This window comes from Cherax quadricarinatus, chromosome 32 (genome assembly GCF_038502225.1).
Source record: "Cherax quadricarinatus isolate ZL_2023a chromosome 32, ASM3850222v1, whole genome shotgun sequence".
In the NCBI taxonomy this organism is placed as follows: domain Eukaryota; kingdom Metazoa; phylum Arthropoda; class Malacostraca; order Decapoda; family Parastacidae; genus Cherax; species Cherax quadricarinatus.
The window spans coordinates 6627416-6699504 of record NC_091323.1 but is presented as its reverse complement, the minus strand read 5'-3'; the positions used below and the strand labels follow the sequence as shown (position 1 = coordinate 6699504).

General features: G+C 41.5%; 1 long non-coding RNA gene across 1 annotated transcript; it reads left to right on the top strand.

The window, feature by feature from the left end:
- Positions 1-28737: 28737 nt before the first annotated feature.
- LOC138853503 (uncharacterized) lies at positions 28738-61185 on the top strand. Its single transcript, XR_011392678.1, has 2 exons — positions 28738-29153; positions 60618-61185. It is a non-coding gene; the product is annotated as an uncharacterized lncRNA (long non-coding RNA).
- Positions 61186-72089: the final 10904 nt, after the last annotated feature.

Sequence of the window (72089 nt, the reverse complement as noted above, 5' to 3'; positions counted from 1 at the left end):
AGAGAGCGTATGACAGAGCTGCGGCAAACAGACTGGGAACAATTTGTCAATGGTCTCAATGCTCACACCCCACTTAGCCGGGCATGGAGGGACATAAATAGAATTAAGGGTAACAGAACTGGGCAGATCGCGCACCCTCATCCCTTGCATAGGGCGAATGAGTTAGTCAGTGCTTGGGCTGCTACATCTAGCTATGACAGTCTTCCCAGTACCACACAGGCGAAATTAATGGACAAATATGATGCAAGGGAGAGACTTGTTTGCTTTATGCTCAGCAAGGCAGATGACTGCAACATTCCTTTCACTAATTATGAACTTGATGCAGCACTAACTAAGGGCAACTCCATGTCGCCTGGTGAGGATGGTATTACTTACAACATACTCAGATTGCTGTGTCGAGTACCAGGTAATCCTTTACTTGAATTATATAACATGAGTTATGTCACTGGGGAGCTCCCTAAATCATGGACCAATAGCCTCATTATTCCCATTCCAAAGCCCAATCAACAAAATTCATTTCGCCCAATATCCCTTACTAGCTGCTTGTGTAAAACATTTGAAAGGATGATTCTTAATCGTCTTATGCACAGAATTAAGGAATTCTTGTCACCCCGGTTGCATGGCTTCATGCATGGAAGGAGTGTGCATCATTGCATTACCACCTTTCTCACCCTGCACACTGACAGCTCATACACTACGTTCCTTGACCTTAAATCCGCTTTTGATGTAGCCAACAGACATGTAATCATTAGTGAACTTGCCAGAATGGATGTTGGAGGATGGCTTCTCCGCTGGATTAAAGGTTACCTGTCCAACAGAAAGTCGTCTGTGTTGTTCCAGGGACATAGAAGTGTAACTAAAGATTTTGAATTAGGAACTCCACAGGGAGGTGTGCTTAGTCCCACCCTTTTCAACATTTTGATTAATGCCTTACTTAATGCCATGCCTAGCCAGCCCCATCATTATATGGTTAGTTTTGCTGATGACATAATGATTCACACTACCGGATTCTCCAACACCCAAAACATTCTTAATCATGTTTTAGCCTCGTGTCAGGACCTGGGGTTAATAATCTCAGGGAATAAAACAAAGATACTCAACAGGCGTCCTCCTCGGCAGAGAGGCACAGTTCGTCAGATCCAGTTGCATGATGGGTCTCTTCTAGAATATGTAAGCAGATACAGGTATCTAGGCTTTGAGGTTCCACTACTTGGACCTGTAGTAACGAGACTTTGTCGCCAATACAAAGAAAGGCTGAGAGCACTTAGAGTTGTGGCAGGTTTTCATCCCAGGTATGGTGCTAATGTTAAAATTGTGAAAATGATGTATCTTGCTTATATTAGATCATTGGTTGATTATGCAGCGCCACTACTTGCACTCGTGTCTGACTGGAAGCTTGGAGGGCTGGAAAAACTGCAAAACGAAGCAATGAGGATCATCCTAGGATGCCCTCGTACTGCCAAAATTTTAAATATGCGGAAAGAACTTAATATTCCAAGCATTAGAGATCGTGTTACTGAAAGAAATATCCTTATTGGGGTCAATATGCTTAGGCTAGCCCATTCAAACCCCTGCACAGAAGCCCTCCAAACTTTCCTCAGCACTGGTGAACATCCTTCCAGATGGATCGAAAAAACTGGAACCGACCTCCGCATGAACCAGCTACATGATCTATATCAAGTTGGACAACAGAGACATTTCCCTGCTCCATGGGATATTACCCCATTCCAAACTACCATTCCTCCATTTCCCCCCAAAACTCTTCTTAAATCACAACCAAAGCTTCGTCTTGAAGCCAAACATGATGCCTTAAGCTGTATTGATAACTTAGTCACACAGAACAATCTTTCACAAATTATTTACGTCGATGGTTCTGTTCACCAGTCCACTGGTGCAGCTGGTAGTGCTGCTGTTGTCACACAGAGTGATGGCTCTCATAAAGAAATTGGAGCACGCATCAATAACTGGGCCTCTACCCTTCAAACAGAACTGTTTGCCATACTCCTTGCACTCAAATGTGTCCATGTATCTAAGGTTGACACTTTAATTGTAACTGATTCTCTGTCATCCATAAATGCTCTCAACTCATTAAGTATAAATTGTGGCACGCTTTTGTCAGAAGCCAGACATAGATATGGTAAGATTGTGGACAGTGGAGTCAGAGTGCACATGCTGTGGATTCCATCTCACATTGGTCTTCAGATGCATGATAGAACTGATAAATTGGCTAAGCTGTATGCTTTCAAAGAGGGGGTAGATTACAATCTTGGGTTGTCATTTAGCAGTTTGAGAACAATAATACGAAAAGAACTTCAAATGAACTTTATTGACTTAAGACTTAGGGAGATTGACACAAGTCAGTCCATCTATCATCATTCCATCATGCAGGAGGAGCCACATGTCTATGGTGCATCCAACAAGATAAGCAGACTCTTGGATGTCACTACTGCCCGGCTCCGGCTGGGTTACAAGTATCTTTGGCAGGTTAAATCACCACCACCAGATGTAGACCAAACGAAATGTAAACTTTGCCAGATGGACTATTGTCACACATTGCGTCATTATGTACTGGAGTGTGATAAAATTAATGAATTTAGAAACAACTCACTCAGAAGTGTTCAAGAAATGGCTAAGTATTTTATCCACAGTGGTATATTGCAGACCATTCTGGAGAAATACCCTGACTTTGCTAGCTGTAAATAAAGCATTACCACATGTGTGCATGTGTGTGTGTGTGTGTGTGTGTGTGTGTGTGTGTGTGTGTGTGTGTGTGTGTGTGTGTGTGTGTGTGTGTGGGCGTGTGTGAGGGTGTGTGTGTGTATGTGTGTGTGTATGTGTGTATGTGTGTGTGTGTGTGTGTGTGTGTGTGTGTGTGTGTGTGTGTGTGTGCGTGCGTGTGTGTGGGTGTGTGTGAGGGTGTGTGTGCGGGTGTGTGTGAGGGTGTGTGTGTGTGTGTGTGCGTGTGTGTGTGTGTGTGTGCGTGTGTGGGTGTGTGTGTGCGTGTGTGGGTGTGTGGGTGTGTGTGTGTGTGTGTGGGTGTGTGTGTGTGTGGGTGTGTGTGAGGGTGTGTGTGTGGGTGTGTGTGAGGGTGTGTGTGTGTGGGTGTTGGTGTGTGTGTGTGTGGGTGTGTGTGTGTGGGTGTGCGTCCTTGTGTGTATGCATATATTTGTACGCTCGTGTGCACATGTCCGTGCGTGCGCCCTCGTGTGTGATGTGCGTGCGCGCGCTAGTGTGGGTGTATGATCCACTTAATATTTGTATTTATAACTCATTACAATTGTGACCAGGTGTGGACGTATCAGTGGTTCATTACTTTGTAATTTGTTCATGACTGTAACCATGTATAGGAGTGAAGCTGATTCATTACCTCTGTAACTTGCCATGATTAGTGACCAGATCTACCTGGAGTTCATTACCTTTGTAACTAGTTCAGCTATCATAACTTTGGGGTCCAGTCACTGGACCCATTATGTACCTTTGTAATCTTTTGACTACCGCCCACAGGATGGGTATGGGGTGCATAAAGATATTAAACTAAAGTGTGTGTGTGTGTGTGTGTGTGTGTGTGTGTGTGTGTGTGTGTGTGTGTGTGTGTGTGTGTGTGTGTGTGTGTGTGTGTGTGTGTGTGTGGTGTGTGTGACTCAACAATCAATATTTGCACCAATAACTCATTACAGTTGTGACCGGGTGTGGAAGTGTGAATTGCTCATTACTCTATAATTTGTTCATGATTGTAGCCAAAGTATAAACGTAAGTAACCATTCTACAGAATTCATTACCTTTGTAACTTGTGAGCTCATTACCTTTGTACCTAGTTCAGCTATCAAAACTTTGGGGGCCCAGTCCCTGGACCCATTACGTACCTCTGTAATCTGTAAATACCTTTGTAACTTGTCATGATTGTGACCAGACTTACCTGGAGTTCATTACCTTTGTAAATTGTGAGTTCATTACCTTTGTAAATTGTGAGTTCATTACCTTTGTAAATTGTGAGTTCATTACCTCTGTAACTTGCTCAGCTATCAAAACTTTGGAGTCCAGTCCCTGGACCAATTATGTACCTCTGTAATCTTTTGACTACCGCCCACAGGATGGGTATGGGGTGCATAATAAACATATTAAACTAAACTGTGTGGTACTGGGGAGATTGTCATAGCTAGATGTAGCAGCCCAAGCACTAACTCATTCGCCCTATGCAAGGGATGAGGGTGCGCGATCTGCCCAGTTCGGTTACCCTTAATTCTATTTATGTCCCTCCATGCCCGGCTAAGTGGGGTGTGAGCATTAAGACCGTTGACAAATTTTTCCCAGTCGGTTTGCCGCAGCTCTGTCATACGCTCTCTGGCAGCAGCAAGGGCAGTTTGGAAGAGCCTCAGCATTCCAGGGGTACGATGTTTTCTATAGGCTAGGCCTAGTCTGCGAGCAGTACGTTTCAGTGTACGAAGTTTAGAATCATTGTAATAAGTATGGTTTTTGAAGGAGGCATGATTATTATGGAAGTTTGTTGGGTTTAGAGTACCAAGAGGTTGTAGTGGCGGCTCTAAGTAGTTCTGAATACTGCTCACAAGATCATTGTTAAAGGTCTCTACAGAGGAACACTCATAGGAATTATACCAGTCAGTCACATGTGCAACAAAGTCATCATGCTGATCTGTGGGAACATTAAAACGTTTCCGTTTGAATATCCCACCAGGAAGGATAGTATTACCAATATCTAGAGAGGTTAGCCTAGGGAAATGATCAGACGCTATATCTGTTACAATGGAAGACTCACAGCTGGCAGAAGTAATGTTGAAGCCCAGGCACAGATCAAGGACGCCTCCATAGATATGTGTGGGTTCAAGGTCACCTACAATTTGGACATTATCATGACTGTTTAAGAGTGACAACAGTTGATTGCCATTACGATTACCAAACTGTGAGTTTCCAATGCTTTTGTGTCTCGCATTGTAATCGCCAATAATAAGAGTAGGCTCAGAATGAGCACAAGTTGGGAGCTCCAAGTAATTAAATTTATCAGCAGGAGCATACAAGTTAAATATGTTGAGAGCAGAGTTCCCTATATAAATCCTAACACCGTGATATTGTAGCCCCTCTGTTTTCTTGTGTGCAAGAAGTTGATGGGGAAGTGATTTTTTAATATATAGAACACAAGAGTTAGTAGATTTGAGGTTGTATGCAACAAATGATGGTAATTTAGGGGGTTGGGATTTTTCAGGGACTCTGCACTCTTGTAGACACACAACATCAATGGGTTCGGTGGTTACTTTATGATGAAGTTCAGGAAGTCTTTTTCTAAGTGATGCAATGTTCCAGCTTAATATAGAAAGTTTATACGAGTTTTGATCCATTATAGTAGTCCTGGGATCTTGCCGAGTTTCTGGAGTTTACCTGGAGTTTACCTGGAGAGAGTTTCGGGGGTCAACGCCCCCGCGGCCCGGTCTGTGACCAGGCCTCCTGGTGGATCAGCGCCTGATCAACCAGGCTGTTGCTGCTGGCTGCACGCAAACCAACGTACGAGCCACAGCCCGGCTGATCAGGAACTGCCTTTAGGTGCTTGTCCAGTGCCAGCTTGAAGACTGCCAGGGGTCTGTTGGTAATCCCCCTTATGTGTGCTGGGAGGCAGTTGAACAGTCTCGGTCCCCTGACACTTATTGTATGGTCTCTTAACGTGCTAGTGACACCCCTGCTTTTCATTGGGGGGATGGTGCATCGTCTGCCAAGTCTTTTGCTTTCGTAGTGAGTGATTTTCGTGTGCAAGTTCGGTACTAGTCCCTCTAGGATTTTCCAGGTGTATATAATCATGTATCTCTCCCTCCTGCGTTCCAGGGAATACAGGTTTAGAAACCTCAAGCGCTCCCAGTAATTGAGGTGTTTTATCTCCGTTATGCGCGCCGTGAAAGTTCTCTGTACATTTTCTAGGTCGGCAATTTCACCTGCCTTGAAAGGTGCTGTTAGAGTGCAGCAATATTCCAGCCTAGATAGAACAAGTGACCTGAAGAGTGTCATCATGGGCTTGGCCTCCCTAGTTTTGAAGGTTCTCATTATCCATCCTGTCATTTTTCTAGCAGATGCGATTGATACAATGTTATGGTCCTTGAAGGTGAGATCCTCCGACATAATCACTCCCAGGTCTTTGACGTTGGTGTTTCGCTCTATTTTGTGGCCAGAATTTGTTTTGTACTCTGATGAAGATTTAATTTCCTCATGTTTACCATATCTGAGTAATTGAAATTTCTCATCGTTGAACTTCATATTGTTTTCTGCAGCCCACTGAAAGATTTGGTTGATGTCCGCCTGGAGCCTTGCAGTGTCTGCAATGGAAGACACTGTCATGCAGATTCGGGTGTCATCTGCAAAGGAAGACACGGTGCTGTGGCTGACATCCTTGTCTATGTCGGATATGAGGATGAGGAACAAGATGGGAGCTAGTACTGTGCCTTGTGGAACAGAGCTTTTCACCGTAGCTGCCTCGGACTTTACTCTGTTGACGACTACTCTCTGTGTTCTGTTAGTGAGGAAATTATAGATCCATCGACCAACTTTTCCTGTTATTCCTTTAGCGCGCATTTTGTGCGCTATTACGCCATGGTCACACTTGTCGAAGGCTTTTGCAAAGTCTGTATATATTACATCTGCATTCTTTTTGTCTTCTAGTGCATTTAGGACCTTGTCGTAGTGATCCAGTAGTTGAGACAGACAGGAGCGACCTGTTCTAAACCCATGTTGCCCTGGGTTGTGTAACTGATGGGTTTCTAGATGGGTGGTGATCTTGCTTCTTAGGACCCTTTCAAAGATTTTTATGATATGGGATGTTAGTGCTATTGGTCTGTAGTTCTTTGCTGTTGCTTTACTGCCCCCTTTGTGGAGTGGGGCTATGTCTGTTGTTTTTAGTAACTGAGGGACGACCCCCGTGTCCATGCTCCCTCTCCATAGGATGGAAAAGGCTCGTGATAGGGGCTTCTTGCAGTTCTTGATGAACACAGAGTTCCATGAGTCTGGCCCTGGGGCAGAGTGCATGGGCATGTCATTTATCGCCTGTTCGAAGTCATTTGGCGTCAGGATAACATCGGATAGGCTTGTGTTAATCAAATTTTGTGGCTCTCTCATAAAAAATTCATTTTGATCTTCGACTCTCAGTCTGGTTAGCGGCTTGCTAAAAACTGAGTCATATTGGGACTTGAGTAGCTCACTCATTTCCTTGCTGTCATCTGTGTAGGACCCATCTTGTTTAAGTAGGGGCCCAATACTGGACGTTGTTCTCGATTTTGATTTGGCATAGGAGAAGAAATACTTTGGGTTTCTTTCGATTTCATTTATGGCTTTTAGTTCTTCCCGCGATTCCTGACTCCTAAAGGATTCTTTTAGCTTAAGTTCGATGCTTGCTATTTCTCTGACCAGTGTCTCCCTGCGCATTTCTGATATATTGACCTCTTTTAGCCGCTCTGTTATTCTTTTCCGTCGCCTGTAAAGGGAGCGCCTGTCTCTTTCTATTTTACATCTACTCCTCCTTTTTCTTAGAGGAATAAGCCTTGTGCATACATCGAGTGCCACCGAGTTAATCTGTTCTAGGCATAAGTTTGGGTCTGTGTTGCTTAGTATATCTTCCCAGCTTATATCGGTTAGGACTTGGTTTACTTGGTCCCACTTTATGTTTTTGTTATTGAAGTTGAATTTGGTGAATGCTCCCTCGTGACTAGTCTCATTTTGTCGGTCTGAGGCTCCACGCATACATGTCTGAACCTCAATTATGTTGTGATCTGAGTATATTGTTTTTGATATGGTGACATTTCTTATCAGATCATCATTGTTAGTGAAGATGAGGTCTAGTGTATTCTCCAGTCTAGTAGGCTCTATTATTTGCTGGTTTAAATTGAATTTTGTGCAGAGATTTAAAAGCTCGTGTGAGTGTGAGTTTTCATCAGAGCTGCCTCCTGGTGTTATTACTGCAACAATATTATTTGCTATATTCCTCCATTTTAGGTGCCTTAAGTTGAAATCCCCCAGGAGCAAGATGTTGGGTGCAGGAGCTGGAAGATTTTCCAGACAGTGGTCAATTTTTAACAGCTGTTCCTGGAATTGCTGGGATGTTGCATCCGGAGGCTTGTAGACTACCACAATGACTAGGTTTTGGTTCTCGACCTTTACTGCTAAAACTTCCACTACGTCATTTGAGGCATTAAGCAGTTCTGTGCAAACAAGTGACTCTGCAATGTACAGGCCAACCCCCCCCTTTTGCCTGTTCACTCTGTCACATCTGTATAGGTTGTAACCTGGGATCCATATTTCGTTGTCCAAGTGATCCTTTATGTGGGTCTCAGTGAAAGCCGCGAACATTGCCTTTGCCTCTGCAAGCAGTCCACGGATGAAAGGTATTTTGTTGTTTATTGCTGGCTTTAGACCCTGTATATTTGCAAAGAAGAATGTTATCGGACTGGTGGTATTGTTGGTACTGGGGGGGGATTTTTTTTCCGGCATTAGTATCTGTATCTGTTGGTTTGGAGTGGAGGCCATCGACTGTGGTTCCACTCCAGGAATGACTCAGCATAATGAAAAAATTGTTCATATAAATAGCAGACCTTATCAATGTCAACAGTACTACCCTTGTCCATGAGTTTTGTAAGTGCACCTCCAGTTGTAAGGCCTCGTGGGAGTCTTCGTAAACCCAGAGCAAGACGCTGTTTATGTGTGAATGTATGATAGGTGACACCACCACTCACATTCCCTCCTCCACTAACATTACACGCAACACTACAACTGTCATCACCAGCGCCACTACCAACATTGTGTTCATTACATTTGTCAACAGTATTGTATTCAACATTAATGTCTATGTGACTAACCTCATCACACACTGCACCACCACTTATATTATGCTCATCACTATTACTAACATTATAGACACCACCGCTCTCATCACACTCTTCACCACCACTTAAATTACGCTCATCACTATTACTAACATTATAGACACCACCGCTCTCATCACACTCTTCACCACCACTTAAATTACGCTCATCACTATTACTAACATTATAGACACCATTGCCCTCATCACACTCTTCACCACCACTTATATTACGGTCATCACTATTACTAACATCATTGACACCATAGCCTTCGTTATGATGCTCACTACAGTTATCAACACAAGTATTATATTCGTCATTACTGTGATTAAGAACACCACCGCCTCCTTGTTCAGCAGCCTTACACTTGCTTTCACAAATTGTGACAATCTTGTTATTGGTACACTCTACACATCTTTCCTTGTGTTCTTCAAGTTGTTGTTTCAGGAGAAATTGTTGTGTTTCCAGTACTTTTATGCGCGACATCAGGTTGTATACCACAGGAGCAAGACTTGGAACATCTGGAGACGTGAAGTCCCGGTCAGCTGAGCTATTTGGCTGACTGTCAGCTGACTCAGCTAGGCTGGTATTGACAGCCGACGTGATGGAGGTCTGTTGACGTGCTCCCCAGGTGAGGTGCTCAACCCCATTGTCTGAGGGCAGGCATGAGCCAGTATTCAGACCCGAGGTACCTGGTAGTCCTGGGGGGCCATTATGAGGGGTACAGGGTGAAGTGTGGTTGGCTGAGATGCGATCAGCCCTCACACTGCAGTCAGCATGAGCTGCTGTGACTCCTGAGGTCTTACAATTGATACATTGTTTAGCAACAGTCTGTTGCTGTTTGATCATAGCATAACACCGTTCAGAAGGATGAGCATTGGCACACACTGCACACCAGTGTGACTTAGATGGGCATTTTCTGGCGATGTGGCCCCAGCGTTGACACTTATAACATCGACGTTGAGGAGGTCTGTACAATGCAATGTAATAGCGTCTGTTGAGGGCTGCACGGGAGTGAATATAGCGTGGCAGAGTCCCCTGGCCAGTCCACTCAGCTAATATCAGACCGTTGGAAAGTCGACGAGGGCTTGTAACTTGCTCTGACGCCAGATATTGAGGATTCAAGTGCTTGTTGACATTGTAGATGACAATAAGCACTTTAGGTGCCCTTGGTGGGGCAGCTCGGAGTTTGATGTTGGCATATTCGTGAGTGAGAAGTTTGTCTATAAATGCTGAATCATTAGGCACAAAGACGTAGTTATCCTCATCGCGGACAAACTTGATCGTTTTCTCATGATTGTTTACACTAGCTTCGAAAAACCAGTTAAACTTGGTCTCTTGATCAGTGTTGTTAGGGAAATCTAACCTGACAGCTTTGGGAGGGTGTGCGCCCACTGTATTGCTTTCAGCAAGCTTTCTCTGGAAGCCTCATTCTTTTTTCCGAGCCTGTTTACTAAAATATGTTTCAAATCTGCCTTCACCATCATCTACGTCAACACCATCAGCTATACTCATACCTGGAGTTTACCTGGAGAGAGTTTCGGGGGTCAACGCCCCCGCGGCCCGGTCTGTGACCAGGCCTCCTGGTGGATCAGCGCCTGATCAACCAGGCTGTTGCTGCTGGCTGCACGCAAACCAACGTACGAGCCACAGCCCGGCTGATCAGGAACTGACTTTAGGTGCTTGTCCAGTGCCAGCTTGAAGACTGCCAGGGGTCTGTTGGTAATCCCCCTTATGTGTGCTGGGAGGCAGTTGAACAGTCTCGGGCCCCTGACACTTATTGTATGGTCTCTTAACGTGCTAGTGACACCCCTGCTTTTCATTGGGGGGATGGTGCATCGTCTGCCAAGTCTTTTGCTTTCGTAGTGAGTGATTTTCGTGTGCAAGTTCGGTACTAGTCCCTCTAGGATTTTCCAGGTGTATATAATCATGTATCTTTTCCTCCTGCGTTCCAGGGAATACAGGTTTAGAAACCTCAAGCGCTCCCAGTAATTGAGGTGTTTTATCTCCGTTATGCGCGCCGTGAAAGTTCTCTGTACATTTTCTAGGTCGGCAATTTCACCTGCCTTGAAAGGTGCTGTTAGAGTGCAGCAATATTCCAGCCTAGATAGAACAAGTGACCTGAAGAGTGTCATCATGGGCTTGGCCTCCCTAGTTTTGAAGGTTCTCATTATCCATCCTGTCATTTTTCTAGCAGATGCGATTGATACAATGTTATGGTCCTTGAAGGTGAGATCCTCCGACATAATCACTCCAAGGTCTTTGACGTTGGTGTTTCGCTCTATTTCGTGGCCAGAATTTGTTTTGTACTCTGATGAAGATTTAATTTCCTCATGTTTACCATATCTGAGTAATTGAAATTTCTCATCGTTGAACTTCATATTGTTTTCTGCAGCCCACTGAAAGATTTGGTTGATGTCCGCCTGGAGCCTTGCAGTGTCTGCAATGGAAGACACTGTCATGCGGATTCGGGTGTCATCTGCAAAGGAAGACACGGTGCTGTGGCTGACATCCTTGTCTATGTCGGATATGAGGATGAGGAACAAGATGGGAGCTAGTACTGTGCCTTGTGGAACAGCTTTTCACCGTAGCTGCCCCGGACTTTACTCTGTTGACGACTACTCTCTGTGTTCTGTTAGTGAGGAAATTATAGATCCATCGACCGACTTTTCCTGTTATTCCTTTAGCGCGCATTTTGTGCGCTATTACACCATGGTCACACTTGTCGAAGGCTTTTGCAAAGTCTGTATATATTACATCTGCATTCTTTTTGTCTTCTAGTGCATTTAGGACCTTGTCGTAGTGATCCAGTAGTTGAGACAGACAGGAGCAACCTGTTCTAAACCCATGTTGCCCTGGGTTGTGTAACTGATGGGTTTCTAGATGGGTGGTGATCTTGCTTCTTAGGACCCTTTCAAAGATTTTTATGATATGGGATGTTAGTGCTATTGGTCTGTAGTTCTTTGCTGTTGCTTTACTGCCCCCTTTGTGGAGTGGGGCTATGTCTGTTGTTTTTAGTAACTGAGGGACGACCCCCGTGTCCATGCTCCCTCTCCATAGGATGGAAAAGGCTCGTGATAGGGGCTTCTTGCAGTTCTTGATGAACACAGAGTTCCATGAGTCTGGCCCTGGGGCAGAGTGCATGGGCATGTCATTTATCGCCTGTTCGAAGTCATTTGGCATCAGGATAACATCGGATAGGCTTGTGTTAATCAAATTTTGTGGCTCTCTCATAAAAAATTCATTTTGATCTTCGACTCTCAGTCTGGTTAGCGGCTTGCTAAAAACTGAGTCATATTGGGACTTGAGTAGCTCACTCATTTCCTTGCTGTCATCTGTGTAGGACCCATCTTGTTTAAGTAGGGGCCCAATACTGGGCGTTTCACACTGGGAGTTTCACACTGGCGATGGGCTAAAGGATACCGGTGAATAGAAGGGACAAGGAAGGGATATTCACCTCGCTAGACACAGGCAATGTGGGTGTAGTGGCCTGCGGGTCGCAGTGCGATATTCAAGGTCATTCACGGGGCCACAGTCGTCTCGAGAGTTACCAATATTGCACTACTCGTTAATTACTCCAAACCCGCAGCACTTAACACAGCTAGCACACGTGTCTAGGAATGACAGACAAATTTTCACTCTGTGGACAAATAAATCAGCACAAACTTAATATGTTTAAAGATGAACCTCTGGCTTGTTACAGTTAAAAAGCCGTCTCCGAAGGAGTTACCAGGTACTAGCATTTCAAAACGGAAAACTAATTCCAGTGTTTCACTAGGTATGTCACAACTCACACACAAGAGTTCTAACAACACCGAAGGTACGGCCAGAACACTGTAGAACGTTCACAAAGGCATTCTGGGATTCAGAAGAGATGTAACTGCAGTGTAACTTGACCTTGGCAAGCTGGCAGGACACTGAGTGTTGTTGAAATCGTAGCAGTTGCTGATGATGGGGGGGGTCGCAGGTGTTGGTTACAACCCACAGGTTCGTTCTTCACAGTATAGCCATGAGTATTCTATCCCGATGACAGGAAAGCAAGTTCTTTACCACTGCAATGATGAGGGGTTACGTCCTGCAATTTCATACAGGTGCACAGGTAATTAAATCCAAAAAGGGGAAGTCTCAGGACGTTAGTCCATCTCCATCAATTCTACTCGTTGATTGGCAGGTGACCCTCTCTGTCATCCAAGCTGGAAAGATAGACAGGTTACCCACTGCTTAAGAAATCACTCTCCATGATAAGTACAATACCTAAAAGATGTGGTGATTATTACAACAGTCAACTTAGAGCAAGACTGAAAGGACTAAGTTTATTATTGGTCAAAAGTGAAGCTTTCAACCAATAAATCCACTAGAATACAAGGCAGGCATGTACTTACAGTAGTGCTGGGAGCTGTGAGTCTAGTGATTACTGTTTGGACCGGAGCCCCACACGTCACCTTTCGGGGGGGGGAAGAAGGAGGGGAAGGGAGCTAGACTGACCCTACCTTAACAAGCAGCCAGCAATCAAACTATCACTTTCGGGGATGGGGAAAAAAGGTGGGAATAGCGGGAGCTTGACTTACCCTACCTTAACAAGTAGCCGGCAATGAAACTATTGTTACTATATACTCCCTCGCTACTCCTATCTATTGAACTTTTCCCTCACACTCCCCCATACCAAGACTTATAGTCAAGGAGTATAAGAAGAATAGGCGAGGAAAAAGTTCTAACATATGGAAGTCGCGTAAGGCAAGAAATCTTCTACTGACTGTCATGACTTAACCAGTCTGAGAAATAATTGGATGAACCATTGATATACACAATATGGAACTTAAAAGCCTGGAGTGCCAATGTCCACCTCAAGAGGCGACTGTTGGTTCCCTTAAAAGTTTCTAGGTATATCAAAGGTCTGTGGTCCATTTCTAAAATGAATTCTTTTCCCAGCAAATAAAATTTAAGTTTGGAGATACCCCACACAAGGGCCAAACATTCCTTTTCTATGGTGGAGTATCTCGTTTCTGCGGGAAGGAGTTTCCGGCTTAGGAAGCATACAGGGAAGGGAGTACCATCATGGTATTGTAGTAACACCGCACCTAAGCCAGTATTGGAGGCATCAGTTCTTAAACAAAATGTTTTATTAATATCTGGAATCTTAAGTATAGAGTCTTTCAAAAAGATACTTTTAATCTCATTAAACTTTTCCCGAGCTACATCAGAAAGTTCAAGAGGTTCCTTCACAGACTTTTTAAGGAAGTCGGATAAGATGCCTGTAAGATCAGTAAGGTTCGGGATAAACCGTGCATAAAAATTTACAGAACCAAGAAAGCTACGCATGAGCTTCTTGGTTTTGGGGAATTTAAATTCTAATAAAGCATTGATCTTACTGGGGAGAGGCTGCAGAGAGTTATTAGAAAGTATCAGTCCAAGATATCTAATCTTGTTATACCCAAGGAAGCATTTCTTCGGCTTGGCAGTGAGGCCATGTGAGCGTAACCTACGCAAAATTGATGTTAATGTTTGGATATGTTCGCCCCATGTGGATGTCATTACGTAAATGTTATCAAAATAAACTGAAACATTTGGCATATTACCCAAGACCTTTCTCATCAGTCTCACGTAGGTAGCACAGGCAGTTACCAAACCGAAGGGCATAGTTCTATATTGCATCAGTTCTTGGTGTGTAGGAAAAGCGGTGTACTGCTTAGAAGAAGGATCTAACATTACTTGATGATATGCCTGCGCAATATCAATCTCTGAAAAGAAGTTAGAGTCATAAAATTTGTGTAGATCGCTATCTATTAAGGGCATAGGCTCAGCATCCCACCGAGTTATAGCATTAAGGCCTCTGAAGTCAATAGCAAGTCTATATGAATTATCCTCCTTCTTAACCATGACTACTGGTGAACAATATGAAGATACTGAAGGTTCAATGATCTTTAGTTTTAATAATTTGTCTACCTCTCGGTCAAATGCATCCCTAAGGTGAACTGGAACTGGGTATAATTTTCGTTTGATAGGATTGTCCGTCACTAAGTCAATCTTATGGACTACCGTGGAGATAACACCTGGAATATCAGTAAAGACGTCTGAAAAGTTACTCACACATTGAAGTAGTTCATGTCTCTTATGGTCATCCAAAGATTCATTAATGTTAATGTTGGTTGCGTCCGAGTGGTCAAGAGTCACCAAGTCATGTAGTTCTTTATCTTAGTCTAAGTTAGAGGTGTCAATTACGCACACCTTACATTCTTCAATTGTCTTATCAAGTTCGTGTGGAAAAACTAAGTCAAAGTTATTAAGGCAGTTAACCGAATTTCTTCGGTAATATTTCTTAAGGATGTTGATATGATAAAGCTTAGGTTTCCCCTTGATTTCTATGAGATAGTCAACTTTCCCACAAATTTTTAATACTTTATATGGACCTTTCCATGCTACTAATAATTTATTTGACTTGATCGGCAAAAGTACAAGAACTTCATCCCCTACTTTAAAACTTCTCCTCTGACTTTTCGAAACTATGTCAGAGGTCTCCTCAAGTTTGGATCTAAGGTCAAGGAGAACTGGTAAGAAGACTGAACCTCAGCATTTACCTCCTTAGTCCCTAAGTCATGAAGGATGGACAGTGGACCTCTGGCCTGTCTACCATAGAGAAGTTCAAAAGGTGAAAACCCCAAAGAGTCACTGGGAACTTCCCTCATGGCAAACAAAGCACATGGTAGGTAACGATGCCACTCCTTAGGTTTAAGGGAGCAAAGTTTCCTTAAAATTGACTTTAGAATCGAATGCTGGCGTTCAATCCTCCCATTACAGCTGGGATGATAGTGTGTGGTGAAGAGAGGCTTCACTCCCAGAAGTTGGTATAGATGTTGCATTAAGTCAGATGTGAATTGTGTCCCACGGTCAGACAAAATTTCTCTAGGGATGCCCACTCTGGAGAAAATGGACAAAAGGGCTTCAGCCACCTCTGTAGTAGCTATGGTTTTTAAGGGAACGGCTTCAGGGAAGCTCGAAGCATAATCAACTAATGTTAATATATATCTATGTCCCCCAGGTGAAAGTGGAGATAAAGGACCAACAATGTCAATAGCTACTCTTTCAAAAGGTACCGTAAAGACTAGCATTTTGACCATAGGTACTCGCCTGGTACCTCGGGAGGATGACAGTTGGCAAACTTTACACGATCTACAATAGGTAGTGACATCTGAGGACATTTTTGGCCAAAAATAGGTTTCCCTAATTGAGCCATTTTAAGAACAGTCTCTCTGCATTGACTTGGAACAACTAAGATGGAATAGTCTGTCTCATCTGAATTTAATTTGAATACTGACTTGTACAAGATACCTTTTATATATTCAAATATATATGAAAAGGTTTTCCTTTGGATAACTTGATTTTGTTTAGCGGCATTATGGCAATTCTGAAGAGAAGGGCAATTACGTTGTAAATTGACAAAGGAGTCCTTCGATACATCTAAAGGCTTAAAGTCAGGGAAAATCAAAGGATGGACAGTAGGAGAAGCCTGGGCTTTGGTCTGAGCCCTAGTCAAGACATTTATGGTATCGGAGGTGATATCTTCACTTTCATCTAACAAGTGAACCGGTGATCCTACTACCTCGCTTTCGAGAGTAGCATCACTGGTTTTTAATCCCACATGAATCTCACGAGACATTGTTTCATCTGAACTTTCGAGGGGCTTCTCTGACTCTACAGGAAGAGGATCTGAAAAGCTTATGTCCACCTTTGGTGATGAAAGGTCAACCTCAGAAGGAAGAATGGCACCTTTTACATTACGTATTAGTATGGAGCAAGAAGTGATGGGAGCTAGTACGGCTTCAGACCAACCTGTGAACCATTTAGACCTAATGTAACAATGGATGGTAGGAAAAGTGTCTGTACGGCTCAAGTAGTCTGAAAGTATATTATTATTATTATAATCAAAAAGAAGTGCTAATCCACAAGGGCTATACAGCGCTGCAGGGTAGGGAAGGAAGCAAGGGAATTGGATGGCAGAAGGGAGGGGGGATGATCAGCAGGTTACAGAAAACAGCGGGGCAGGGGATAGTACGGGGGTAGAAGGTAGCAAGAGATTGAAGTAGAAAGGGCTGAAGGTATCAGAATTTGTGAAGTAAGTCAGTCATTGTCAAAAAGTCAATGAGAGAGTCCGAATGAAAGGTGGGTCCATCAGCGAGAAGGGAAGGTAAAGAGAGAGCAGCGGAGCGAAGACGACGACAGAGGTAAATTCTGCGTGCTCGTTGATAAAGTGGGCAGTCCAACAGAATGTGGCTGACTGATAATGGAGCTTGGCAATTCTCACAGAGAGGAGCAAGACGCCTCTCCATGAGATATCCATGAGTAAGACGAGTATAGCCAATGCGAAGATGGGAGAGAGTAGTCTCCCAACCTCGACACTGGTGATAAGAAGACGGCCAGTAACCTATACTCGGTTTAATAGACTGAAGTTTGTTGCCGAGCATAGTAGACCAACGTTGTTGCCAACGGGTGTGAAGGTGGGAAGATATTGCAGCAAAATAGTCCGTAAATGGAATACCTCTATAAGAAACTGGTAGGTCATGTACTGCTGACCGCGCAGCAGTGTCTGCCTGTTCATTGCCCTGTACGTCAACATGACCAGGGACCCAACAAAAAACAATATCTTTATGCTTGGTAAAGATGCGGCGTAGCCAAAGTTGGATACGGAGGACTAAGGGGTGAGGTGTATCAAATTTTTGTATAGCCTGTAAAGCACTAAGGGAGTCTGAGACAACCACAAATGATGACACAGGCATAGATGCAATACGGATAAGTGCTGTAAGGATGGCATATAATTCAGCAGTAAAAATACTAGCCGAAGATAGTAAATGCCCTTGTACAACGCTGTCCGGAAACACTGCTGCGAATCCTACGCCGTCAGAAGACTTAGAGCCATCCGTGTACACAGCAATGGCATGAGAATGAGAGTGAAAGTGGTCAAGAAAAAGAGAGCGGGAAGCGACCGTAGACAGTTGGGCTTTCGAGCAAGGAAGGGAGAAAGAACAGACTCGAACAGCTGGAACTTCCCAGGGGGGTAGGGAAAAGTGAGATGCTACATGTACATAGAAAGGTGGTAGTTGAAGAGAAGACAAGAGCGAATGAAGGCGAAGAGAGAAGGGACGAAGTAAACAGGGGCGGCGAACAAATAAAGAATGTCTACTAATATCAGTGACCATTCTATAAATGGAAGGATTGCGGAGATCATGAGAGCGTACATAGTAGCGCAGGCAATGGGCATCACGGCGATCGGATAAGGATGGAACGTTCGCTTCTGCATAGAGGCTCTCGACAGGGGAAGAGCGGAAAGCACCAAGGCATAAACGTAATCCTTGGTGATGAATGGGGTTAATGCTAGAGAGAGTAGCAGGAGATGCCGCTGAATAGATCTGGTCACCATAATCAAGTTTCGATAAAATAAGGGTGGAATGTAGGCGAAGGAGGGTTCGACGATCAGCTCCCCACGAAAGATGGGCAAGGGTTTTAAGAAGGTTCAGCCGGCTGTGACAAGTTGCCTTCAGAGAGGTAATGTGAGGTTTCCAGGATAACCTACGATCAAAGAGGAGGCCCAGAAACTTGACTGTATCACGTTCAGGGATACGGGAGCCATAGAGGTACAAAGGATGATCGGAGATGACAGAGCGTCTAGTGAAAGTGATTTGGTGGGTTTTAGTGCTGGAAAATTTAAACCCACGTGTGGTGGCCCAATTGGAAACACGGTCGACTGCATGTTGGAGAGAAACTGTAAGGAGGTGACAGTCAGGACCTGCACAGGCAATAGCAAAGTCATCAACATAGAGTGATGACCAAATATTTGATGGAAGACTAGAGGCCAAATCATTAATAGCAAGGAGAAAAAGTGTTGTGCTCAGAACACATCCCTGGGGGACACCTTCAGCTTGGACAAAGTCCGGGGAGAGCACATTATTAACCCGAACACGGAAATGCCTGTCAGTTAAAGAGTTCTTAAGGAAGGATGGTAGATTGCCTCGAAGGCCTAAGGAGTGGGCTTGGGCTAAAATATTATACCTCCAAGTTGTGTCATATGCCTTCTCAAGGTCAAAAAATATGGCAATAACTGAGTGGTTATTTGCAAAGGCATTACGAACATACGTATCCAAGCGTAGTAAGGGGTCTATGGTAGAACGTCCCTTACGAAAGCTTTATTGACGAGTGGAGAGACTGTTGTGTGTCTCTAAATACCACACTAAACGTCTATTTACTAGGCGTTCCATTACTTTGCAAACTGCACTGGTAAGAGCAATGGGACGATAGTGGGAGGTTTCATGTCCCGTAGTGCCTGGTTTGCGGAAAGGGAGAACAATGGCGGATTTCCACAGCTGTGGAAGAACTCCTTGTGACCAAATAAGATTGTAAAGGCGTAATAGGACTGCAAGGGCTGACTGATGTAAATGTTGTAGCATACGAATATGAATGTCGTCGGGCCCAGCTGCCGATGATCGACAAGCTGAGAGTGTTGCCTCCAGTTCTTGAAGTGTAAAAGGCACATTATACTGTTCTTCTCTGAGAGAAGAAAAGTCCAAGGGTGCTAACTCTCTGGCAGACTTTGAGGAAAGAAATGAGGGGCATAGATGGAGTCCCTGAGAAATACAGACCAGATGATTGCCAATTTCATTGGCAACATCTAGTGGGTTTGCTATATCAACACCGGCAACCCGCAGAACAGGAGCCGGGTCAGGAGAATATTTACCACTCAGTTTTCGTACTTTTTTCCAGACTGCACTCATAGAGGAAGCAGAGGTGATGGTGGAGACATAATCTCGCCAGCAAGTGCGTTTAGCGTCACGGATGACACGGCGAGCGATCGCACACTTCTGTTTAAAATCAAGGAGTCGCTCTGTGGTTCTATTGTACCGGTACCTGCCCCATGCAGCGCGTTTCAAACGTACTGCACGAGCACAAGCAGGAGACCACCAAGGCACGCATTTCTGAGAATGCCTGCCCGAAGTTTGGGGTATAGAATGAGAAGCTGCGGTGAAAACGGAGGACGAGAAGAGGTGTAAAAGCTCATCGATGGAGGACGAAGAAGGAACCTCTTTAAAAACAGTTAGGTGTGAGTAAAGGTTCCAATTTGCCCGATTAAATTGCCAGCGTGGGGTGCGAAGAGGTGGCGAATATGAAGGGGAAGTAAGAATGATTGGGAAATGATCACTGTCATGTAAGTCCGGGAGAACAGACCAAGTGAAGTCTAATGCGGCAGAGGAAGAGCAAACTGAGAGATCGATGCAAGAGAGAGTATGAGTCCGAGGATCAAAATGGGTGTGAGTACCTGTATTTAAAACATGGAGGGGGTGGGTGGCAAGAAAAGCCTCTAACTGAATTCCACGGGAATCACAGTGAGACCCCCCCCCCAGAGGAAATGGTGGGCATTAAAATCACCAAGTAACAGAATCGGTGGCGGTAATGACGAAACAAGGAAGGCAAAATCCGGAATAGATAATGCCCGAGAAGGAGAGAGATATAAAGAACAGAGCATATACCACCTATGTAAGTGGATACGGGCTGCTGTGTAATGCAGCGAAGTATGAACAAATAGCTGATGGTACGGAATATCAGTGCGGAGAAGAAGGGCACTTTCATTAAAGGTCCCATCAGGAAAAGGATCTGAAGAATACAATAAATTATAGCCTGAGATGTGAGAAATAACAGCAGAGTGTAATTTTGGTTCCTGTAAGCAAACACCAACAGGGGCAAACTGGGAGAGTAACATCTGAAGCTCACCCCGATTACCCCTGAGGCCTCGTATATTCCACTGTAAATAGGCCATGATTGGCAATGATAAAGATACTTGAAATCCACAGGTAAGGGTTCCTACGGACTAGAAGGGTTAGAAAAGTCCACATGCGGAGGCAGTGGAAAATGTTCAAGCAGCGAAGGAACGGTGCGCTGTGAAGAAAGGAGTTGCGCAGATGGAGCAGAGGAGAGAGAAAGAGCGGAAGGTGGATCAGTGTCCATTGATGGTTTGGTCTCTGCAATATATTCAGAGATTGCTTCAAGTGTTTCGGAATTCAGAGATGTCGTATGGGAGACAATATTGGGAATGGTAGGGGGAGGATGAGTAAAGATTGGAACTGTATTGGACTGTACCAAGGTAGGGGGGGGCGAAAGGGTGGAGGGAACTGGAGAAGCGTGGCAGGGGACAGAAGAGGCAGGAACCTGGGAGGTGGCAGAAGAGGAAGAAACTTGGGAGGGAACAGGGGAGGAAGGTACATTACGAGGAGGAGGGTGAACCTCTGCACTTGTAACTGAGCCAGTGAGAGGGGAAGAACTAGGGACAGAGACAGGGAGGGTAAAATGAGGAGGTGGAAGATGGGTAGAAGGTGTTACCGGACCTTTTTTTGACTTTTGAGAAGTAGAGGGACGATTGGGAGGAGGTGTCGTACGAGGTCTCGTCGATACTGAGGCTTGTGAGAGAGAACTCGAAGAAGTGAGATTAGACTGAGGTGTTGAAGTAGGGACGTCTGAGCCGAGGACAGCAAAAGGATTAGATACAGGAGTGATTATGGGAGAGGTAACCACAGAGGTGGGTGTAGAAGATGGGATACTAGAAGTGGGGGGACGTTTTGAAACACGGGAATAAGAAACACGTGGGAGTCTCCCTTGGAGGCGGAGATGAGAAACTGCCATGGCATAAGGGAGACCTTCTGTCTCTTTGAGGTAACGGATTTCCCGCTCGTTTAAATAGACCTGACAACGGCGAGAGTACGAAGGGTGAGCATGACAGTTAAGGCAAGAGGGAGACCGATTGCAAGACGTATTAGAATGGTCATCGGCACCACAGACTGGGCATTCGGCGATAGATCTGCAATATTTCGCTGGATGGCCAAATCGCCAGCAATTTCTACACTGTTGTGGTGTAGGGATCACCTTTCGAACTTGTAACCGATGTCCTGCTATATAAACTGAGGATGGGAGTTCTCGGCTGTCAAAAGTTAAACGAGCCACATTGCTAGGGTATCGTCTCCGCCCACGGGCAGGAAGAACGTAAGTGTCTACCTTGAGGATTGGGAGATCTTGGAGTTCCAGCTGTTCTAGAATGTCGGTGCCACATGTCTGGAAATTTTGTTGAACTATGGTATGGGGCAGAATGATGGTACCACTACAAGAATTGAGGGAATGATGTTTTTCAAGAGTGACAGGAACAGTATCGATATGGGAAAGACGAGAGAGCTCATGAGCCTGGGTAGCATTCTGTATGGTAATGATGCGCGTACCGCTCTTAAGAGCATGAAAAGAAATATCTTTACCAACATGGCGTAGGAGTGCCTTGCCAATACTATGGTCAGAAAGATAGGCAGTAGAGGAAGTTGGTCGTAAAGTGAAGAATTTAGTCCACTGTTCAGTCTGAAACTGAGCGTGGAAAGGTAGTGAAGGACGTGTCAATCGTTTCTGAGAAGAACGAGAAGGTGGAGAAGTATCATCAGCAGGTAATTGTCGTTGACGTTTAGGCGTGGGATCAGAGTTGGTCCGACGTGGAATGGGTCGGCGATTTGAAAATTGCCGCACCGTAGAGGGAGAGGCCGGAAGCATAGTCAGAGGAGAGCAAAGGTCCGATAAGTCGAAGGAGTCAGTCGAGGCCTCAGTACCTGAAGCGGGTGAGGAAACAGCACCGGCAATAGGTACAGAGGCATGAGGAATGTCTGAAGAGTGGTCCAAAGACGAGGCGGGGTCAGAACGGGGTGTGGTATCAAGAAGGGGCCCGGGGGTACCAGGTTCATGGACTAGGGCTGCCATGGTTAGGTTACTTCTTTCTTTTTGTTTTTAAGAAAAAAAAAGAAAGAAGAAAAGAAAATAAAAATAAAAAAAAGAAAAAAAAAAGGGGGGACCGGGGAGGGATAGGTCCTAGGAGGAATGAAAGGGCCAGAAATCTCCCTCCGCACCCAAGAGGACCTCAGCACCGCAAGTAGCGCAGATGCAGCATGGAACCCGTGCCATACCCTACCCATCATGCTAGTAAACTAACAATCCGGGATAGCAACCTCACATCTGCCGAGCTACCTCGGTGGACAAAAGAGAGGGCGGCCGGATATCCGCCACAAAGCATACCTCCTTAGGCCACCACCCCCGGAATCCGAAAGGTGGCTTCCAGAGATACACTCGTCGCCCGAAAGACACCCAAAGCTACTCCGGGATACCGGAGAGGGATCGGGACATCCCCAGGCGATCCAGATTCCACGGCAAACTACGCCACCGCTAAGAACCTCAACGGAATGGGATCGACCCCGGTATCCTTTCTCCTACCTAGGAACTAGCGCGTCTGTGGGAGAAATCCCAAAGGACAAAAAGAGGAAGGGCAAAAGGGAGGAGTGGGGAGGAGGAGGAGGAAATGAAAAAGGGGAGGATGGGGAGGATGGGATAGGGGAGGGGAGATTGGGGGGTAATTAGGTTCGGTCTGAGGAAGAAGACCGATAGGTCTAATTCCTCAGACCAAGAGCCTCTTCACCACGCCAAGGAGCCCCCCTTGAAGAGGTCTGAAAGTATAGCAGAGGAATGAGTTTCTCTAAGATTAGGGAACAGCTTATCAGAAATGACTATACATGTGCATCCAGTGTCTCGTAAAATGGTAGACACATTAAGTCCATTAACTGTTCCTGAACAGAAGGGTGTTTGGTCTTCCAACTTTTTGGACCTTCTTAGAAGGACAATCTGGACGTTTATGTCCCTTAACACCACACAAATGACAAACAGGAATAAAAGAAGTTATTTTACTTTCCACTAGAGACTTTGATTTCTTAAGGTCTGATGAACCCTTGCCCTTAGGGTTCGATCCCTTTAGGCCTTTATAGGAATTCTGAGCCTCAGCATACAGGTCAGCAGCCTCAGCAACTTCCTCAGCTTTAATCAGGTTACGTTCTCTGATGAATGTTCGTATCTGATGGGGAAGAGCTGTCAGGAACTGGTCAGCAACCATGAAGTCTCTAAGAGATTCATAACTGCGATCAATTCCTGAACTCTCTATCCAAAAGTCGAACAAACGAAAGAGTGTAACCTGTAACTGCTGAAAGTTCTGGCCAGGCTGCAAGGTGGCATACCTGAAATCTTTCCTGTAAGAATTAGTGTTTTTTTGATATGCTTTAAGGATTGCCTTCTTCAGTAGGTTATAATTACATATGATATCCTGCGACAAAGTTGCATAGATATTCAAGGCTGTACCAGAAAATAACATTCCTAACCTGGTAGCCCAGGTGTCAGCAGGCCATTCACAGAGGGTAGCAGTATTTTCAAACCTGATAATGTATGAAGTTATGTCTTCCCCCTCTGTGAAGGGAGGTAAATTAGGTGTTGGAATATGTGTACTGACTGCACGTTGTTCCATTACTCCTTCCTCTAATTGTTGTTGTGTAAAAGTTAACTTTTTATTCTCTAATTCAAGGCGAGATTTTTCGAGCTCGCGATCCTTTTCTCTCTCTATTAACTCATGTTCTCTAGCTTTTTCCTCAACTTCTCTATCCTTTGCTCTTTCCTCAAGTTCTCTTAATTTTACCTGCTCCTCACATATCTTAGCTTGTTCCTCACGTACTCTAGCTCTCTCCTCACGATCAAGTCTATCACGCTCCTTTTTGTCTTCCCTCTCTCTTTCTGTCTTTCTTGGATTTCTCTCTCAATTCTCTCTCTCTCCTTTTTCTCTTCTCTTTCCCTTTCTAACTGTCTTTCTTCTCTCTCAATTCTCTCTCTTTCAAGTCTTTCCTGGATCTTAGCACTAATGAAAGATTCTAAATTTTTCCCTGTTATTCCTAACTTACTTCCAGCATTCATCCAAAACTGGTATTCCTCCATATTTGCAAGAATAACTTAAACTACCAGGGGAAAATGAAACGGGTATTAACCAAAACGGAGGGTTCAATTCCTGCTCCGCTCAAACTGCAAATAAATCAGAGGGCTCGATCCCTACTTCAATTAAACAATATGTATTAATTAAAATGAAGGGTTCTATGCCGGCTTCGAGCAAACAGTAAGTAGAATGGGGTCACTTGACCATCCAATCTTCTCACCAACAAATCAAGAGTGTCCAACGACAGTTCCCTTGATAAAATAAAGAGCTCAATGAAACAAATTGTCACTGGAAAATATCGGGTCCCTAGAGTCTAATCCTCCAAAGCGTTTCAAGCTCACACAAAAATAGATGGCAGAATTAACTAGTATTCCTGCCTTGACTTGACTTACAATAAATTGAGACTATAACAATCACCAAATCTTTTAAATATCTGTACTGTAGTCCTACCATAGAGAATGATCACTCATGGCTGGTGGTAACCGTCTGTGGTATGCGGCATTGAAGTTCCAATGGTAAATTCGAGATGGAGTTGAATCTTGATTCCGTCGAGTTGATCCTGGCAAGGTCGCCACTTGTGAAGGCTTACTCAGCCCTGTAACAACTTCAGACAGTATTACCAAGGCTGGCTCCTCCTCAGGAAAATTAATGAATAGAAAAAGAAATAATAATTCACAAAGATAAACACTTTATTATTTATTAAAGCAAACATAAAACAATAAAACATGAAAGGTATATCCTATTTGAAAGAAAAATGAAAAATGAAATGAATAAAATAACATTTGAACTCAACGCTAATATATATAGGGGTGTCTGGTGTTGGTGACACTGAGTGTTGTTGAAATCGTAGCAGTTGCTGATGATGGGGGGGGGGTCGCAGGTGTTGGTTGCAACCCACCAGTTCGTTCTCCACAGTATAGCCATGAGTATTCTATCCCGATGACAGTTTTAGTTAGTTTAATATGTTTATTATGCACCCAATACCCATCCTGTGGGCGGTAGTCAAAAGATTACAGAGGTACATAATTGGTCCAGGGACTGGACTCCAAAGTTTTGATAGCTGAGCAAGTTACAGAGGTAATGAACTCACAATTTACATTAATGTTTTATCACTGATTTCATCATTGCTTAGTAGCAGCGCTGTATAGTCCTTGTGGCTTAGCGCTTCTTTTTGATTATAATAATAATAATAATCATTGCTTAGTTAATCTTAAGTTAATTTTAAGCCAGCCCGTAATGCTATGCATAGTATAAGTGGCTTTGGCATACTGTTCTTATCTGTATTTTTTTTTGTACCTCTGTATGTGTGCACAAATTGGAAATAAATAAATAAATAAATAAATAAATAATGAACTCACAATTTACAAAGGTAATGAACTCACAATTTACAAAGGTAATGAACTCCAGGTAAGTCTGGTCACAATCATGACAAGTTACAAAGGTATTTACAGATTACAGAGGTACGTAATGGGTCCAGGGACTGGGCCCCCAAAGTTTTGATAGCTGAACTAGGTACAAAGGTAATGAGCTCACAAGTTACAAAGGTAATGAATTCTGTAGAATGGTTACTTACGTTTATACTTTGGCTACAATCATGAACAAATTATAGAGTAATGAGCAATTCACACTTCCACACCCGGTCACAACTGTAATGAGTTATTGGTGCAAATATTGATTGTTGAGTCACACACACCACACACACACACACACACACACACACACACACACACACACACACACACACACACTTTAGTTTAATATCGATGACAGGAAAGCAGGTTCTTTACCGCTGCAATGATGAGGGGTTACATCCTGCAATTTCATACAGGTGCACAGGTAATTAAATCCAAAAAGGGGAAGTCTCAGGACGTTAGTCCATCTCCATCAATTCTACTCGTTGATTGGCAGGTGACCCTCTCTGTCATCCAAGCTGGAAAGATATACAGGTTACCCACTGCTTAAGAAATCACTCTCCATGATAAGTACAATACCTAAAAGATGTGGTGATTATTACAACAGTCAACTTAGAGCAAGACTGAAAGGACTAAGTTTATTATTGGTCAAAAGTGAAGCTTTCAACCAATAAATCCACTAGAATACAAGGCAGACATGTACTTACAGTAGTGCTGGGAGCTGAGAGTCTAGTGATTACTGTTTGGACCGGAGCCCCACAGGTCACCTTTCGGTGGGGGGGGGAAGAAGGAGGGGAAGGGATAGGGGGAGCTAGATTGACCCTACCTTAACAAGCAGCCGGCAAGCAAACTGTCACTTTTGGGGAGGGGGAAAAAGGCGGGAATAGTGGGAGCTTGACTTACCCTGCCTTAACAAGTAGCCGACAATGAAACTATTGTTACTATATACTCCCTCGCTACTCCTATCTATTGAACTTTTCCCTCACAGTGCATCCTGGGGGACAAGATTAAGGACCCCAATGGAAATAAGTTAGACAGTCCTCGATGACGCACTGACTTTCTTGGGTTATCCTGGGTGGCTAACCCTCCGGGGTTAAAAATCCGAACGAAATCTTATCTTATCTTATCTTACTGGTGGTCTCGGATAGATATGGGTAAGCTTGCGAGGTCGAAGGAACCACCTGCAGTGACCAGGGGTGGCTAAGTTTTCTCACATGCCTACACAGGGTGACTACGGTAAAAAATATGGTTGTTGTCTCCCAATGAGATTATTTGTATGTATGTAATGTTGAGGTACATACAGGTAACCCCTTATAAATTTTCCATAACGTGTATTGGGGGGGGGGTTGATATTAATTTGCAGGCCTACTCATTTCTCCCGACTGATAAGTCACCATAAAAACTCATACTGTTGGATGACAGCTAGTACAGTGTTGTGAGAACTCTTATGTGTGAGTTATGACTAGTGTTATACTTATTGAAACACTGGAAATAGTTTTCCGTTTCAAAAGACCCTCACAGGCCTCTGTTACCCCTCTTCTTTTCATTTGACCTCAGCCATTCGCCTCCATCAACGTACACTGTAGAGGCGAATTTTGCTAGTCCACTGTTACTCATGCCTCTGAATACCGCACAGCTCATCCCTTTACCAAACTGAGGAGTACGACGGCTCTGCAGTTCTACGTGAGTTGGTAACCCAGGTGTGCACACAGTAAAATTCGTCTGTCATTCCAAATCACGTGTGCTAGCAGTGTCAAGGTCTGCCCGAAATGCCTAGTCATGCTAGGTGTGATAGTGGCCCTCTCTGTAATTAGTATTTTATATGTAAACCACACAATATCCTATAATATGTAAACTCCGCATTGTAATCTCTATAGAGAATAAACTTGATTTGATTTGATTTGAACTATTTGCATGAGTATTAAAGTATTTGGTAACTCTTGAGAACTCTGGCTCAGTCAATGACCTTGAGAGGCACTACATCACCTGCTTGTGACTTTCACCCATATTGACTACGTGAAGAGAGGTGAATGTGCTTCCTTCATCCCCCCTATTCTCCTGAACTCTCAACTCTTCGTCTTTACCATAGTATCCAGTAAAGACGGATTTTGCTGACCCAGGAAAGTGCGAGCATCAGTACCAACGTAGGCCTAATATGGCTGAAGAATGTACGAGGAAGGTGGGTAGCCAGCAGGCAGCAGTGGGCTGGTAGTAGTATCAGTGGCGTCGCTAGGGTTGGTGTCACCCAGGGCGGCATCTTGGTGTCACCCCCATGAAATCCAAGGGTGGGGGAATGGGGGGGGTAGTAAACTTCAGTTACGTCACTACTGTATGCTCGGTGACTAATGGTTAACAATGATAACGTTTAAGGGCCATAAAACAAACAGGAGAATACTTTTCAACTTTATTAATAATAAAATAAATAATCGTAGTAATACTGAGGAAACATAAACTCAAATACCACTTTGAGTACAGCCAACAGATCCTACATTTATTCACTGAAAAAATTGAAAAATAAAGAAAAACATTGGAATATCAGAGAAACACTAGTTCTGATTTAACCTTGAGTACAGGTAACATCTCAGTGAATCTGCCTTCAATCCTGCAAAATCATGTATCACAACATTAGAATAAACTATTTTCCCTATATAGGTGTATTTGTACTCTGTAATCATATACTAGGCAATATAGAAACGAAGGATTCTTCTCTTATGTTACTGCAGAAATATTTTGTGCATTACTTATTAGTGTCACCTTCAGAAGCTCTATGGTGCCACCCGGGGGCACCCCCCCCCCTGTACGACGCCGCTGGTTATTATATTACGGTGGAATAAGTGTTCCTACCTTCACAGCTTGCTAAATTCTAGAAATTGTGTACAAAACCGGTTGATGCCTCTAGGCGCGCCAGAACTGAAGAAAAGTTTTATTTTTCTGGCGCCAGGCTTTAAAAGGCCTGGTTAAAGTGTCGGCGACAGATGGCGCCGCTGACATTGGTCGTCTGGCTGCAGTAACACCACCAGCTGACTCCGGTGTTTCTCTCATATAGAAGAGACCTAAGGATACTATCGTGTGTGATTTATATATTAAGTTAGTATCAGCAGAAGTGTATTCTAAGTGATAGTGTGTGTACTTGGTGTACGTGATGACACTGGTCATGGTGTGTACTTGGTGTACGTGATAACACTTGTCATGGTGTGTGTACTTGTACGTGATAACACTTGTCATAGTGTGTGTACTTGTTATACGTGATGACACTTGTCATAGTGTGTGTACTTGTTGTACGTGATAACACTTGTCATGGTGTGTGTAGTTGTTGTATGTGATAACACTTGTCATAGTGTGTGTACTTGTTATACGTGATGACACTTGTCATGGTGTGTGTACTTGTTGTATGTGATAACACTTGTCATGGTGTGTGTACTTGTTGTATGTGATAACACTTGTCATAGTGTGTGCACTTGTACGTGATAACACTTGTCATGGTGTGTGTACTTGTTATACGTGATGACACTTGTCATAGTGTACTTGTTATACGTGATAACACTTGTCATAGTGTGTGTACTTGTTATACGTGATGACACTTGTCATAGTGTGTGTACTTGTTATACGTGATGACACTTGTCATAGTGCGTGTACTTGTTATACGTGATGACACTTGTCATAGTGTGTGTACTTGTTATACGTGATGACACTTGTCATAGTGTGTGTACTTGTTATACGTGATGACACTTGTCATAGTGTGTGTACTTGTTATACGTGATGACACTTGTCATAGTGTGTGTACTTGTTATACGTGATGACACTTGTCATAGTGTGTGTACTTGTTATACGTGATAACACTTGTCATAGTGTGTGTACTTGTTATACGTGATGACACTTGTCATAGTGTGTGTACTTGTTGTACGTGATAACACTTGTCGGTGTGTGTACTTGTACGTGATAACGCTTGTCATAGCATGTGCACTTGTACGTGGTAACACTTGTCATAGTGTGTGCACTTGTATGTGACAACACTTGTCATAGTGTGTGCACTTGTTGTATGTGATAACACTTGTCATAGTTTGTGTACTTGGTGTATGTGATAACACTTGTCATAGTGTGTGCACTTGGTGTACTTCATAACACTTGTCATAGTGTGTGTACTTGGTGTATGTGATAACACTTGTCATAATTTGTGCACTTGGTGTACGTCATAACACTTGTCATAGTGTGTGCACTTGTTGTATGTGATAACACCTGTCATAGTGTGTGCACTTGGTGTACATGATAACACTTGTCATAGTGTGTGCACTTGTATGTGATAACATTGTTTATAGTATATGCACTTGTATGTGATAACACTTGTCATAGTGTGTGCACTTGTACGTGATAACACTTGTCATAGTGTGTGCACTTGGTGTACGTGATAACACTTGTCATAGTGTGTGCACTTGTACGTGATACCCAGGGCCGGATTAAGAAGTCTCCGGGCCCAAGGCTATTCAGATTGGCGGGGCCCCTTTGAGTTACGGGTAAGCGAAGCGACCCCTTCCAGCTTGGGGGTGGGGGGGGGTCGATGTGAGCCTGTTTAAGGTCTAATTAATACATTCTGGCTATTTAGATTAAATTTAATAGGGAAAGTACATCAAGACAACCAAAACCATTTACCAACAGCCATTATAACTATCTTGTTAAATCATGCATTTTAAAGAGAATAAACTCAAGACAGCATAGTATTACTAGATTAGGCTATTAAAGTAGTGACATCATGTACCTATTATATTCAGCATAACCACTACAGCACTATTATTCCCTTTATAAATCACTGACCATTATTATCATTGCATCATGCATAAGACTATCTTTTCATATAAACTCAAGAAAGTAAAGAATTGTTTATATTCACAGGCACTTCTTAAATAAACTTTTTTCTGGATTTCATATTGGCAAAATCATCAATTATATTCTGAAAATCAATATTTCTTGTTAGATCAGACTCAATGGTCAACAAGGCTAGGTTACACAATTTGTCTTGGCTCATTGTTGAACGGAGCTGGTTTTTCACTCTTTTCAAAGCAGAAAATGAACGTTCTCCTTCACAATTAGTAGCTGGAAGTGTTAGGTAAAGGCGATACACTATGTCAACATTAGGGAAGGTTTCTGAGATACCTGCATTTCTTAAATGTTTCAAAGCAGCTGAGGGCACACATTTTTCAGGTGGAGCTTTAATCTGATTCATATACCCAGAAAAATGAACTATTTCTTCAACAAATGTGTCCTGAACATCTGCTGAAAGGTGTTGTTGCAACTTTAATGCAGCTTCTCTCAATTCTGCATCTGGCATAGTAGTAATTTTGAACAGAAATCCAAACTTGTCATTGAGATTCTGGTAGATTTCTTTTCTTTTCACCAATTCTGTAATCAGTGAATCCAGAATGACGAAGTATGTAGCTGTCTTACATTTCTGCCTTGGTAGCAACACAATTTCATTGTCTGGCTCTTCAAAATTGCGTTTCCTCTTCCTTGACCACTGATGATCAGCCCGGTAACTGTAGTCTTTCACCAGCAGTTTAGCTTTCTCTTCAAACATTTCAAAAGCTTCATCATTGCGAAGTGAGCTTACAAATTCCACTAAGCCTGCATAGAGGTTAGCACAAGTAGCCATTTCAATTTCAATTTTCTGAAGTGTCTTGTTCGTGGCATTTAACCGTTCCAGTATACAGTCCCAAAGCACACAGAGTAAGGCCAATTCAAAATCTTCCAAATTTGATGCTAAGCTGGCTGCTTCGCTTCTTGTAGTTGCTGTCTGGTCTTCATCCTCTGCTATTTGGATCAAAGCAGAACGTATTTCAGCAAAGCTGTCTTTCAAAGCATGTGTTGCATCATGCTGTGCTGACCATCTTATTGTTGATAATGATTTGATGACATCTCCATGAATGGTTGACTTGAGTATACTCCACCGATGCGTTGAAGCAGAGAAAAAATTAAAGAGTGCTTGTAAAAGTCCAAAAAATGAAACTGCAGCGACACAACACTCCGCAGCACATGACCCAACAAGATTAAGAGAATGTGCTGAGCAGGGCACATATTCAGCAAGTGGGTTGATTTGCTTGATACGGGCTTGCAATCCATTATATTTACCCGACATGTTACTTGCATTGTCGTAGCACTGGCCACGGCAATCCATAATAGAGAGATCATGTTCAAGCAGAGTATCCAGTACTACTAAATTCATCATTGTTTCTCCATCATGGCCTGAAAGAGGAATGAATTTTATAAAGCACTCTACAGGCTTACCACTGCAGTCGACAAAGCGAACAATGAATGTCAATTGATCTGTATGTGAAATATCTGGTGTTGAATCTACACTTATTGCAAAGTATTTTGCAGTTTTCACAGCTGCTATGATGTTATTGAGGACCTTCTTAGTCATCAGTTCAATAAATTCATTGCATATAGTAGATGACATGTAAGATACAGTGCCTCTTCCTGCATTCCCAAGGCGTGACACATGATTTGCTAAGAATGGAACGAATTGTGCTAACAGTTCTATGATCCCTAGGAAATTGCCATTGTTTTCCGAACCAAAAACCTCATTTTCTCCACGGAAAGCAAGTCCTCTTAGAGTTAAGAATTTTACAACAGCAACAACTCTTTCTAGAACTTTTCTCCAATAAGTGCGTTCTTTTTCAGTTTGATTTTCCATATGAGAATCCAATAAGCCTTTTTTCTGTGCATGAAATAAACTGGCTAAAATGCAGCTCCTGTGAGTGGTACTGTTTTCATGTTTCTTGAAACGTTTGGAATTTTTCCAGTCATTGAACCCCTGTGTGAAGGTATTTTCTTTGGTAGAAAATAGCTTGCATGCTGAACAGTACACTTTTCCTGAGCTTTCAGAGTATACCATCCATGATCTTTTCACAGTTTCTGAATTTGCAAGCTTCCTATAAAACATGGATGACTTTAAACAACGACGACTTCCATCATCATAAATCCTTGCTCATTTCCTAAAGTCACTGTTCAGAGTTTGACTGAAGTTTTCTGCAATGAAAGTATTACGTAGAGAATCTGGGATTACATTTGGCCATGAGCCAGGATCTTTTAAGACAAATCCTGTGGATGAAATGTCCGTTGAGACATTGAGAGGAGACACAAAAGAAGTAGATGCTGGCTGAGAAATAATGGAGGGAGGGCTTCCTGTATGATCTGACGTATCTGCAGATTCAACTGTACTGGTAACATCAGAAACTGTTTTCGTGAGCATGTCTGTGATCTTTCTGCAGCTTCCTTCATCTTTCTTTTTCTGTTCTTCTTGAATTTTCTTCTTTCTTTTCTGTGACCCACTCGCATAAGAACGTCCAACATCACGTTCACGAGATGCCATAATGAGGATGTATCACTGTAATCATGCAAATACAAATTTTTCATTATCAATTATTAATTTTTTAATTATTAATTTTTTTTTCTGTCAATTGGGGAGATATGGCCCTTGTAGCCCCTTTTCCTCTAGCTGCGCATCTAAAAATTCAAAACGTTACCAGAAAGGAGTCATATACAGAACTTTTACCATAGATTAGGTTAGTGATTTGGGCTACGAATATTTTACTAATTCATCCTCCTTGATCTCCAATTTACTTAAACAGAAATCATACTGAGTCCAAGAACAATGCACAATGGTATTTATATTACCATTTTCATAACTAAAGTAATCATTATGTTTTGCATGATACATGGCGTACCACCATAGATAAGGACGTGAGAATTAAAGAATGCAGGGACAATTTTCAGTTTCACCCAACCAACGATTTTCTGATGTGGCTTATTTGTTTCTGGGGAAATATGTAGTAAATTAATTGATGTTCTACATCACTTCCGTCGCAACTTGAAAACTAAGCATTTGCGACAGAAGTGATGTAGAACATCAATCAATTGAGATCTGTTATTGAAATGATAAAGACTTAAAGACAGGACAAAGTGCTTTTAAAACCTACAAACGGAAGTCAGTTTGCATTTTTAGGATTTTCTTTATAGTATTTTTACCAAAAATGCGTCTTTACTGGTCCATGCGTCTTTGCTGGTCAAGTAACCCTATCAGGTACCTCCCTTAACATTTAGAGGCGAAAACAAACATTTATCCATACACATCAATGTCTATCAACAACACTTCAGTTAATTTGTCACAGTACAAGTCTAGATAACGTGTAATTACTACAGAAAATTGGAGAGGAATCTCCCATACTCACCCATTAGCGGGAAAACACAGCTGTTCTGATGTAAACAAAGGCGTGTTGAGTGTTGCCATCTATGGTTAGGTTTATTTATTTTTATTTTATTTCATTATTTATTTTTTTTTTTTATTAATTTTTAAAAATCAATTTTACTCTCCAAACACTTGAATTTTTTAGGTAGGGACCCCTTTGCACTTGCACCATGTGCGCAGTCTTGGATGAACCCCTGAACCCCTTGGACCGCGGGGCCCCCAAATGCGCGGGGCCCTAGGCAAATGCCTCGTTTGCCTATGCGGTAATCCAGCCCTGGTGATAACACATGTCATAGTGTGTGCACTTGTACGTGATAACACTTTTCATAGTGTGTGCACTTGTTGTACATGATAACACTTGTCATAGTGTGTGCACTTGGTGTACATGATAACAGTTGTCATACATTGTAAAAAGTGTAGGGTGTGCACCTGGTATATGTAATAACAGTTATACATGGTAATGTGTGTTTGTTTTGGTTCATCTACATACAGCTGAACAAACACCCATACATACATACATACATACGTACGTATGTTAGGCCCATATTGGAATCACAGAGATGTTAGGAAGTATTTCTTCAGCTACAGAGTAGTCAGGAAGTGGAATAGTTTGGGAAGTGATATAGTGGAGGCAGGATCCATACATAGCTTTAAGCAGAGGTTTGATAAAGTGGGGCCAGGAGCTAGGACTCAACCCCTGCAGCCTCACCTAGGTGAATACAACTAGGTGAGTACATTCATTGTAACATGTGAGTTACCTAGGATGGCCCTGGGAAGTCGGGCAGAGTGATTTATCTCATTGTCATTGCAACATAGCTAGCATAACCCATGTATTGCATATAAGTTCCTGGTGTTTTTATATATATATATATATATATATATATATATATATATATATATATATATATATATATATATATATATATATATATATATATATATATATGCATATATGCAGGACAAGCCACAGGGGGGTGGAAATCTTTAGCTCAAGTACTTTCACACTTCTCAGTGCATCATCAGGAGCTGTGCAATGTTGCAAGGGAGCAACCAAAGCAGAGTAGCGTAGGTGTTACTGTCCACCGTTACCCTTAGACTGGGTTAGTGGTCGGTGTCAACCCCACCCTACCATCATCCCCCTACTCCCCATATGGGGTAGGAGGGTTTTTGAGATGTCAAGTATGAAATTACAAGATATAAAAAGCCAGCCCTAAGCTTTTTCTAATCGTTTATAACAGGACATGTTGTTTGAGAAAATAAGTTTCCCAAACCCCTCCTTTAAAGTGCAGGCATTGTACTTCCCATTTCCAGAACTCAAGTCCAGCTATATAAAAATAATGTTTCCCTGAATCCCTTCACTAAATATTACCATGCTCACACTCCAACAGCTCGTCAGGTCCCAAAAACCATTCATCTCCATTCACTCCTATCTAACACGCTCATGCACTGCCTGGAAGTCCAAGCCCCTCGCCCACAAAACCTCCTTTACCCCCTCCCTCCAACCTTTTTGAGGACAACCCCTACCCCGCCTTCCTTTCCCTACAGATTTATACACTCTCCATGCCATTCTACTTTGATCCATTCTCTTTAAATGACCAAACTACCTAAACAACTCCTCTTCAGCCCTCTGACTAATACTTTTATTAACTCTACACCTTCTCCTAATTTCCACACTTCGAATTCTCAGCATAATATTAACACCACACATTGCCCTTAGACAGGACATCTCCACTGCCTCCAACCACCTCCTCACTGCAGCATTTACAACCCAAGCTTCACACCCATATACTTTCACACCCATATACTTCACACCCTCTTCCCTTTCATACATTCCCTTCCTTGCCTCCATTGATAATTTTTTTTTGTCTCCACATATACCCCAATGCACCACTCGCCTTTTTTCCCTCATCAGTTCTATGGTTAACCTCATCCTTCATAAACCCATATCCTGACACATCAGCTCCCAAATATATGAAAACATTCACATCTTCCATACTCCTTCTCTCCAATATGATATCTAATTTTTCTTTATCTAAATCATTTGATACCCTCATCACCTTACTCTTATCTATGTTCACTTTCCACTTTCTACCTTTACACACCCTCCCAAACTTGTCCACTAACCTTAGCAACTTTTCTTTAGAATAACCCATAAGCACAGTATCAGCAAAAAGTAACTGTGTCAACTCCCATTTTGTATTTGCTTCCCCATAATTTAATCCTACCCCTCTCCCCAACACATTTACTTCTTTTACAACCCCATCTGTATATATATTAAACAACCATGTTGACATTACACATCCCTGTCTAAGACCTACTTTTACCGGGAAGTAATCTCCCTCTCTTCTACACCCTAACCTGAGCCTCACTATCCTCATAAAAACTTTTTACAGCATTTAGTAGCTTACTGCCTATTCCATATACAGTGGTACCTCGGGATACAAGCTTAATTCGTTCCAAAAGGCTGCTCGAGTGGCGATACTGAATGAATTTGTTCCCATAAGGAGTAATGTAAATTAGATTAATCCATTTCAGACCCCCAAAAATACACTTATAAAAGCACTTTTATAAATACACTTACATAATTGTTCGAGTTTTGAGCTGTTTGTATCCCGAGGTACCAGTGTACTTGCAACATCTGCCACATTGCTCCCCTATCCACTCTATCATATGCCTTTTCTAAATCCATAAATGCAATGAAAACTTCCCTACCTTTATCTAAATACAGTGGAACCTCTACTTGCGAGTTTAATCCATTCCATGACCTCGCTCACAACTGGATTTGCTCATTTGCAGTCAATTTTTCTCATTTAAATTAATTGAAATGCAATTAATCCATTCCAATGGAATTCTATACTTCAATAATTTCACTAATATCAACTTTACAGCTTATTTATCTATCTCACTTGATCTAATATGACATAATGAACAATATATATAACACAGAAACCTGATATATACTTTAAAATGAATAAAATATGTAATTCATGTAGTGGTATGGGCGGTGTCAGCAGTGGACGACAGTTTGTCTGGAGACAGGACAAAATACTTCTTGAATAATTTCGCTAATATCATCTATACAGCTTATTTATCTATCACAGTTCATCTAATATGACATAACAAACAATATAAATAACATAGAAACCTGATATATACTCTAGAAGGAATAAAATGTCTATTATATATGTGGCAGCGGCAGTGACGGCAGCCGATGAGTGTTTGGAGACAGGGCAAAATACTCCTTGAATATTCCGCTAATACATCTATGCGGCTTATTTATCTATCACAGTTCATCTAATATGACATAACAAACAATATAAGTAACATAGAAACCTGATATATACTCTAGAATGAATAAAATATGTCATTACAGTGGACCCTCGCATACCATTGGCATCACATAACGTTAAATCCGCATACCGATACATTTTATCACTAAAATTTTCCCTCGCATACCGCTAAAAAACTCGCTCAACGCTATTCGTCCGAGACGCTTCTAATGTGTGGCCTGAGCCAGCTTCACATGTTCCGCCGGTGGCATTGTTTACAAGCCAGCCTCCGCGGTAACATCCAAGCATACAATCGGAACATTTTGTATTATTACGGCGTTTTTGGTGATTTCATCTGCAAAATAAGTGACCATGGGCCCCAAGAAAGCCTCTAGTGCTAACCCAGTGGTAAAAAGGGTGAGAAATACTATCATACCAAAGTCAGCTGCTGCTGCACCACGGTCAGCTGTTGCTGGATCAGTCAGCTGCTGCTGCACCACGATCAGCTGTTGTTGGACCAGTCAGCTGTTGCTGAATCAGCTGCTGCTGCACCACAATCAGCTGTTGCTGGACCAGTCAGCTGTTGCTGTATCAGTCAGCTGCTGCTGCACCACGATCAGCTGTTGCTGGACCAGTCAGCTGTTGCTGGATCAGTCAGCTGCTGCTGCAGCATGATCAGCTGTTGTTGGACCAGTCAGCTGTTGCTGAATCAGTCAGCTGCTGCTGCACCACAATCAGCTGTTGCTGGACCAGTTAGCTGTTGCTGGATCAGTCAGCTGCTGCTGCACCACGATCAGCTGTAGCTGGACCAGTCAGCTGTTGCTGGATCAGTCAGCTGCTGCTGCACCACGGTCAGCTGTAGCTAGACCAGTCAGCTGCTGCTGCACCACAATCAGCTGTTGCTGGACCAGTCAGCTGTTGCTGGACCAGTCAGCTGTTGCTGGATCAGTCAGCTGTTGCTGGACCAGTCAGCTGTTGCTGGATCAGTCAGCTGTTGCTGGATCAGTCAGCTGCTGCTGCACCACGGTCAGCTGTTTCTGAACATGACTCGTCCCGAACCTGTCCCGAACCTGTCCGTCCAGCCTGAACGCCTGCCTTGCCGTCATTGTTTACAATCCAGGGTGGCTGGTTGCATGCATACATTCGATACATTTTGTATTATTCCATTATTTATAGTGCTTGTAACTGCTTAATAAGCCACCATGGGCCCAAAGAAAGCTTCTAGTGCCAACCCTGTGGTAAAAAGGGTGATAAATACTATCGTACCACAGTCAGCTGCTGCTGCACCACGGTCAGCTGATAAATTGGACCAGTCAGCTGTTGCTGCACCATGGTCAGCTGCACCACAGCTGTTGTTGTTGCTGCACCACCATCAGCTGTATTACTCGAAGATGTGGAGAGTGTTTTGTTGGTGTGGCTTAACGTGAAACAATTACCGAGAAACGATTAACCCCGGAGGGTTAGCCACCCAGGATAACCCAAGAAAGTCAGTGCATCATCGAGGACTCTCTAACTTATTTCCATTGTGGTCCTTAATCTTGTCTCCCAGGATGCAACCCACACCAATCGACTAACACCCAGGTGAACAGGGAAAAACGCCTGGAACTAGTGCTCATATTGGTGAATTTAAAGCCAGCAAAGGTTGGTTTGAGAGATTTAAGAATCGTAGTGGCATACACAGTGTGATAAGGCCTGTTCTGGAAGAAAATGCCAAACAGAACCTACAGTACTCAGGAGGAAAAGGCACTCCCAGGACACACTGTCTCATCAGTCATTGCTGCATCTTCAATAAAGGTAAGTGTCATTTATTCTTCATTTAGTAGAGTATTACATGCACAATATATACTGTGCATGTACTATTCTACTATTGTGCATGTATCCTTCTCTTTGTGTGTAGGAAAATGTATATTTCATGTGGTAAAATTTTTTTTTTTCATACTTTTGGGTGTCTTGCACGGATTAATTTGATTTCCATTATTTCTTATGGGGAAAATTCATTCACATAACGATAATTTCACATAACAATGAGCTCTCATGAACGGATTAATATCGTTATGCGGGGGTCCACTGTATATGTGTGGCGCGGTGGCCAAAGAGAGTTTGTCTGGAGACAGGACAAAATACTCCCTGAATATTTTGCTATCATCAACTCTACGGCTTATTTATCTATCACAGTTCATCTAATATGAAATAATAAACAATATAAATAACACAGAACCCTGATATATACTCTAGAATGAATAAAATATGTCATTTTGTAATAGGTGGAGGCGGCCACAACCGCTCCCTGTTTGTTGTGGTAAACACTGCCGTCTAGTGATGGTCTTTTGAAGCCATCTGTTATTATAATTATTACGTAGTACATTATTATTGTATATGCATTATTATTATTCGTATTTTATTATTATTATTATTATTATTATTGTATTATATTATTATACTATTATTATACGTATTATTATTATTATTATACGACAGGACAACAATATACCATCTCAAATGAACATGATTTCTCTACCTTCCTTAGAAAAGCTGACATTTCTGTAACAGATTAGATAAGTGTTCTTAACACATATATACGTGTGGTGCATATAGTGTACGTTACTATTATATTATTGTGCATTATTATTTTTTTTTTTACTAGCTAATACCAGCTACCTCAAATACTTTTTACTTCTTTTTAATTGCTATTAATTGCTCATAATTTTGTGTTGCAAGTCAAATCTTACTCCAAATTAATGTTATTCATGGTTGCTACCTGTCCATTTAATTTTGTTGCCACTACTTTCTTTAGTCCCTTTCATATTGTGTGTGCAATTAGTGTATATTCCAATTACATTATTGTATGATTCCCAAAACTATCTTTTGCTAGCTAGTACCAACTACCTCATATTTTTTTTATTTTTTATAGTGCAATTAATTGCTCAACTTCTTATATATTACAAATCGGATCTTACTCCCAAATCGATATTATATCTCAGTGACTATCTGTCCATTTAACTTTGTTTACCATTACTTAATTAAGTCCCTTATATATTTTCTCCTTTATTTTAGCTTTATATAACTACCTTAGTTCATATATACACAATTGTTAAAACAATCAAGGTGCTATTCTCAGGTGCTAAAGTGTAATAAGTTCACTATTTTGCCATTATATTCCCAAGCTCCTTTATTTGATTACCACTTTATTTGTTCACCACAACTTATATTAGTCCCTTTTATATTGTCTCCTTTATTTTAACTTTAAAGAACTACTTTTAAAGAACTACCTACTATTATATTCCCAAGCTCCTTTATTTGATCATCACTATTTGTTCACTACAAATTATTTTAGTCCCTTTTATATTGTCTCCTTTATTTTAGCTCATATACCTTAGCTCATATATTTACATTTGTTAAAATAATTCAGGTGCTATTTTTTTAGCTTAAGAATACAGTGGACCCCCGCATAGCGACCTTAATCCATGCAAGAGGGCTGGCTGTTATGCGAAATGTTCGCTATGCGAATGAATTTTCCCCATAAGAAATAATGGAAATCAAATTAATCCGTGCAAGACACCCAAAAGTTTGAAAAAAAAATTTTTACCACATGAAATATACATTTTCCTACACACAAAGAGAAGGATACATGCACAATAGTAGAGTAGTACATGCACAATATATATTGTGCATGTACTACTCTACTAAATGAAGAATAAATGACACTTACCTTTATTGAAGATGCAGCAATGACTGATGAGACACTGTGTCCTGGGAGTGCCTTTTCCTCCTGAGTACTGTAGGTCCTGTTTGGCATTTTCTTCCAGAACAGGCCTTATCACACTGTGTATGTCACTACGATTCTTAAATCTCTCAAACCAACCTTTGCTGGCTCTAAATTCACCAATATGAGCACTAGTTCCAGGCATTTTCCCTGTTCACCTGGGTGTTAGTCGACTGGTGTGGGTTGCATCCTGGGAGACAAGATTAAGGACCCCAATGGAAATAAGTTAGACAGTCTTCGATGACACTGACTTTTTTGGGCTATCCTGGGTGGCAAATCCTCTGGGGTTAATTGTTTCTTGGTATTCTCAATAAGCCACACCAACAACGGTGCTACAGCAGCAGCAGCAGCAGCTGACGATGTTACAGCAGCAGCAGACGATGCTACAGCAGCAGCAGCAGCAGACGATGCTACAGCAGCAACAGACGATGCTACAGCAGCAGCAGACGATGCTACAGCAGCAACTGACGATGTTACAGCAGCAGCAGACGATGCTACAGCAGCAGCAGCAGCAGACGATGCTACAGCAGCAACTGACGATGTTACAGCAGCAGCAGACGATGCTACAGCAGCAGCAGCAACAGACGATGCTACAGCAGCAACAGACGATGCTACAGCAGCAGCAGACGATGCTACAGCAGCAACTGACGATGTTACAGCAGCAGCAGACGATGCTACAGCAGCAGCAGCAGCAGACGATGCTACAGCAGCAGCAGCAGCTGACGGTGGAACAGCAGCAACAGACGATGCTACAGCAGCAGCAGATGATGCTACAGCAGCAGCAGACGGTACTACAGCAGCAGGAGCAGCTGACGGTGGTACAGCAGCAGCAGCTGACAGTGCAGCAGCAGCTGACGGTGATACAGCAGCAGCAGCAGCTGTACCACCAATAGTAGCGATGGTTGATTGGGGTTTATTATACAACCTGGCCAGCTCGGAGACACGCACTCCACTTTCATACTTATCAATGATCTTTTTCTTCATCTCCATAGTAATTCTCACCCTTATTGCTGTAGGGTTGGCACTAGAAGCTTTCTTGGGGCCCATGGTCACTTATTTTCCAGAAAAAAATCACCAAAAACACTGTAATAATACAAAATGTTCCGATTGTATGCTTGGATGTTACCGCGGAGGCTGGCTGGTAAACAATGCCACCCGCGGAACATGTGAGCGTGGCTCAGGCCGCACATTGGACGCGTCTCGGACGAAGGCCGCTGAGCGGGTTTTTGTCCACTATGCGGGGCAAAATTTTAGCGATCAAAGCGTCCGCTATGCGGATTGTCCGCTATGCAAGGCGTCCATTATGCGGGGGTCCACTGTATTTACTTTGTCTTATACTTAATTCTAACTAGAGATTCACTATAAATCTTATGATTACAAGCATTGATCCTGATACCAACCTTTTATTGAATGACTTAAATGAATCAAACAGTTACTGTAATTACTACACAGCAGAACAATCAAAGGCACTTCTCAGAGCCAACAACAACATAACTGTCTTTAACTACAATATCAGTTCTTTAAGTAAACATTACGATGACCTCATAGCATTACTAGATTCCCTGCATGCCAGTATGTCCATCATTACTCTCACCGAAACCTGGCTAAAGCCTGATACTACAGATGTCTATACCATTCCTGGTTACACAGCCATACACAACTGTAGGCCAGATCAACAAGGGGGTGGCACATCTATATACTACTCAGACCAACTAGAATGTATCACTAATATTTGCACAAGGGATGAACATGGGGAATATATAATAGCTAAATTCAAATCCAGATATCTACAAAAACCTCTCAGTGATAAACATCTACAGAGTACCACAGTCAAACATTAGCCATTTTAGTGAAAACCTAGGAAGTATGGTAACTGATGCACGCATGAATAAAGATCACTTACTACTTCCAGGTGACTTCAATATAAATCTCCTGCAAGACCAGGACCCACACGTTACTGAATTCACAAACACTGTGAGTAACTGCTTATTGCTACCAACAGTAACAAATCCAACAAGAATTACAGAGACTAGTGTTTCCCTACTAGACCACATCTGGACCAACACCATATCACCTTTAAAATCAGGCATAATCACAAATAATACCACAGACCACTACCCTACCTTCCTCATAACTAATCTAGGCAAATTACCCCAAAATACTACTAAAGTCACTCAGACTTCACAATGAGACAGCCATTAACCCTTAAACGGTCCAAAGAGATGGACGTTCAAATTCATAGTGCTACAAAAGTAGATCTACTTTTTTTTTTACATATTTTCAAATATAACAACAAAAAAAAATGTAGGTAAAAGTTTTTTTACACATTTTCAAATGTAAAACTAAAAAGAAGATCTACATTTTTTTACATACTTTCAGATGTTGAAAAAACGTATATATACGTTTGGACCATTTAAGGGTTAATAACTTCACAACAGCAGTGACAAACATTGACTGGCACACTGAGCTAGAAATCTATACAGATATTGACGAATGTATTAATAATTTTCTAAAAAAGACCCAATACCTCTATAACAAGCACTGCCCTAAAAAAACTAAACAGATGACAGCTGAGAGACTGAACAGTCCCTGGCTAACACCCAACATCCTCAAATCCATAAATACAAAGCACCTATGCAAAAAAGAATACAGAATGGGCCACATAACCAGAGACCAAACAAAACGTTACTCGTCAATCCTAACCAGCCCGATAAGAAGGGCTAAAAAATTGTATTATGAAAACAGATTATCCAACTTAAATGGTGTTATTATAAAAAAGACCTGGAAAACCCCATCAGAAATTCTAGGAACAAAAAAGATATCACGAAATAGTGCAATTGAACTAACAAAACCAGGTGAACCCCAACTCCCACCAACTGAAACAGCAAACAGACTCGATGATTTCTTCTCCACCATAGGAAAAAACCTTGTCAATAAAATCCCAAGCTCAAATACCCCACCCAATGACTACCTCACTGGCAACTACCTGAACACACTGTTCCTAGCTCCGACTAACCCAACAGAAATCTCCCTTATTATCAACACACTAAGAAACAAGACAGGAGATTTAAATACCTTACCACCATTTATATACAAAAAAGCATCGCAAGTGCTGTCACCAATCATTGCAACACTCTTTAACAAATCCATCGAATCCTCTACATTCCTTACAGTTCTCAAAATAGTGAGGGTCACTCCGATCCATAAAGGAGGAGACCAAACAGACTTGAATAACTGTAGGCCAATATCCAACTTACACTCTCTCTCTAAAATCTTCGAAAAATTAATTCATAAGCGAATCTATTCCTACCTCATCTCCCACAACATGCTCAGCCCCTGTCAGTTTGGGTTCAGGCCTAATAAAAATAAATGATGCTATTATACACGTGCTAGAGCAAATATACACTGCACTAGAGAAAAAAGAAGTCCCACTGGGGATCTTCATTGATTTACGTAAAGCTTTTGATACAGTTGACCATGATTTGCTCCACATAAAATTGTCGCACTATGGTATAAGAGGGCACTCCCTCAACTACCTAAAGTCATACCTCAGCAACAGAAGCCAATATGTGTACACAAATGGAGCAAACTCTTCCTCACAGCCAATTACAGTTGGTGTCCCACAGGGAAGTGTCCTTGGCCCTCTTCTCTTTCTCGTTTACATAAATGACCTACCAAATGCATCGCATTTGGTAGGTCATTTATTATTTGCAGATGACACTACATACGTCTTCTCTCACCCGAGCCCAGTCATGCTAGCCAGTACTGTGAATACTGAATTACAGAAAATGTATACCTGGATGATGACTAACAAACTTACTCTCAACATTGATAAAACCTACTTCATTCAGTTTGGTAACAGAGCTACAGATGTCCCTCTTAACATAATGATTAACGGATCACCTATCACAAAGCTCACAGAAGGAAAATTCTTAGGAATCCATCTTGACTCAAGTTTCAAACACATGTACAACAAATTTCCAAGAATGTTTCCAAGACTGTAGGCATACTATCAAAGATATGGTACTGTGTTCCACAGTCAGCCCTCCTGGCCCTATATCACTCACTTATTTACCCCTTTCTCACCTATTGAATTTGTGCATGGGACTCAACAACAATAAACCATTAATTACCCAACAAAAGGCTGCAATCAGAATGATAACAAATTCCCACTACAGGCAGCACACTCCACCAATATTTAAAACTCTAAACCTACTCACCATACAAAACTTCCATACTTATTATTGTACCTACTACATACATAGAACACTTAACTCGGACATAAACCCTCCCCTCAAACGTCTCCTTACCAACCTCAACAGAACACATGACCATAACACAAGGCACAGATCACTCTTTGAGGTTCCTCGTGTCCATCTCACACTATGCAAAAACTCAATGCACATAAAAGGCCCAAAAATCTAGAATTCATTACCTGTGAATATAAAAGAAACACTGTCTGTTTATAAATTCAAGTCTCTTCTTAAAAATTACTTACTCACCCACAACTAAATAAATACTGAATAATTGTATCTCATAAATGTTTAACCTGTGACCCGATCAAACTTTGTTATATTTAATTACATTACCTAACAGAATACTCCATCCTACTGAATGCACAGCAACACAGTAAATGACCATATGACCTGTCTTTGAAATACTCATTTGTGCTTAATTGTTATTTGTTTACAATAATGTTTACCACTGAATATATCATTGCTTAGTTAATCTTAAGTTAATTTTAAGCCTGCCCATAATGCTCTGCATACAAGGGGCTTTGGCATGTTACACTTAACCATTGTATTTCTTTGTACTTCTATGTATCATGTTCAAATTAATAAAATAAATAAATTATTGTATGTACAGTGGTCCCCCGCTTTTCGTAGTTCCCGGCAATCGTAAAATTCGCCAATCATAGAGGTATTTTCGTATAAACATGGACTCGCTTTTCATAGGTTGACTCGCGAGTCGTAGTTCGTCCGGGACGCGTACCCACGGCGTGAGCCAGGGCGGCAGCCAGTCTGGCATTTTTTACCAGTGAGCAAAGGTCCCCTCACGTGCTCCAGCGAAATATTTCATAATATTCCATTTATTTTAGTGCTTGCAAGTACTAAATAAGCTACCATGGCTCCAAAGAAAGCTCCTAGTGCCAAGCCTGTGGTAAAGAAGGTGAGAAATACGATTGAATTTAAGAAAACCATCATTGAACAATATGAAAGTGTTACAAGTGTGGCCGAACTGTCCAGGATGTATAAGAAACCCTACACAACCTTATGTTCCATAGTGGCCAAGAAAAATTAAATAAAGGATGCTGTTGTTGCAAAGGGAGTAACTATGCTGACAAAAATGAGATCACCAGTACTGGAAGAGGTTGAGAAGTTATTATTGGTGTGGATAAATGAGAAACAATTAGCAGGAGATACTCTTATGACTTCGTTTATTTGTGAAAAGGCTAGGCAGTTGCATGAAGATTTGGTAAAGAAATTGCCTGCAAATAGTGGTGAAGTGAGTGAATTCAAGGCCAGCAAAGGCTGGTTTGAGAGATTTAAGAACTGTACTGGCATACACAGTGTGGTGAGGCTGCCAGTTCGGACCACAAGGCGGCTGAAAAATATGTGCATGAATTCCAGGAGTACATAGAGGCTGAAGGACTGAAACCTGAACAAGTGTTCAATTGTGACGAAACAGGCCTCTTTTGGAAGAAAATGCCAAAGAGGACCTTCATTACACAAGAGGAAAAGGCTATGCCAGGACACAAGCCTTTGAAAGACAGGCTGACGCTAATGTTCTGTGCTAATGCTAGTGGGGATTTCAAAGTGAAGCCATTACTAGTGTACCATTCTGAAAATCCCAGTGTGTTCAGGAAAAACAATGTTATGAAGAGTAAATTGTGTGTGTTTTGGAAATCTAATAGTAAGGCATGGGTCACGAGGGAAATTTTCGTCCAGTGGTTCAATGAAGTGTTTGGCCCTAGTGTGAAGGAGTATCTCCTGGAAAAGAAATTGGATCTCAAGTGCCTGCTAGTAATGGACAATGCACCTGCTCATCCTCCAAACTTGGATGACCTAATTTTCGAGGAGTTTGGGTTCATCACAGTAAAGTTCTTGCCCCCGAATACCACTCCTCTCCTCCAACCCATGGACCAGCAGGTTATTGCAAACTTTAAAAAACTCTACACAAAAGCAATGTTTCACAGGTGCTTGACTGTGACCACAGACACTCACTTGACCCTACGGGAATTTTGGAGAGAACACTTCAGCATCCTCCACTGCATAACCCTTATAGGTATGGCTTTGGAGGGAGTGATTACTAGGACTTTGAACTCTGCCTGGAGAAAATTGTGGCCAGATTGTGTCGATAAGAGGGATTTTGAAGAATTTGGGACTGACCCTAATGAGCCTATGTCTGTTGTAAAATCAGTTGTGGAACTGGGGAGTTCCATGGGGTTGGATGTGAGTTTGGAGGATGTGGAAGAATTGGTGGAAGACCACAATGAAGAGCTCACCACTGAGGAGCTGCAAGAGCTTCAGCAGGAAGAGCAACACATCGCAGCTCAGAATCTTGCTGCAGAGGAGGAGGAAGAGAGATGGAAGAAGGTGCCTTCTTCAGAAATTAAAGATATTTTTACTATGTGGGGTAAGATGGAAAGCTTTATGGAGAAACATCACCCTAACAAGGTTGTTGCAAGCCAGGTTGGCAACATGTACAGTGACAAAGTCTTGGGCCATTTTAGGGAAGTGTTAAAGAGATGCCAGAAACAGAGTTCTCTCCACAGTTATTTTGTGAGACAGGACTCCAGTGACTCTCAAGGTGGTCCTAGTGGCATTAAGAAACAGAGAAGAGAAGCAACCCCAGAAAAGCAAATGGTACCTGAGGTGTTGATGGAAGGGGATTCCCCTTCCAAACTATAAACAATCCACTCTCCTCCTCCAGTCTCCCATACACTAAGAAGAATCTCCAATTAAGGTAAGTGTTATGCTGTTAATTTTTCATTCATCATTTCCCATTGTATTGTTTATGTACTACATGCATAGTTCATGTTAAAATTTTTTTTGTTTTAATACTTCTGGGTGTCAGGAACGGATTAATTGTATTTACATTATTTATGGGGAAAATTGATTCGTAAATCGTAAATTTCGTTTATAGTAACGGCTCCAGGAACGGATTAATTACAAACAACGAGGGACCACTGTATTATTATTATATGTATTATTATTATTATTAATTATTGTTATTATTATTATTATTATTATTATTATTATTATTATTATTATTATTATTATTATTATTTCCCAATGGAAATAAGTCACTGTGTCTGACTTTTTTGGGTTATCCTAGGTTCTCTACACATATGCTGCTATGTATGATAATTCTATGTAACTGTATTTGTGTATACCTGAATAAACTTACTTACTTACTTACAATATAAATAATTTGTAATTTTTATTCACACAAAAAATATAAGATTTACTGTTATGCCTTCTTGCAATAATTTTATATAATGTCAACTCATTCACGACTGCATATTGGAATGGACAGTTGTTTACTCTTGGACAGAATGGACATTTGTTTACTCTTGAACATAGTCAAGCAAACAAGCACTTCTCCCTCGTTGAGCTCAATTTCAAGGTACTTTTCATCGTGAAAGCAATCAAAATCATATCTATTTCTGTAATATATCTTCCATTCTATCAAATGACACCAAAAAAAAAAAAAAATAAACGAGAAGACAACCATAAAACCCATAAGAAAATACCGCTAAGGGGTGGCTAATTGCTGAGAAGTGAACTCCATAATTTATGCTCTGATTTCTTTCATTTTTGGTGTACGTTAAGAAGCATCTTTCCATCACACATTGCCCAAGTTTCAATAAGATAGTCCAACAAACAAATGAGATACAATTCCCTAGATCAAGAGCAAGAGCCCCTCACCAACGTCAAGGAACCTCCCTTGAGGTCTGCTCACTTGTGGAAATTTTGCTCGCGTATGGAAACAAAAAATCAACCCATCGACTGCTCGTATTTGGAAAAACTCGCACGTGGATGCGCTCACAAGTAGAGGTTCCACTGTACTGTTCATATATGTGCTTCAATGTAAACACTTGATCTACACATTCCCTACCCACTCTAAAGCCTCCTTGCTCATCCGCAATCCTGCTGTCTGTCTTGCCTCTAATCCTTTCAATAATAACCTTACCGTACACTTTTCTTGGTATACTCCGTAAACTTATTCCCCTATAATTTTTACAATCTCTTTTGTCCCCCTTCCCTTTATATAAAGGAACTGTACATGCTCTCTGCCAATCCCTAGAGGCACCTTCCCCTCTTCCATACATTTATTAAACAAAAATAGGAACCACTCCAACTGTATATTGCCCCCTGCTTTCAACATTTCTGTCATGATCCTGTCAATTCCTGCTGCTTTACCCCCTTTCATTCTACGTAATGCCTCGTGTACCTCCCCCACACTCACATCCTGCTGTTCTTCACTCCTAAAAGATGCTATACATTGGACCCTCAGGTAACGCCTTTAATCCGTTCCAGAGAGCTAGCCTTTAGCCGAATTAATTTTCCCTGTAAGAAATAGTGGAAATCCAATTAATCCGTTTCAAACAGCCAAAGGTATTAATATACAGTGAACCCCCGGTATTCGATATTAATCCGTTCCTGAGAGCTCATCGAATACCGATAATATCGAAAACCGAATCAATTTTCCTCGTAAGAAATAATGGAAATCAAATTAATCCGTGCAAGACACCCAAAAGTATGAAAAAAAAAAAATTTTACTACATGAAATATTAAGTTTAATGCAATAGAATAATTACAGTAACAATAAAATAATTGACACTTACCTTCAATGAAGATCTGGTGATGATTGATGGGATGGGAGAAGGGGAGAGGTGTTAGTGTTTAGAAGGGGAATCCCCTTCCATTAGGACTTAAGGTAGCAAGTCCTTTTCAGGGGTTACTTACCTTCTTCTTTTAATGCCACTAGGACCAGCTTCAGAGTCAATGGATTTCTGTTGCACAACGTATCTGTCCATAGTGGCCTGTACTTTCCGTTCCTTTATGACATTCCTAAAGTGTTTCACAACATTGTTAGTGTAATAGTCACCAGCATGGCTTGCAATAGCTGTGTTAGGGTGATTGTCATCAAAAAAGGTTTGCACTTTAAGAAACATTGCACACATTGACCTAAAGTCAGTTCCGGATCAGCCGGGCTGTGGCTCGTACGTTGGTTTGCGTGCAGCCAGCAGCAACAGCCTGGTTGATCAGGCTCTGATCCACCAGGAGGCCTGGTCACAGACCGGGCCGCGGGGATGTTGACCCCCGGAACTCTCTCCAGGTAAACTCCAGTAGGCAACTTCTTCAATTTCTCTATCCCCTCCTCCGAAGCAGTTTCCTCAAGTGTGGCCTCTTGCTGTTGAAGATGATCTATCAGCTAATCAGTGGTTAGTTTGTCACTGTCCTCCTCCACCAACTCTTCCACATCCTCCCCACTAACCTTCAACCCCAAGGACTTCCCCAATGCCACAATGGATTCCTCAACTGGCATAGGATTCTCAGGGTTAGCCTCAAATCCTTCAAAATCCCTTTTGTCTACACATTCTGGCCACAGTTTTCTCCAAGCAGAGTTCAAGGTCCTCTTAGTCACTTCCTCCCAAGCCGTACCTATAAGGTTTATACAATTGAGGATATTAAAGTGATCCTTCCAAAACTCTTTTAGAGTCAGTTGAGTTTCTGTGGTCACTACAAAGCACTTTTGAAACAGCTTTTGTGTACAGTTTCTTGAAGTTGGAAATGACCTGCTGGTCCATGGGCTGCAGGAGAGGAGTGGTATTAGGAGGCAAAAACTTGACCATAATGAAGCTCATGTCCCCAGAAAGTCACTCTGCCAAGTCTGTAGGATGACCAGGGGCATTGTCTAATACCAGGAGGCACTTAAGATCTAATTTCTTTTCAGTTAGGTAATTTTTCACAGTGGGGGCAAATGCTTGGTGTAACCAGTCATAGAAAAAGTCCCTAGTGACCCATGCCTTACTGTTTGCCCTCCACAGCACACACAAATTAGCCTTGAGGACATTGTTTTTCCTGAACACTTTGGGAGTTTCAGAGTGATACACCAATAAAGGCTTCACTTTGCAATCACCACTAGCATTGGCACATATGAGAAGAGTAAGCCTGTCTTTCATAGGCTTATGTCCTGGGAGTGCCTTTTCCTCCTGAGTAATGTAGGTCCTGCTTGGCATTTTCTTCCAAAACAGGCCTGTTTCGTGGCAATTAAACACTTGTTCGGGTTTCAGTCCTTCACTGTCTATGTAATTCTTGAATTCCTTCACATATTTTTCAGCTGCTTTTTGGTCCGAACTGGCAGCCTCACCATGCCTCATCACACTATGTATGCCACTTCGATTCTAAAATCTTTCAAACCAACCTTTGCTGACCTTAAATTCACTCACATCACCACTAGTTGCAGGCAATTTCTTTACCAAATCGTCATGCAACTGCCTAGCCTTTTCACAAATGATCGCTTGAGAGATGCTATCTGCTATCTGTTTTTCATTTATCCACACCAATAACAATTTCTCAACATTTTCTAACACTTGCGGTCGCTGTTTCGTAATCACAGTTGCACCTTTTGCAGGAACAGCTTCCTTGATTGCCGTTTTCCTGGTCACTATAGTAGAAATGGTTGATTGGGGTTTATTATACAACCTAACCAGCTCCGACACACTCACTCCACTTTCGTACTTTGCAATTATCTCTTTCTTCATTTCATAAGTCATTAGCGACTTTTTTCTTGAAGGGTTGGCACTAGAAGCTTTCTTGGGGCCCATGGTGACTTATTTTGCAGAAACAAGCACCAAACACAGTGATAATATGGATAATATGGAATGTACCGAATGTATCCTTAGATCCGCGCACACTGGCTGGCTTGTAAACACTGGCACACACGGGGCAGTTCAGGCCACACGTTGATACGTCTCGTACGAATCGTATCGAATACCGGGTTTTCAATCTAATACCGAGGAAATTTTTTTGCGATATAATGCATCGAATACCAGATTTATCGAATACCGATGCCATCGAATACTGGGGGTCCACTGTACATACAGAAAACAGTGACAAATAAATATAATGCACTAATAAAATGGATAAATGAACATTTAACATCACACTTACCTTTATTGACTTGACTTGGTGTATGGTAGACACGTAGGAGGCAAGAGGAACGCGGCAAGTTTATTATGCTTCAATATGATGCTAATATCATCTCTGCTGCTTATTTATCTATCACAATTCATAAACAATTTTAATAACATAGAAACATGATATATGCTCTAGAATGAATAAAATACAGTGGACCCCTGCCATACGAAGCATTTGAACTCAAAAATTTTGCCTCGCCTCACGATAAAAAACTCGCCTTACATGATTCGTCCGGGACGTGTCCTACGTGTGGCCTCAGCGCCACTTTACAAGCCAGCCAGTGTGGTTGCATCTAAGCATGCATTCGGTACATTTCACATTATCCCAGTGTTTTTAGTGCTTGTAACTGCAAAATAAGTCACCATGAACCCATGTAAGAGAAGTAATTGCGAGAGTTTTGGCAAGAGGCGTGGAGTTAAAAGATAAAAAAATCACACATGAAGTGGGAGTTGTCACAGTTGCTCTTTGCTGATGACACTGTGCTCTTGGGAGATTCTGAAGTGAAGTTGCAGAGGTTGGTGGATGAATTTGGTAGGGTATGCAAAAGAAGAAAATTAAAAGTGAATACAGGAAAGAGTAAGGTTATGAGGATAACAAAAAGATTGGGTGATGAAAGATTGGAGATCAGATTGGAGGGAGAGAGTATGGAGGAGGTGAGTGTATTCAGATATTTGGGAGTGGACGTGTCAGCAGATGGGTTTATGAAAGATGAGATGAATCATAGAATTGATGAGGGGAAAAGGGTAAGCGGTGCACTTAGGAGTCTGTGGAGACAAAGAACTTTGTCCTTGGAGGCAAAGAGGGGAATGTATGAGAGTATAGTTTTACCAATGCTCTTATATGGGTGTGAAGCATGGGTGATGAATGTTGCAGCGAGGAGAAGGCTGGAGGCAGTGGAGATGTCATGTCTGAGGGCAATGTGTGGTGTGAATATAATGCAGAGAATTCATAGTTTGGAAGTTAGGAGGAGGTGCGGGATTACCAAAACTGTTGTCCAGAGGGCTGAGGAAGGGTTGTTGAGGTGGTTTGGACATGTAGAGAGAATGGAGCAAAACAGAATGACTTCAAGAGTGTATCAGTCTTTAGTGGAAGGAAGGCGGGGTAGGGGTCGGCCTAGGAAAAGTTGGAGGGAGGGGGTAAAGGAGGTTTTGTGTGTGAGGGGCTTGGACTTCCAGCGGGCATGCATGAGCGTGTTTGATAGGAGTGAATGGAGACAAATGGTTTTTAATACTTGACGTGCTGTTGGAGTGTGAGCAAAGTAATATTTATGAAGGGATTCATGGAAACCAGCAGGCCGGACTTGAGTCCTGGAGATTGGAAGTACAGTGCCTGCACTCTGAAGGAGGGGTGTTAATGTTGCAGTTTAAAAACTGTGGTGTAAAGCACCCTTCTGGCAAGACAGTGATGGAGTGAATGATGGTGAAAGTTTTTCTTTTTCAGGCCACCCTGCCTTGGTGGGAATCGGCCAGTGTGTTAATAAAAAAAAATAATAATGAACCCCAAGAAAGCTTCTAGTGCCATCCCTGTGGTAAAAAGGGCGAGAATTAGTATGGAATTGAAAAAAAGAGATTAAAGAAATGTGTGCAAAGTGGGTTGAACTGCAAACCTTTACGGATGAAAATCACCCTGACACAGCTACTGCAAGCCGTGTTGGCAACCTGTACAATGACACTGTTATGGCCCATTTTAGGAAAGTCTTAAGGAAACGGAAGGTACAGAGCTCTATGGACAGATTTGTTGTGCGACAGAGGTCCAGTGACTCAAGCTGGTCCTAGTGGCATTAAAAGAAGGGAAGTAACCCTGGAAAAGGACTTGCTACCTCAAGCCCTAATGGAAGGGGATTCCCCTTCTAAACAATAACTTCCACATTCTCCCCCTCCTCCCATCCCATCAATCATCACCAGATCTTCAATAAAGGTAAGTGTCCTGTATTCTGTTCTTAGTAGAGTAGTAATTGTGCATGTCTTCTCCAGTTTGTGTGTATTAAAATTAATATTTCATGTGGTAAAATTTTTTTTTTTTCATTTTTTGGGTGTCAGGAAAGGATTAATTTGACTTCCATTATTTATGGGGAAAATAAATTTGGCTAACGATAATTTTGGCTTACGATGAGCTCTCAGGAAAGGATTAATATCATAAAGCGGGGGTCCACTGTACGTCATAATGTATGAGAGGAGTAAATGGTGTAAGTGTTGTTGTTGGGTTATAAGGGCCACTGAGAGAAGCAGTACATAGTGGTGGTGGAGGTGAGGCACCAGCAGAACCCACCACCACTATCACACTTAAACAATGTACAGTGGACCCTCGACATTCGATACTAATCCGTTCCTGAGAGCTATCGAATGTCGAAAATATCGAAAGTTGAATTAATTTTCCCCATAAGAAATAATGGAAATCAAATTAATCCGTGTGAGACACCCAAAAGTATGAAAAAAAAATTTTAACACATGAAATATTAAGTTTAATGCAATAGAATAATTACAATAACAACAATAACAATAGATTAATAACAATAGAATAATTGATACTTACCTTTAATGAAGATCTGGTGATGATTGATAGGATGGGTGGAGGGGAGTGTGTGGATGGTGTTAGTGTTTAGAAGGGGAATCCCCTTCCATTAGGACTTGAACTGGCAGCCTAACCATGCCTTACCACACTGTGTATGCCACTACGATTCTTAAATCTTTCAAACCAACCTTTGCTGGCCTTAACTTCACTCACATCACCACTAGTTGCAGGCAATTTCTTTACCAAATCATCATGCACTCCAGCACATGCACTCCACTTTCGTACTTTGCAATTATCACTTTCTTCATTTCAATAGTCATTAGCACCTTTTTTCTCGAAGAGTTGGCACTAGAAACTTTCTTGGGGCCCATGGTTACTTATTTTGCAGGAACAAGCACCAAAAATAATATGGAATGTACCGAATGTATCCTTAGATGCGCACACACTAGCTGGCTTGTAAACACTGGCACACACGGGGCAGTTCAGGCAACACGTGGACACGTCTCGTACGAATCGTATCGAATGTCGGGTTTTCCATCGAATGTCGAGGCGAAATTTTTGCATTAAAATGCATCGCATGTCGGATTTATCGAATGTCGATGCCATCGAATGTTGGGGGTCCACTGTATGTAATTTACAAATAAGAAATATTTACATTTTAATTTATTAATAAGTAAGTTTATTCAGGTATACACAAATACAGTTACATAAATTATCATATGTAGCAGCATATGTGTAAAGTACCTAGGATAACCCAAAAAAGTCAGAGTGACTTATTTTCATTTGGGTCCTTTTATATTTACACTTATATTTACTTTTATACTTACAGTTTTATATTTACACTTACCTTGGAGGAGATGTTAGTTTAACCCTTTCAGGATTTTTGACGTACTGGTACGTCTTACGCGCCAGGGTTATTGACGAACTAGTACGCATAAATTCTAGCGTCCTCAAATCAAGCAGGAAAAGGCTGGTAGGCCTAGATATGAGAGAATGGGTCTTCGTGGTCAGTGTGTGCAGTACAAAAAAAATCAGGGACCCAGTGGTGCAGTGTGGGAAAGCCATTTTATTACACCTTGTTCACCATGTCTAGCAGTAAGAAACTCCTCACTCCTTGGCTAATTGGGGCTCTTTTGTTCCCAAGTGACAGTTCAAACACAGACAGAAGTGTCAGTGAAGATGATTGTCATGGTTTTGAGGAGTTTGTGACCGAAAGCAATGCCCAGGAAACCCGAAGGAAGGAAGAAAGGAAGAAGGAAGGTAGGAAGAAAGGGAGGAAGGTAGGAAGAAAGGGAGGAAGGAAGGAAGGGAGGAAGAAAGGGAGGAAGGAAGGAAGAAAGAAAGGAAGGAAGGCAGGAAGAAAGGAAGGAAGGAAGGAAGAAAGGAAGGAAGGAAGGAAGAAAGGAAGAGATGAGAGGAAGGAGAGAAGGAAGGAAGGAAGGAAGGAGACCATCATCCTGGGATAACCCAAAAAATTCAGACAGTGACTTATTTCCATGTGGGTGGGTGGGGTGGGGAGGAAGTTGACAGGCAGTGAGAGTGGTGAGTGATGGTGTTATTTGTCATTGTTACACTAATTATGCCGGTGACTCAGCATATTTACAAGTCCATCCCCACACAACAACTACGAACTTTACAGAAGCTGTAGCAGTTCTGGGAAGTGTCCAGTGACTATATGTGCATATATGTGATAGAAAAATAGTATAAGCAACATTTTTTATTGTTGGTTTGTGTAAACATGTTTTGTAAACAATATAATGACTGTGCGGTTATTGTGTAGCATACAATGAGTGAATATACATTCAATATACCTTATATTGGTCTCACAGGCCATAAAATTACTTGAATGAAGAAGAAAAGGAAGGAAGAAAGGAAGGAAGGAAGGAAGGAAGGTAGATAGATAGGAAGAGATGAGAAGGAAAGAGGGAAGGTAGGTAGGAAGGGATGAGAGGATGGAAGGAAGGAAAGAAAGAAGGTAGGTTTATGGGGAGGAAGGGGTGTGTTGTGGAAGGCAGTGAGGTTAGTGAGTGGTGATACGATGCATCATTGTGACACAAGACACACCGGTGACTCAGCATATTTACAAATCCACCCACACACAACTACAAGCTTTCAGAACCTCTTATAGTTATAGGAACCTGTCTAGTGACTCTATATGTGTATATATATGATAGAAAAATAGTAATAAACATTTTTTATTGTTGGTTTGTGTAAACATGTTTTGTAAACAATATAATGACAGCAAAGTTTGTGCTGTTATTGTGTAGTATACAATGAGTGAATGTATACCAAATAGTCTTTATATTGGTCTCAGAGGCCATAAAAGTTACTTGAAAAAATAAAATATTAAAAAATAAAAGGAAAAAATTGGAAAAAAACAAACTATTACCGGGTGACCGGCAGTTGGCGATCTTGCCGTATGCAGTTCAGTTTGTCAACTTCACGCCTCCATATCTCTGTAAATATTGATCACAAAGAAAATTTTTTTGGCCTATAATACTCGCAAAAAAACTATCATTTCATAAGAAAAAATAATTTTTTTTTTCAAATATTTTTTGACCCTGAGAACAAGTTTGGGAGAGGGCCTGTCGACCCTGAAAGGGTTAAACTCATAAGTAGAGGTTCCACTGTATTCTTAACCCTTTGAGGGTCGACAGGCCCTCTCCGAAACTCGTTCTCAGGGTCGGCCAAATTTAAAAAAAAAAAAAATTATTTTCTCTTATGAAAAGATAGAGAATCTTTTCCCGATCATAAAGACACCAAAAGTTTGAAATTTGATAGAAAACTTACGGAATTATGCTCTTGCAAAATTAGCGGTCTCGGCGATGTTTACGCATCGGCGATTTTGCCCACTTTGAGCCCCATTTTCGGCCAATTTCACTGTACTAGTCGACAAAAAACATGAATATTTCGCTAGAACTCCATTTTTTCTATCGAATGGGTGCAAGAAACCACTCATTTATGAAATTCAACTATCCAGTACAGTGGTCAGAATTTAGCAATTTTGCCAATTTCACACAAATTTCAAAAGATGCCAGTTTCCGAATAGGGTCCAGAATAAACAAGAAAGACATTCCTGGCACTAAAATGACATTTCCTCTAGTCATTAGTCACGTCTCAAGGCCCCTCTTATATTCTTTTGCTTTCCACTTTGAATTTTTATTTTCACAAAAAATATAAGATTTACTGTTATGCAGACTACTGCATTAGTGTAAAAAATGGTATAAATATTATTGGTGCACTTGTGAAAGAATATTAGACTCACCAGTTGACGTGTATTGCACGCTTGGCACGATTTGTTTACTTTTGAAGTTTGGTAAAAATCGAACATTTCTGCTACTTTGAGCTCAATTTCAAGGCACCTTTCTTTGTAAAACCAGTCAAAATCATCTCTATTTCTGTAATATGTCTTCCATTCTATAAAATGAGACCAAGAAAACTAGAATACAACAATAAATACCATACGAAAATACACTGCAAAGTCGCTGATTTATTCAAAAAAATGGTCAAAGTTTTTTTTTTTTCATTATGCACTGTGTGCTGCAGGATTTTTTTTAGACTGTGCACACTGACCACATAGACCCATTCTTTCATATGAAGGCCTACCAGCTTTCTCCCACTAGATTTGAGGCCGCTAGAATTTATGAGTACTAGTACGTCAAAAACCCCTACGCGCAAGACGTACTAGTACGACGAAAACCCTCAAAGGGTTAAATGTCTTGAACTGCCTCATTATTGTAAATCTATTTAATCACTACAGTTACCTAACTTTAACCCTTAAACTGTCCAAATGCAGATTACGTTTTTTCAACATTTGAAAGTATGCAAAAAACGTAGATCTTCTTTTTTCTTTTTTTTACATTTGAAAGCGTTTAAAAAAGCTTTGATCTACGTTTTTTTTTTTATATTTGAAAATATGTAAAAAAATGTAGATCTACTTTTGGAGCACTACGCATGTGAATGTAGATCTATGTTTGGACAGTTTAACCCTTTCAGGGTCCGTCCCTTAGATCTACGGCTTTACGTTCAGGGTCCAAACCGTAGATCTACGCCATGAGCTCAGCTCACTCTGATAAACTGTGAGTGGTACATTTGGGCCTAGATATGAGAGAATACATCTATGTGGTATGTGTGCACCACATAAAACAGATCCTGCAGCACACTGTGTATAATGAGAGAAAAAAAATGAAATCATGATTTTTCGATTAAAACAGCAACTTTGCAGTGTTTTTTCGTATGTTTTTTATAGTTGTATTTGCGATTTCTTGGTCTCATTTGATAGAATGGAAGACATATTACAGAAATAGAGATGATTTTGATTGGTTTTAGCACTGGAAATGGCTTGAAACTGAGCTCAAAGTAGCAGAAATGTTAAATTTTTGCCGATATTCAAGAGTAAACAAACGACCTCACACATCTAATACACGTCAGCTGGTGGGTCTAATATACATTCACAAATATGGTGATGATATTTATACAATTATTACAGTATTGCATAACAGTAAATCTTCTATTTTTTGGTGTGAATAAAAATTCATTATGTGAATAAAAAATCAAAATGGAATTTATTCGTAAAGCCACAAAACATAACTAATGAACAGAGGAAATGTTAGTTTAGTGCCAGGAATGCCTACATTGTTCATTCTGGACCCTATTTTGAAATTGGAATATTTTGAACTTTGTGTTAAATTGGCCAAATTAACAATTTCAGATCACTTTATTTTGTAGTTGAAACAGTTGACTTGGCGATTTCTTGTGCTCAATCGATAGAATAGAAGTAATACTAGTGAAATAGCTAAGAATTTCGTTGATTGGAATAATGTAATTGGCCTAAAATGGGAGTCAAAGTCGGCAAAATCGCCGATTCGTAAATATCGCTGACACATCAAAATTCGCGAGAGCATAATTTCGTCAATTTTCCACCAAATTTCGTACTTTTTGTTTTATTACCTTCACAAAAAGATTCTCTACGATTTCATAAGAAAAAATAACAAATTTTTTTTTTGAAAATTCTTGGACACTGGTGCGTGACTCCAGATTTGGGCCTTGGACCCTGAAAGGGTTAAGGGTTAATATCAGTATGCTCCATAACGTGTGTCAATATAGAGTAAGAATTAATATCACTCTGCCCAAAATGCCTAGGCATGCTATTTTTTAGATTTAATATGTTTATTATGCGCCCCATACCCATCCTGTGGGCAGTAGTCAAAAGATTACAGAGGTACATAATGGGTCCAGGGACTGGACTCCAAAGTTTTGATAGCTGAGCAAGTTACAGAGGTAATGAACTCACAATTACAAAGGTAATGAACTCACAATTTACAAAGGTAATGAACTCACAATTTACAAAGGTAATGAACTCCAGGTAGGTCTGGTCACAATCATGACAAGTTACAAAGGTATTTACAGATTACGAAGGTACATCATGGGTCCAGGGACTAGTGGTCTTCTTCGTAACTCGTATTTTATAATATGTAAACCACAAATTATAATTAATATTCTCTAATATGTAAACCCCATATTGTAATCTTTACTGAGAAATAAACATTTCAATTTCAGTGCGTCACTGTGACACCAGCCAGGCCGCTCTCAGCACATAAACATCAAAGGCCAAACACACACAACAACTTCCATGAGCTGTAGCAGTTCTAGGAATGTGTCCAGTGACTATATGTGTATATATATTATAGAACAATAGCAGTAAACAACTTTTTTTTTTCTTAGTTTGTGTAAACAGTTTTGTAAACATTGTAATGATAATATTTGTGTGGTTATTGTGTTGCATACAGTGAGTGGAAGGAAGGAAGAAAGAAGTAAGGAAAGAAGGAAGGAAAGATGACCCAGATGACCAACAGCCTAAGATAACCCAAAAAATTCAAAGTGACTTATTTCCATGCAGGTGGTGGGGAAGACAACATACTTGTTTGGGAAGACAGTGTGGGTAATGGGTGGTGGTGATTTTGTAATGCGTCATTGTGATACCAGCCAGGCCGCTCCCAGCACATAAACAGCAGAGACCAAACATACACAACAACTTCCACAAGCTGTAGCAGTTCTACGAACATGTCCAGTGACTATTTATGTGTATATATATTTTAGAACAATAGTAATAAACAACTTTTTTTTATTGTTGGTTTGTGTAAATAGTGTTGTAAACATTGTAATGATAATATTTGTGAAGTTATTGTGTTGCATACAGTGAGTGGATATACAGTGGACCCTCGACCAACGGCTTTAATCCATTCCAGAGAGCTAGTCTTTAGTTGAATTTGCTATTAATTGAATTAATTTTCCCCATAAGAAATAATGGAAACAGAATTAATCCATTCCAGACACCCAAAAGTATTAAACAAAATAATTTGTTTTTTTACATGAAATATATACAGTGGACCCCCGATTAACGATCTTTTTTCATTCCAGAAGTATGTTCAGGTACCAGTACTGACCGAATTTGTTCCCATAAGGAATATTGTGAAGTAGATTAGTCCATTTCAGACCCCCAAACATACACGTACAAATGCATTTACATAAATACACTTACATAATTGGTTGCATTTGGAGGTGATCGTTAAGCGGGGGTCCACTGTATTTCCCTATACAAAAATGAATGGGACATGCAAAATAAACAATAATTAAATGCCACTTACCTTTGTTGTGGAGTTGTTGATGAGTGATGTGCCAGCAGCAGGGGAGATTGAGGTCTTTTATTGTTTGGAAGGGGATTCCCCTTCCATAAAGACTTCAGGTATGTGTACTAAGTCCTTTGGTGGGGTTACCTCCCTTCTTGGTTTTTTAATGCCACTAGGATCAGCTTGAGAGTCACTGAATCCCTGTCACACCAAAAATCTGTCCAGAGAGCTCTGTTTCTCATGTGCCCTTAGGATTTCCCTAAATTGGGACACAAGAATGTCATTGTACATGTTGCCAATACGGCTTGCAACAGCTGTGACAGGACAAAATTCATCGATAAATGCTTGCACCTTTGTAAACATTGTACACATTTCCCTAATCCTTGAGGAAGGCATCTTCCTCCATCTCTCTTCCTCCTGCTTTGAAGAACATTCCTGAGATGTGATCTGTTGCTGTTGCTCCTGAAGCTCTTGCAGGTCTGCAGTGGTTAGTTCTTCCTCATTGTTCTGCACCAACTCTTTCACATCCTTGCCACAAACCTCCAACCCCAAGGACTTCCCCAATGACACAATAGCTTCCAATACTGGCATAGGCTCCTGAGGGTTAGCCCCAAACCCATCAAAATCCCTCGTACACATTGTGGCCACAGTTTCCTCCAAGCAGAGTTCAAAGTCCTGGTAGTCACTCTCTCTCAGGCCTTACCTATAAGGTTTATGCAACTGAGGATATTGAAGTGATCTTTCCAAAACACACTTAGGGTCAATTGAGTGTCTGAGGTCACTTCAAAGCACTTTTGAAACACTGCTTTGGTGTAGAGTTTTTTGAAGTTTGAAATGGCCTGCTGGTCCATGGGCTGGAGGAGAGGAGTTGTATTAGGAGGCAAAAACGTCACTTTAATGAAGCTAAACTCCCCTGCAATTTGCTCTTGCAAGTCGTGAGGATGAGCAGGAGCATTGTCCAGTACTAGAAGGCACTTGAATGACAATTTCTTTTCCTGGTGGTAATTTTTCACAGTGGGGCCAACCACACCATAAAACCAGTCCATGAAAAGTTCCCTAGTGACCCATGCCTTAGTGTTTGATCTCCACAGCACACACAAATTACCCTTGATGATATTGTTTTTCCTGAACACACTGGGAGTTTCAGAGTGATACACCAATAAAGGCTTCACTTTGCAATCACCACTAGCATTACTACACAACATTAATGTCAGCCTGTCTTTCATAGGCTAGTGTCCTGGGAGTGCCTTTTCCTCCTGAGTAATTTAGGTCCTGTTTGGCATTTTCTTCCAAAACAGGCCTGTTTCATCACAATTAAACAATTGTTCGGGTTTTAAGTTTTCAGTGTCTATGTATTCCTTAAAATCCTTCACATATTTTTCAGTCGCTTTTTTGTCTGAACTGGCAGCCTCACCAAGCCTTACCACACTGTGTATGCCACTGCGATTCTTAAATCTCTCAAACCAGCCTTTGCTGGCCTTAAATTCATCAATATCATCACTATTTTGAGGCATTTTCTTAACAAGATCATCATGCAACTTCCTTGCCTTTTCACATATTATTGACTGAGACACACTGTCTCCTGATAATTGTTTTTCGTTTATCCATACCAACAACAGTCTCTCTACTTCTTCAGTTATTTGCGGTCTCCGTTTTGAAAACACACACCTTTCGCAGCAGCAGCTTTCTTGATTGCCTTTCTGTTCACCAAGATAGTACTGATGGTCGATTGGGGTTTGTTGTATAGCCTTTCCAACTTAGACATATGCATTCCACTTTCATATTTTTCAATGATCTCTTTCTTCATTTCCATCATAATTCTCACCCTTTTTACCACAGGCTTGGCACTAGAAGCTTTCTTGGGGCCCATCATGGCTTATTTAGCAGTTACAAGCACTAAAAACACTGGAATAATACAAAATATATCACAGGTACACGTGGAATCGACTGCAACAGCTTGTAAACAATGGCACACTGAGTCTTGGAGTGGCTGGGCCTGCTCAGGCTGCGCTCTGGCCGCACGGACACGTTCGGGACGAACGCTGTTAGATAAGTTTTCCGCCATTGGTAGAGCCATTTTTTTTACGCCAAAGAGCATCGTAAGACGAATTTGGCGTTACTTGATGCCGCCGTTGGTTGGGGGGCCACTGTATATACATTACACATTATATTGGTCTCGCAGGCCATAAAAGTTACTTGAAAAATTAAAATATTAAAAAAAAAAAATACAGTAAAAGTAAAAATAATATTACCAAGTGAGTTGCAGTCACCGATGTTGCCGTAAGTGGTTCACTTTCTGTCAGCTTCAAGCCTCAATATCTTGGTAAGTTTTTTTTGGGTTTTATTACACACAGAAAATTGCCGTCTTTAATTTAACCCATTCAGGGTCTAGAGGCAAAATTTCAAGGGGTTCCCCAGTGTCCAAGAAATTTTGAAAAAAAAACAAAAAAAATTCTTACAGAATTAACCCTTTCTGGGTTTTGGCCGTACTAGTACAGCTTACGTGCCATTGTCCATGACATACTAGTACACATAGATTCTAGCGCCTTCAGATCTAGTGAGAGAAAGCTGGTAAGCCTACATGTGAAAGAATGGGTCTATGTGGTCAGTGTGCGCATTTTAAAAAAAATCCTGCAGCACACAGTGCGTAATGAGAAAAAAAAAACCTTGTGTTTTTGGATTAAAACCGATTTTGCACTATATTTTTGTATGGTATATATTGTTGTATTCTAGTTTTTCTGGTTTCATTGTATAGAATGGAAGACATATTACAGAAATTGAGATGATTTTGACTAGTTTTACAATGAAAAGTACCTTGAAATTGAGCTCAAATAAGCAGAAATGTTTGATTTTACCAAAGTTCAATAGTAAACAAATCATGCTAAGCGTCCTATACACGTCAACTGGTGAGTCTAATATTCTTTCACAGGTGCGTCAATATTATTTATACCATTTCTATACTAATGCAGTAGTCTGCATAACAGTAAATCTTATTTTTTTTGTGAGAATAAAAATTCAAAGTGGAAAGCAAAAGAAATGTAAGAGGGGCGTGGGGACGTGACTAATGAACAGAGGAAATGTTATTTTAGTGCCAGGAATGTCTTTCTTGTTTATTCTGGACCCTATTTGGAAATTGGCATCTTTTGAAATTTGTGTGAAATTGGCAAAATTGCTAAATTCTGACCACTGTATTGGATAGTTGAAATCGGTAAATTGGTGGTTTCTTGTACTCATTCGATAGAAAAAATGGAGTTCTAGCGAAAGTTATGATTTTTGTCGACTAGTACATTGGAATTGGCCAAAAATAGGGCTCAAATTGGGCAAAATTGCTGATGTGTAAACTTTGTTGAGACCGCTAACTTTGCGAGAGCATATTTCCGTAAGTTTTCCATCAAATTTCATACTTTTGGTGACATTATGATCGGGAAAACATTCTCTATCTTTCCATAAGAATTTTTTTTTTTTTTTTTTTTTTAAATTGGGCAGACCCTGAGAACAAGTCTCTGAGAGGGCCTGTGGACCCTGAAAGGGTTAAAGATAATATTTTTGTGAAGGTATTAAAACAAAAAAAAAGAATTCTGATCAGTATTTACCAAGATATAGAGGCGGGAAGTTGACCCAAAATGACCGGGTGGCAGCAACATCAGTGACTTCTGCAAAATCGCATTTCTTTATTTTACGTTTTTTATACTTTTTTCTTTTCTTTTCTGTTTTTTCTTTTTCTAGTAGCATTTGTGGCGTGTGAGACCAATACTGTATATAATGTATATATATATACACTCACTCCTAGGTAGTTGGTTGGTAGACAGCAACCGCCTAGGGAGGTACTACTGTCCTGCCAAGTGAGTGTAAAACGAAAGCCTGTAATTGTTTTACACGATGGTAGAATTGCCAACGTGCTGCATGGGGCAGGTACCGGTACAATAGAACCGCTGAGAGACTTCTTGATTTTAAGCAGAAGCGTGCGATCGCTCGCCGTGTCATCCGTGAAGCTAAACGCACTTGTTGGCGAGAGTATGTTTCCACCATCACCTCTGCTTCTTCTATGAGTGCAGTCTGGAAAAAAGTGAGGAAATTGAGTGGTAAATACTCTCCTGACCCGGCTCCTGTTCTGCGGGTCGCTGGTGTTGATGTAGCAAACCCTCTCGACGTTGCCATTGAACTTGGCACACATCTGGTCCGTATTTCCCGAGGGCTCCATCTATGCCCCTCGTTTCTTTCCTCAAAGTCTGCCAGAGAGTTAGTACCCTTGGACTTTTCTACTCTCAGAGAAGAACAGTATAATGTGCCTTTTACACTTCAAGAACTGGAGGCAACACTCTCAGCTTGCCGATCATCGGCAGCTGGGCCTGACGACATTCATATTCGTATGTTACAACATTTACATCGGTCAGCCCTTGTAGTCCTCTTACACCTCTTCAATCTTATTTGGCACAAGGAGTTCTTCCCCAGCTGTGGAAATCTGCCATTGTTCTCCCTTTCCGCAAACCGGGTACTACAGGACATGATGCCTCCCACTATCGCCCCATCGCTCTTACTAGTGCAGTTTGCAAAGTGATGGAACGCCTCGTAAATCGACGTTTAATGTGGTATTTAGAGACTCACAACAGTCTCTCCGCTAGTCAATATGGCTTTCGTAAGGGTCGTTCTACCATAGACCCCTTACTACGCTTGGATACGTATGTTCGTAATGCCTTTGCGAATAATCACTCAGTTATTGCCATATTTTTTGAGCTTGAGAAGGCATATGACACAACTTGGAGGTATAATATTTTGGCCCAGGCCCATTCCTTAGGCCTCCGAGGCAATCTACCATCCTTCCTTAACCCTTTCAGGGTCCAAGGCCCAAATCTGGAGTCACGCACCAGTGTCCAAGAATTTTCATAAAAAAAATTTGTTATTTTTTCTTATGAAATCGTAGAGAATCTTTTTGTGAAGGTAATAAAACAAAAAGTACGAAATTTGGTGGAAAATTGACGAAATTATGCTCTCGCGAATTTTGATGTGTCAGCGATATTTACGAATCGGCGATTTTGCAGACTTTGACTCCCATTTTAGGCCAATTACATTATTCCAGTCAACCAAATTCTTAGCTATTTCACTAGTATTACTTCTATTCTATCGATTGAGCACAAGAAATCGCCAAGTCAACTGTTTCAACTACAAAATAAAGTGATCGGAAATTGTTAATTTGGCCAATTTAACACAAAGTTCAAAATATTCCAATTTCAAAATAGGGTCCAGAATGAACAATGTAAGCATTCCTGGCACTAAACTAACATTTCCTCTGTTCATTAGTTATGTTTTGAGGCTTTACAAATAAATTCCATTTTGATTTTTTATTCACATAATGAATTTTTATTCACACCAAAAAATAGAAGATTTACTGTTATGCAATACTGTAATAATTGTATAAATATCATCACCATATTTGTGAATGTATATCAGACCCACCAGCTGATGTGTATTAGATGTGTGAGGTCGTTTGTTTACTCTTGAATATCGGCAAAAATTTAACATTTCTGCTACTTCGAGCTCAGTTTCAAGCCATTTCCAGTGCAAAAACCAATCAAAATCATCTCTATTTCTGTAATATGTCTTCCATTCTATCAAATGAGACCAAGAAATCGCAAATACAACTATAAAAAACATACGAAAAAACACTGCAAAGTTGCTGTTTTAATCGAAAAATCATGATTTCATTTTTTTTCTCTCATTATACACAGTGTGCTGCAGGATCTGTTTTATGTGGTGCACACATACCACATAGATGTATTCTCTCATATCTAGGCCCAAATGTACCACTCACAGTTTATCAGAGTGAGCTGAGCTCATGGCGTAGATCTACGGTTTGGACCCTGAACGTAAAGCCGTAGATCTACAGGACGGACCCTGAAAGGGTTAAGAACTTTTTAACTGACAGACATTTCCGTGTTCGAGTCAATAATGTTCTTTCCCCGGACTTCGTCCAAGCTGAAGGTGTCCCTCAGGGATGTGTTCTAAGCACAACACTGTTTCTCCTTGCTATAAATGATTTGGCCTCTGTTCTTCCACCCAATATTTGGTCATCACTCTATATTGATGACTTCGCTATTGCTTGTGCAGGCGCTGACTGTCACCTTATTGCAGTTTCTCTCCAGCATGCGGTCGACCGTGTTTCCACTTGGGCCACCACGCATGGGTTTAAATTTTCAAGTACCAAAACTCACCAAATTACTTTCACTAGACGCTCTGTTATCTCCGATCATCCTTTGTATCTCTATGGCTCCCATATCCCCGAACGTGATACAGTCAGGTTTCTAGGCCTTCTCTTTGACCGTAGGTTATCCTGGAAACCTCACATTACCTCTCTGAAGGCAACTTGTTACAGCCGGCTAAACCTTCTTAAAACCCTTGCTCATCTTTCATGGGGAGCCGATCGTCGAACTCTGCTTCGCCTACATTCTGCCCTCGTTTCATCGAAACTCGATTATGGTGACCAGATTTATTCCGTGGCCTCTCCTGCTACTCTCTCTAGCCTTAACTCTATCCATCACCAAGGCTTACGTTTGTGCCTTGGTGCTTTTCGCTCTTCCCCTGTTGAGAGCCTCTATACAGAAGCAAATGTTCCATCCTTGTCTGATCGCCGTGATGCCCATTGCCTTCGCTACTATGTACGCTCTCACGATCTACACAATCCTTCCATTTATAGAATGGTCACCGATATTAGTAGACATTCTTTATTCGTTCGCCGCCCCTGTTTGCTCCGTCCCTTTTCTCTTCGCCTACATTCACTCTTGTCTTCCCTTCAGTTACCACCTTTATATGTTCATGTAGCATCTCACTTTTCCCTACCCCCTTGGGAAGTTCCAGCTGTTCGGGTCTGTTCTTTCTCACTCCCTTGCTCGAAAGCTCAACTGCCTACGGTGGCTTCCCGCTCTCTTTTTCTTGATCACTTCCACTCCCATTCTCATGCCACCGCTGTGTACACAGATGGCTCTAAGTCTTCAGACGGCGTCGGATTCGCAGCAGTGTTTCCGGACAGCGTCGTGCGGGGGCATTTACTATCTTCAGCTAGCATTTTTACTGCTGAACTGTATGCCATTCTTGCAGCACTTATTCGTATCGCATCTATGCCTGTGTCATCATTTGTAGTAGTCTCAGACTCCCTTAGTGCTCTACAGGCTATACAAAAATTTGATACATCTCATCCCCTAGTTCTCCGTATCCAACTTTGGCTACGCCATATCTCTACCAAACATAAAGATATTGTTTTTTGTTGGGTCCCTGGTCATGTCGACGTACAGGGCAATGAACAGGAAGACACTGCTGCGCGGTCAGCAGTGCATGACCTACCAATTTCCTATCGAGGTGTTCCATTTCTGGACTATTTTGCTGCAATAGCTACCCACCTTTGCACCCGTTGGCAACAACGTTGGTCAACTCTGCTCGGTAACAAACTTCATTCTATTAAACCGAGCATAGGTTACTGGCCGTCTTCTTGTCATCAGTGCCGAGGTTGGGAGACCACTCTCTCCCGCCGTCGCATTGGCCACACTCGTCTTACTCATGGGTATCTCATGGAGAGGCACCCTGTTCCTCTCTGTGAGCAGTGTCAAGTTCCAGTATCGATTAGCCACATTCTGCTAGACTGCCCTCTCTATCAACGAGCACGCAGAATTTACCTCCAACGTCGTCTTCGTTCTACTACTCTCTCTTTACCTTCCCTTCTTGCTGATGGACCCTCCTTTAATCCTGACTCTCTCATTGACTTCTTGACAATGACTGATTTACTCCACAAACTCTGATGATACTTTTCGCTCTCCCCTCAGCCCTTTCTAGTTCAGTCTCTTGCTGCCCTTTACCCTTTCACCATCCACTACCCCGCTGTTATCCGTAACCTATTACTCATCCATCTCCCTTTTGCCACCTGATGCCCTCGCTTCCTTCCTGCCCTGCAGCGCTGTATAATCCTTGTGGCTTAGCGCTTCCTTTTGATTATAATAATAATCCATCGATACTGCAAACAGAGGTGAATTCTTTATAAGAGTTTCCTCCCTGAAATGAAAACACTTATTTAACTGTAAAATCTCTTCCTCAGCAACAGCGACATTTTCCTGCACAGAAATTAATTGCACCCTAGCAGGTGCAGCCTCTCTCACACTATTTAACTTATCCATTCTCCAATCATGCTCAGCTCTGGCTGGAACATCCTTTTCTTCAGTTGACTGCAGTTCAACATCAGAAAGCAGAGTTACCAAACCTAAGTCCTCACCATCCTCATGAGAAATATAAGGATTACCCTTGGTATCCTGGTCACGAGACATACTTCTTGTGATGGCACCAACAGGGAAAAGGTCTGGCAGGGTCTCCCTAGCCTTCTTCTCCCAAACTTTGGGGCCTGGTTGCCCCCATACTAGTGGTTCTTCACTGTCTAACAGACCCATAACGTTGTTTCCCAACAACAGGTTAACCCCTTCGAAGGGAATTTCATCTGAAATACCTATGGGGAGATAGCCAACTTGGTATGCAGATTCTACCCATAATTTGTGTACAGGTGTTCTTATGGGTGAACCTGTAATACCCTTCAATAATATATCTACTCCAGTATAGGTATCCTTAGACACTGGCAGCACTCCAGCATGTAGCAAGGAGTAGGTGCTACATCCATCTCTCAAGGACAGTATGTTCTCAACCCTACCCACATCCTTATGCAAAGCAACTGTGGACTTACTAGAAAATACCTGCATCCTGGGGTCTAGACCCAAAGGTACCTCCCCACCTTGCTTTGAAGACCAAATACAGGCAACTGGATGTGTGTCTGCAGTTAGAGTCCTCTGGGGTGGTTCCTCCCTTTCCTGATCTCGCTGCCTTGACCAGCAAAACTTTTGTGTGTCCAGTTTTGTTACAGTAGTAACAGGCATAACTCTTAAAGGTATTTTTACCATTTGGTGTAGGACTGGTACTGTTTACTCGAGGACCTGAAAAATTATCTGATTGTCTAGGTAAACTTTGAGCTCCAGCTGACTTACCTTTTCTTTCTATTTTAGAGGGTGCCTCAGCCTTCATTTGTCCCTGAAAATTCTTGTCCCACTTACCTTTATGACCATAGGACTTGGAATAAGGTTTAGAACGAGTGGGGAAATTTTCAGAAGGAGCATGACTGTTTTTACTTACCAATTCCCTGCGAGCCAAGAATCGGTCACCTAGATCCAGTGCTTCTGAAAGATTATCTGGGTTTTTGTCCTCCAAATATTCTCTGAGGTCAACAGGGATTGTATTGTACAATTCCTCATGAACCATCAGATATACTAATTTGTTGTCTTTATTAACTCCTTTGGAACAAACCCATTTCTTAAAAAGGAACAGTTTATCATTCCCAAACTCAGTTAAGGTCTGCCCATCCTGAAATTTTTGATTCCTGAACTTTTGTTTATATTTCTCAGGTATCATTTGGTATGCAAGCAATACTTCCTCTTTAATCTTATCATAATCAGAAAAATTTTGCCCCTCCAGTCTCTCTACTCTCTGGAATCCTTTACCCACAAGTTGTGTGCGAACTAGGGTAGCCCACTTCTGTTTGGGCCATCCTTGCTCCAAAGCAGTCTTCTCAAAAAAAGAAAAATATCTATCTCTGTAAACTTAGGAACAAAATTTGCAGCTTTAGTTATGTTAAAGTACTGCTCAGGCTCTTGTTCTGAACCTCCTAACCTTTGATGCTCTTCCTCTTTAGCTTTCATTAATTTCATTTCAGCCTCTAGCACAGCTAATTTCAGTCTCATCCATTCCATTTCTGTAACACCTGGGGTAGGTGATCCCTCATGTTCACTGTTACCAGGCATGTTTACTGATGAATTATTACCTTCTTCCCTGAAGCCTAAAACGTTTAAAGACTCATCTTCTGACATAGTTTTTATCTTTAAACACTTGCTTCCCTCTTACAGTATCAGTGGACAAAGTTTTCCCACAGGCACATAAAATAACACAAATTGAATATAAACTATGCACATAGCACTTACCATAACCACAACAAAAATGTGTTACTCAACCTTTCTCCCCCCTCAGGGAAGGTTCCTTGTTGTTGGTGAGGGGCTCTTGATTTAGGGAATTGGATCTGTGCTCCAGTTCCCCGAATTAAGCCTGAATGCCTTCCACATCCCCCCCCCCCCAGGCGCTGTATAATCCTACGGGTTTAGCGCTTCCCCTTGATTATAATAATAATAATCAACCTTTCTCCCACCTTAGGAGAAAAACAACCTGTAAACTAATCTATGAAAACAACACTTCCACTGACACCACCTTGGTAAATCTTCTACCAGAAACATGCAACTGTTATTACCCCATAACAGTACATATAATTCAAAGAATGTTTTGAGTTATTTTAGCAGTCAAACAACTCTTCCGGTCAAGCTCCCCTGTTATG